At 37.8% G+C, this 72089-nt stretch overlaps 2 protein-coding genes across 3 annotated transcripts; one reads left to right on the top strand and one right to left on the bottom strand.

The window, feature by feature from the left end:
- Positions 1 to 34951: 34951 nt before the first annotated feature.
- LOC113359961 (EP1-like glycoprotein 2) lies at positions 34952 to 35656 on the top strand. The gene has a single exon (XM_026603517.1). The coding sequence runs from the start codon at positions 34952 to 34954 to the stop codon at positions 35654 to 35656; it is 705 nt and encodes a 234-aa protein (XP_026459302.1).
- A 299-nt stretch (positions 35657 to 35955) lies between these two features.
- Positions 35956 to 40742, bottom strand: LOC113357325 (cyclin-H1-1-like). 2 transcript variants are annotated; one of them, XM_026600697.1, is made up of 13 exons: positions 40477 to 40742; positions 39147 to 39279; positions 38899 to 38949; positions 38476 to 38670; positions 38299 to 38372; positions 38026 to 38146; positions 37879 to 37947; positions 37699 to 37740; positions 37262 to 37339; positions 37111 to 37169; positions 36908 to 36992; positions 36562 to 36650; positions 35956 to 36446 (listed from the first exon to the last, which is right to left on the bottom strand). In XM_026600697.1, the coding sequence occupies exons 4-13, from the start codon at positions 38653 to 38655 to the stop codon at positions 36359 to 36361; spliced, it is 885 nt and encodes a 294-aa protein (XP_026456482.1). In that variant the 5' UTR covers positions 38656 to 38670; positions 38899 to 38949; positions 39147 to 39279; positions 40477 to 40742; the 3' UTR covers positions 35956 to 36358. The 2 variants fall into 2 exon arrangements, with proteins under 2 accessions (XP_026456482.1, XP_026456483.1); XM_026600698.1 differs by having other exon boundaries at positions 39147 to 39242.
- Between the last annotated feature and the right edge of the window lie 31347 nt (positions 40743 to 72089).

Raw genomic sequence — 72089 nt, 5'->3', positions numbered from 1 at the left:
CCGGAAACAATTCCGGCCTCTAACACTGGCAGTGATGATGTTACTCATCCTCACGCTAACACGGAAGGTCATCCTCTGTTCGGCCGACACCCTGAGGAAGTCAAAGGAAACCCACCACCTACCATTGTTAATCTCATCAAAGTGCAAGAGACTCTTGCAAAGAATCAAACCGATATGGCTACTACACAGAAAGAGCTGTTTAATTATCTGAAGACTCTCACTGACAAGATGTCATAGAGAACTCAAGAAAAAGGAAAGGAAAAGGAGAAATCCTCAAATGTTGATCCTGAGGTGGTTCCAATTCATACGGTGGATGACGACGAAGTCCGCAAAGCCGCAGACGATCCATCAGCAAAGGAGCCATCAAATTTCATTACTCGAGAAGATTTGGAGCGCCTTTTGGAGAATCGTGGAAAGGATAAGACATCACATGTCCATCGTCCCCAGCCTCAATATCCTGCTGCTACGCAAAGGATCCCTCTTCCGAAAGGTTACACTTCTCCAACTTTCACTCTGTATGATGGAACTGGAAATGCTCGAGAACACGTCTCTCGTTTCCTGGAAACCTTGGGAGAACATGAACACAACCATGTCGTTCGCCCCAAAGAGTTTTCGAAATCTTTGAAAGGCAGGGAATAACCTGGTACAACAACATCGCACCAGGAACTATCAACAATTTGGGAGAAGTGATTAACGCCTTCTACATGAAGTACTTCTTTGTGTCAGAACAAGTCACTCTCTCTGATCTTGGGAGAATGTTTCAGAGGGTTAGTGAAAATCCCAATGACTACGTGAAAAGATTCAGAGTCCAGGCCTTGGACTGCCATGATCCAAATGTCACGGAGCAGCATCTGGTAGATTTATGCATCAATGGCATGATCCCGGTCTACAGAGCTTTACTGGAAAATCTTCGTTTTCAGACTTTCTCAGAGCTTCAGAACCTGCAAAGAGATCGACGACTACTGCACCTGCTCTGTTGGAAAGAGCAAAACCTACAAAGACTGAAGAAGTACAACCTGGATGTTTGATCAACAAGCAGTACAACCTGCAGCCCTCCACAAATGTTATTGCAAAAGGGAGCAAACGCAAGGCCGAACCTCCAAGTAAGCATACCTCAGCTCCTCCAAAGACACAAAAGAAGGACAAACCAGAGGCACATGCCCCTGGCCAACGTACAGAGGCTCCTGATCAAGAGGCACCTGACTTTCCTCTCCCCATTGGAGAAGTGCTCGAACTACTGGATGCCTGGATCCAAGATGGTGCAATCAAATTGCCATATGTCAGGAGAGAACCAACTGAGGAGGACATGGAAAATCCTCGTTATTTTCGCTTCCACAGGTTCGTCAATCACCCCACAAGTAGCTGCAAAGTTTTGAAACACATATTCAGGGAAAGGTTTGAGTCATGAGAACTTAATCTGGGGGCTGAAGGAGTACACAGAGATCCCCTCCCAGTCAGAACTTTCTCCATCTCTGAATAGCCAGTCAAGGAAGCAGTCCAGTCATTGATAGAGAATGTCTGCGAATTACTCTATCTGTCAAAGGCGCAAAGGGGAGACATGTTCACGGCTTTGAAACACATAGTATCTGGAAAACGCCTGCTGATTTCAGAAGTACCTCCTGAACCTTCAGACACTGACAAAGAAATGTATGACTGGGGACTGCTCACCACAGTGCATATTAAAGGAAAAAAATTCAATAGAACATTTGTTGATGTCGACACTGTCATCAACATCATTCCTTTGAAAACTCTCAGAGACGCTGGAATTACTCGAAAAGAGGCTACTCATGATCCCATGGCAATCAGAGATTACGAAGGGGTTTCCAGAGACGCGTATGGCTATATCATCCTCAAAGTCAAAGAAAATTTGGTCTGCACTGAGACCAAGTTTTACATAATCCGATAAGACCCATGATATGACATGATCCTTGGACGAGCTTGGATTCACACTGGAAAGAGGGATCCAACGCCTTCAATACGTCCTGTTGTTGAAGCGGGATCTGACTCAGAAAAAATGGAGGATACTTCCCCGTTCGAGCATCTGGAGGAAGTTAAAGCCTTGACATAACTCACACAGAATCCTGGAGAGAGTGCCCATTCTTTCGTCAAGAGGTTCTGTACTCAGGCAAGTCTTATTCCTCTTCATGCGCCAATAATACCAATGTTGAAATATACTACTCTGGTCCGGGGACTTCTCCCTACTAACAACATAGCGATTACCAAAAGCTACGAATGGATAGTCCCACCTCAGCAATATTACACCAAATGGTTACGCTCAGAGCCTCTCCAAATTGATCATTCTATCAAGAGGTTTATTGCTGAAGATATGGCTAAGCATGACCGACAGTATGCTGAATACTCCCCTCTGCGTGAGTGTCCATATGTACCAAAACCATGGAATCAGTAGAAAATATTCAAGGCGCGAACTACTAAACCAGATAAATTCGAGGAAGGATATTTGGTTCTCAAGGCGACTAAACGTGGTCTCTATTATGCAAGGAGCTCCAATTGGGAAGGACCATTTATGGTTGCTAAATCCATAACCGGGGGATACTACAAATTGATCAACACAGATGGCAGAATCCTACCAGTAATTCACGAGAATTGGCTTAAGGCATTTGGCTGAAATTATTGGGCATTCGAGGTACTGGACGTTTGAGCATTCATGACGTCCGTATTTGGCATTTAGGATTTTCTTTCATTGTATTTCAATTCCTCCAAAACGTGCAATACTTGCAATCAGTATTTGAATTCAGCAATTTATTAAAATTCAGTTCATATTTCTTAAAAGAAAATCTCTATCAAATCCAAAAGAAAATCCTCAATCATCTACCAATCCAAAACCAGCTAATACCAAAACCCAAATAAAAACCTCACATCTCTCAGAAGTTCAGAAATTCAAGAGATTATGAAAAGGAAATCAAAGAAAATCAGCAAAAAAGGTTTTTCGCTCCTCTGCATCCTTCAAGTCCTGCAAAGCTTCCTTCTCCTTGTTCAGTTCTTCAGTCAACCTGGCAAAATTGTATTCTTTCTCCATCACAGCATCATTGGGAAAGGGTATCTTGTTCTCACATGAGTCCTTGATAGCGTTCGAAGCCACTTTACATTGAAGCCAAGTCTTTCTGAATTCTCCAAGTTAAACTTCCAATCAAAGAGTACATCTGGAGTCATAGTATTTATGGCCCTAGTGCATATATCACTTACAATACGTAAGATAACACTTACTTGCATTGTTAAAGCATAAGCACGTCCAGGATTCCTGTCAACAATTATGTGGCCAAATTTCTTCCATATTTTCTCGTACAAGCCTACATATCCAATGGGAATGCTGAACCCACCAACTAGTTCATGATACGGGAGTGATGCATCAAATGGAGGATCAAAATCAAATCTTGCACTTGGATATTCATGCACCACTATACGGTTCTCAGTTACTGGGGCAGCTTCTACAATCAGGACAACAGTTTATTAGTATTCTCTACTGGTGGCTCGGTTTCTTCTATCACTGAACCAGCAACAATCAGGGTTTCCATAACTTCAGTGACAACCTTCTCATGGAATTGAAGTGCAGGTATGGTTGTATCTTCATCAATAACTCCAGGGAAGCTCGAGTTATCCTTATTGGTTTCAGTATCCTCAACTTCGGTATTTGACACCTAATACGAAGATTACATGAGGTTAGAGCAATCTAAACATGAAACCAAATGAGATCATAAAATACAATATACAAGAAGTATAACATCATCAGGTTCATCATTACACACTCAAGGCACGAGCAAATAGCATGAAAGTCATGAAAATACGTTTTGCGGCAAGCTCGTCTGAAGAGACTGTACTCTTCCCTGTACTAGATGACGAACTGGGAGCAATATATAAGTAATATGAGGATGCGTTATATAGCATTCTCTTCGTATGGATTTCCTCTACCACATGTCAAAAGTTCATGACAATCCGATGAACGGGCAAGGAGTTGTAGTCAAAATATTGAACAACATACCGTCTGAAAAAATTCTGAAAGTCTCCTGGAAGTTTAATGTTTCGCCTCTTTCAGGCCCTGAACGTACTCAAAACTTAAAAAGATTCTCTGTTAAAGCTTGGAAATTTTCCAGGCTTAAATATGCATATGCAGATCATGAAAATCCGACTCCAGATGAAGGTTTTACGGTGTTTTTGCTAAAAACCCGGGTTCTGGATTTTCTGGCGACGAATTTCGACAAAGTTTTTCGTATATGCACATGGATTCTCATTCATTCATTCACAAATAAACAATTTCATACTTATATGAAGAGTTTACAAGATATGTGCTTACATGGGGAGTCTCTAAAGCGTTCAAAGAGTTGGGGTTGTCCGTGTCAACATCAAGAGGCTCATTGCTTTAATTCGGTTCCGAGCCTTTGGAATTTCCTCCATCTCTATTCGCAGAGGATGACCGGGTATCAGCACTCCTCCACCTCCATGGCGACATCCTCCTGGACACATTCTCAAACAATTAGCATTTTACATATGAAGCATTATATTTGTCTATGAAGAAGAGTACTCACATCATTTTCTTCTTTAACGCTCGAATCAGAAATTGTATGCCCAGCAGCAGAGAATTGAAGACCATCAATACTAGACGGAGCAAAATTCTGTAACCAAATAACAAATATTGGTTTTACGATCCTAGTAATACGTATAGAACAAGTCACGACGGAAAAGGTGTCGACAACTCACCAAAGAAACAACCGGGGACTTTATGGTGTTAGGCAGCAGCTTACAATTCTTGTTCCTACCTTCTCCACCATGAATGACTGTTTCAGCTTCTGACAAATTCACTTAAAGACGAGGTCTCACAGCACGACCGTCCTGCAAAAGAAATTGAGGTGATAATCAAAGGCAATTATTTCAATTTTACGAAGAACGTGCTTTTTTTTTTACTCGGTCAAAAAAATAGATTAAAATAGCAAAAACTATACAGGTCCTAGGCCAAATAGAAGCTAGCCAAGAGGCCACCTTCTAAACAAGCCTATTTAAAACGGAAATAAACCTCACCCGGCCATTATACAGAAAGCATAGAGATTGGCCTCCCCTCAGAAAACTCAAAAATGTCTTCAGCTAGCAAAAATGCTTGCTTTGCCGAAGCATCAGCTGAAAAATTAACTTCTCTATATTTATGAATAAAACGAATGTTGGAATAAAAATTCCTAGCTAATATCCACTTCTGCCTTAGTTGCCATAGCAAAGTATCGTTCTGGAAGGCTTGAATGCAACTCATTGAATCAGATTGCACGCAGAGATTCCGCATATTCCACCTCTTGGCCAACATAGCCCCATAAATAAATGCGCACACTTCAGCGAAATAGTTGGTTACGAAGAACTTGCAAAAGATACATATTGGTGAACATCCTGGAGATGTCTTTTGCTTATCGCCGCCGGAGATGTGTTTCAATCTGGGTCGAGAAGCAATCATATCAGTGTAAGGAGGCTCTTTCACCATAGGTTGACTAACCCTTACGAAATCATGTAAGCGTTCAAATTACTGGTTCCAGAAATATATATAACCTGGAGTTACATACGTAATTCGGTTAGCACAAGGGAACCAATAAGAGCTTCCTTCGACATGTGTACGGTCTAAACAAGTGTTAATCTGTTCCACCGATGGTTTGCTCCTCCAAAAAGTTTGAACGCACTGATCCATACCCATCTGACGGGCTGCTCTGTCAATGTTGTATTCCTCCACCGAAAAGTCTCCATATGTTGCTGCTATTAAATAACCTGGAGTGCGGCTCAACATGAAGGATCTTTCACTATCGCTCAAGTCAGCACCAGATTTCAAAGCCATGCTTTCTCCAGCATTGAAAGTTGTCAATTGGGAAACATGAGGAGGGATCAGCACCCAGGGACGGAAGTTAAACTCAGACTCATCGTCTACAACATCAATGAAACACGTCTTGGATTGAGGCTGTTTTGTTGACCAGCGCATAATCCTAGCGTTATCTTTCTCGGGGGAAATACGTCGAGAATCAGCAGCATTCAACCCTTGCAAGATACTACGGGAAATAGGTGCATACTTCGCAAAACGTTCCCACATCAAGGCCTGGAGAAACATCGTATTGGCGTATCATTCAATCTTCATAAAGTCGTTCGAAACACTAGAGTCTATAACCAAGGAGTCCAGGTTAGAGTACAAAGAACCCAAGAATAAGCTACCTATGAGAAGTTGTTCACCTTGAGCCATTTTAATGGAAAAAGGGATTACAAACAGTTTTAGCAAAGTTCCGGCGTCTTCAAACACGTCCCTGGACAGCCATAAACACAAGAAAGCATCAATAGACAACATATCGTCAGGTTCGTCGAGAGGGCATCTCGTGGCCACCAGTGTGTTAACCAGTGAGCATAACAGCCTTTGCCAGAAGCCTTGTTAATTCTCTCCATCTCAACTGTTAAGGTGTTAGAAATTGCTTTCTCCTCCTTTGAAAGCTCTTCAGGAAAGTTACCCGTGATTGGAAGATGCAATAAAGCAACTACATCTTCCAAGGTAATAGTAAACACTCCCCAGCTGCATATAAAGGTATGATTTGGAATGCACTAGCGACCTAGAAGGGCCACAATACCTCGTGTATCATGAAAAATATACAAATCTCCGGATGATTGAATAGCTCTGGTAACCTGTGCTCTATCCAGCATAGCTCTAACACGAGGAAAACCCAGCATGTGTCTTGCCCATCCAGAATTTTTTTCTAAAGGTCATCGAGAGAGTTTGAATTCTATAATTGAGGCAAGGAAAAGTCCTCGTTCAAGGCAAAACCGAATAGCTGCTCGAGGAGTCACCAACTTCTTTTGAATGACCATTCTGGGATTTATCAAATGGCGGAATGCTGGAGTTCTGAGACGTCTTTCAGTGTCTTGCTGAACCGCGAAGAATGCATCATCTATATTAGGAACATTTTTGATTTCAGGTGCTTCTTCTTCTTCATCACCAATAATAGAAGTCTCGTCCATACACATATCACTGGAAGTGTCATTTTCCTGAGAATCAGGCATCCTTGCGAAGTAGTTGTAATGTGCACAAAGCATTCTACTTCAGTATATCGTCATACCAGGTGCAAACTTCGACAATATGATGGGGTCATATAATCTGAAAACAGGATACTTATGGAGACATCTACAAAAATGGTAATTCTTAACTCTTACCTCTTTACAATTCCACTAACAATAGTGATTGTGCCGCAAGAGTTAACGCTCCAAAATTAGTTCGTACTTTGAAACCTACAATAACGAACGAAGCTTTATTAATTTTCGAAACCGATTTTTCATAAAATCATAGACACAATTTTCATCGTATAAACATCCACAACTGAACTATGAAATTTACACCAAGACAATATTTCATCATAAATAAGTTGTCTAATTTTGAGGGTTAGTCAAAACCCACGTTTTGATTTGCAAAGCAATAATTAATGAGAATTATTCACGTAAATTTTCAAATTTTTTAATGAGAACAAACTCATGTGAATAAAATATGTCATCATATTTTGCATAATATGTCACGGCTACATATAAAAAAAATCTATTTTCCTTCGTACAAGCGTTTTTCTTTAAAACGAAAGATCGTAAACAAAATTTTATCACTGGATACAGGCCTATTTTAAAATAAAAATCTCTCCCAAGTTAGAGATTATTGCTAGTCTCTTGAACTAATGATCGAACGAACATACGTTTAATAAAATAAGGGTTTTTCTACAAAACTCACACTAACATATATACATGTATAGAATTTTAACATGATCAAAGCATGAAAAACTCATGAAATCAGCAAACAAAAGCAAAAAAAAAAAAAACTACCTGGTCGGTGCCGGCCGGAAGTTGGCCGGCCGGTGGACGGACGACGCCGGCGGTTGTAACTCCGGCGAATTTCTCCTGCTCCTCCTGATGCTCGGGCGTGGAGATGATGAAGAAAGGAAGGAGGTGGTCGGTCGTGTGGGAAGAAATAAAAAAAAAGGAGTAATTCCTTTTATACCAAATTTTATTTCCAAAACCTAATCCCTTAAGGATTTCCTTGCCGGGCCCGACCCGTGAATCCTAAAACGACCAAAGACCCGTCATCAAATCAGCGGTTCTACACAAATTTGTGCTCACCGGATGACGTTCTATTATACCACTAGGGTTTTCGCTCAAACCATGGTTTGATCATTCGGTCGAAATCCAGTAACATCTTATCTTATGACTAAGTTCAATTACTTATTTTTGTCTGTACCTGGAAAATCACCATTCAATGCTGACTGAGGAACATGACTGTTCCTCACTAAGCAGGGGAATTAATGTAGATGGTGGATTTTCGACAAGGGAAAAATCGTGAAACCATAATTATGCATACTCCGGATACGACAATCGGATGAGTATTGAGACTCATGTCTCTCAATAAAGCGTGAAAGCTCATGCCATAAAATCTCTGACTGAGAAGACTGTCTCTCAGAGTATCTGTAGATGTGTAGTCTCCCATTTGAGGCCATGACACGTCTCATGAATACTGAGCAATTTCAGTAATTATTTCTATATAGAATCGAAAGATTGGACGGCTCCTAGACAACATGCCTGTTAGTATAGAGCGACAACGTCTTCAGGATGCAACCAGGTTTTACCTGACTATATAGGAGAAATATGATACTCCGGCAAGTTTATATTGCTCAACTCTCAGATAATTATTGCTCATAGATAGGAAGCCCTGCTAGTATAGAGCCATCAGTTAATTATCTCTAATCGCCTGAATATCCAGCAATATTATACGATTCTTCGTTATATTTCGTCATTTCAATTCGTGGTTCTTCCCAGCAGAATTCCACGGGTTAGTGATAAATATTCAACGAAACAGGAATCTGAGCATCGAATAAGCCCCGACTAAAATGGTGCAAGTGTCCTTAGCAGTAATGCACATACCATTTCAAAAATACGAATGAACGATGAACCTATGCAAAATAGGAAGGAAAAATAATAATAATAAAATATTAGCAAAGGCGCCAGGGACTGGGATTACCAGCCGGCCGGTCATGCCGTGACCAGTCCCACGCCCAATTTTATATTTTATCATATTTTATTATTTTTCCCTGATCTCATGAAAATTCTCTCGTTCGAGCAAATCTCCTTCGATTCAAGGAAATTCTTTAATCTCATGATATTTCTTTATGTCAAGAAAATAATAAAATAAGGGAAAGGTGTCACGGGACCGAGCACCAGCCGGCCGTCCATGCCCTATCCATGGCCGGTCCCACACCTCACGTCCCCATTATTTTATTATTTCTCTCAATCCATGAAAATTCTCTGATTTCATGAATTTTCCCTAAACCCATGAAAAATATTATAAAATTAAGAAAACTCGTGGGACCGGGACCTAGCCAATCCCACACGCCTCTTATTTTATTATTTTTATTTGTTTTGTTTTCCTCATTCGATGGAAACTCCCTGATTTCAACAAAATACCTTGGTTTCAACAAATCTCTCTGATTTTATGAAAATTCTCTAAAATCATGAAAATTACATAAAATTGGGAAGAGTGTCCTGGGAACGTGCCCGTTGGCCGGCCGGCCATGCCTTGTCCATTGTCAGTCCCACATTCCATCATGCCCTATTTTATTATTATTTTATTTCTCTCATCTGATGGAAGTTCCCTAATTTCATAAAACTCCCTGGTTTCATGGGATTTCCCTCAATTCAGAGAAAATACGCAAAATTACATAAAACTGGAAAGTGTGGGACCGTGCTTGTCAGCCGGCCGGCCATGCCCTAGCCGTGGCCGATCCCGCACCTTGCAATTTCCTGTTTTATTTATTATTTTTCATCATCTTATGTATTTTTCCTAGTTTCAGCAAAACCCTGGATTCTGCATATTTTCTCAAAATGTTGCTCAAACGCGCACCGGAAAATATTGAAACTCTCAGGACTGATACATGGATACTACGGTGACACGGGCACATCCCCTTGACCGACCAAGGGTGACCCTAAGGCTAGCAAACAGCCGGTCCCACACGTTTTAATTGGGGGTTTGCTCAAACGACCATCAATTGGTCTCACAACCACCAATAGCCGGTCCCATGACCTCTTGGTCGGTCCCTCATCTTTTCATGGCCAGGTTTTATTATCTGTCGCTCACACGAGCATTATTTTAATAAATGATTAAACCAGCATTTAATCATTCTTTCACCAACTGGTCCTCAAGAGACTTTGGTATTTTGCTCATTCGAGCATCTGGGCGTTACATGGTGGAGTCATTATCCCATGTAGTCGGTCCCTACTTCACTCGGCGGTTGATTTTGAATAAATCATCATTTCATTAAAATTAGGGTTTTTGAACCCAGGGCTCTGCAAAAACATGATTCTGAGCAGATTAAAAAACTGATAATTTTATGTTGATTCCATGATCAACACTTTTATTTATTATGCTCGACCCAACAGTCAGTATATTAAATTAATATTTTATTTGGTCCTGCTACCAACAATTCATCAAACGAGCAATATTTGCTCAAACTAGCAATATTTGCTCAAACCAGCAATATTTGCTCAGATTAAAGAACATTGGTTCAACTATCAATATTCAACAATTCAGCAACACAGTTTGCTCGTCTTAGGTAATCAACATAATAATACCTCGTCTCAGCAGACATATTTAATTCATGAGTTTCAGAACATTTGCAAATCATGTTCAACTCAGTAATACATGGACTCATCGTCCCATAAAGTCAGCAACTGACTCCATAATCACGAGATATCAATCGTGTCACATGGGGGGATATCAACTAGGGTTTTGGTATGGAGGTCTACGACACGTGTCTTCACCCACGATGAGAATGTGAGCAAGTCGTGCAATCAGTTGGAAGAGTCAGCAAAGTAGTGAGTGGAAAATTAACCAAGTCTCCGCACGATGAGCAGCTGGTTTTAACACGATTTCCCACTTCCCCTCTCTCTGATTCCAGCAACTGTCACACTTCATGGGATCATGGTGTTTTTAATTTAGTAATATAAGAAGACCTCTGAATCATGATTGAAAGGACAAGATTCGAATACTCTAACATTCGTCTAAACAAGCAATTTCTCGGCAAGTTCATACAGACAATCTTTCGTCTACACGAACTCATTGTCTGAGCAACCACTCTCAATTGAGTAAGATTCAATCATTCAGAGCGTCCTTACGCTGAATTCACGACACACCTACAATCTCAGATCACCATTGATCTCACACATTTCTCAGTTTCCCTCCTACAGATCAACCCATCCTCTCTTGTGACCGAATTGACTCTGGAACGACCATTGTTCTTGGTTTAGGCCGGAGCCCTACAAATTGATCTCTCGAACTTAAAGCACTCCCTTCTTGCAGTACATCTGTGTGAGGTTCAACATTTCGCTCGGTTCAAGGAGTCTCCACACGGACGTCTCCTCAATTCCGTAAAAACCAGCAAATCGTTTTCCCCCATCTACAACTGCTCACATATGTAGTTTGATATCTTTGGAATTGTAATACAATTGGTTTTCAAAACAATTATTTTACTGTCTAATCTTTCTCGTCTAACGTTTAACATGTAATCAGTTTTGTTTTGTTTAGAAAATTGCAAGGTGTAACAGCTGTTTTGTTTTTACTTGTGTTGCAAGTTTGGACAATTTTGATAGGACCCTGCTCACATATGTAGTTTGATATCTTTGGAATTGTAATACAATTGGTTCTCGAAACAACTATTTTACTGTCTAATCTTTCTCGTCTAACGTTTAACATGTAATCAGTTTTGTTTTGTTTAGCAAATTGCAAGGTGTAAGATCTGTTTTTGTTTTTACTTGTGTTGCAAGTTTGAACAATTTTGATAGAACCGTGCGGGGAAGCAATATAAACTAGCAAGCTTCCTAGAGTTTGATAGTTATTAGATCGCTACAACTCGTATCTCTATAATAAGGGTACAATTTTCAAAGGATATAAGGATGCATTTTTTTTAAAAAGAATAATTATAAACAAATCAGGTCCTTAAAGTTTGCATTTTTAATTCAAAATGATCCTTTTAAAAATCTTCTTCTCGCTTTTTACTATTCCTTCTCTTCTTTTAAGTTTTTTTTCTTTTTAACTTGTAAGTTTGCAGAATGAAGCTAATTACACCATTAACACAACTGGTTCGATCTACTTCCCTTCTCTTCGTTTTAAAGTTTATCAATAATAAGATGATTTAGTCAAAAGCCAAATCCCATCGCCAAATTTCACAAAATATTTCATAAATGGATTTGGGAAGACCTGGTGTTATCCAGAGTTTTTTCAGGGGTAAATCCAAGTTAGTTTAATACACGTATCACCAGTAATGCTAATGGATCTGGTGATATTAGGGGGGAAATCCAACTACTAGCTTATATTGCTTATCTCTGTATTACCGCGCGGGATAACACTTCCCATCATGATAAATAAGCATCCTAAGATTGACGTGATAAACGTTAGTTAGATTTTCCTTTTTTATTTCCTTTGTTTTTAATTTATTTTCATCCAATCATTAAGAACCGTAACTTTATATACAATGAGGAAAAGTGATTTTATTTGATTACTATAGATATATGTATGCCTTATTTATGTTTTGCTTGTTTTATATGTTTAAAACAGTTTGTGTTAGAGCATTGGTCGGTTGAACTTACTGGCATTGGTATGTCAAGTTAGTTGTCAAATTTAGACGCCAAAACGCATTCTTGATTTAGTATACTAAAGTCAGATTCAGTCTAGATTAGTTTAAGAATTAGAGTGTGCGGAATCAAAGTTATCCTTGAAAACTGAAGATTGAAGACTCGCAAAGATATCTATGGAAAACTTCACTAAAGTCTAGTAACAATTCTTGGTTCTCTTGTTTATTCTACCTCTTTATCTTTTGAAACAAAGTGCTCACTCTTTGGAATAATTCCTATGACCGTAAATATACTTTTCTATATACACTCGAGAATATTGAGCCTAAGACTTTGTTGAGAATAACCATTGAACTTGGAACGGTCTCCATGTTATAGTGAATGAAAAACAAAACCAACGAGCCAAGGATCGTTCAATTTCAAGTTATAACAAAAAGTTATGAATGATTTATTAAAGTAACATGCATGATGTGTGGCAAAGGTTGGTCTCATGAATAGGTTTTTGTACACGAACTTTTAGAAACAGTTTCGCGATTTGAAACCGTAGATACGTGACTAAAGGCCTATTTTAATCAGGTACTTGGTATTTTTTTCCTGGATAAGGTGGCTTTGTTTCGAAGCAACCTAGGGTTGGTCATTCATTATAATAATGGAGGTTCGTGTAACTACACAAACCATCCATTGGAAAATTGTGTTGTGTTGCATAAGGTTATTTTTCACATCTTTGTTCTTTAGGAACACAAGTGAGATTCTAAAAGACTTTACTTGGGGATCATAAATCACAGGAAAGTTATCTTCTTTGATAATTACAGAACATGTACATATGTGTTTTTCATAAACCCTAGATTTTATAGATCAAGATATATCTAGATCTTGTGAGATAGAATCAATTAGGTTACGAGATGTGTAAATCCTAAATATTGAGAAGCATCTTTTAAAGAGAGTTGACGTTCTGCTAGAAGATTCAGACGAGTATCTTCTTAAGCGACTTAGGGTTCTTATAGAAGGTATGCAATAGGAATTCTTAAAGAGAATCATTGTTCTGCTAGGAGTTTTACAGATGCACGAATACAATTGAAACAAGTATTATATCTATTTTGAAATCTGGTAGTAGAAAATTATTGTAAAATCTTAAATCAGTGTGTGGTCAATTTGGACTAGGTTCCGGGGTTTTCCTACAAGATTATAATTTCCTCGTTAACAGAAAAAATGGTTTTTGTGTTATTTCTTTTCCGTATTATATTGTTTTATCTTTATAATTAAAATATCACAGGTTGTAAATTTGTAAACCTAGATAGTATTTACTCAACTGTAAAAAATCTACAAGACTAGTTCTTGTTGAATTCGTATCTTGAAATATAGATTACAAGATTTGTTCTTGATGGAATTCGGTTCGTAAACAATTCGGATACATGCTAGGTTTACCTTGTTAATTAAAACAATCTTATATACAGTTTCGTAATCGAACATATAGATTATACAATGATTGTCTATATAGGTTCTCGAACAAAAAATTTGGACGTGTACTAGTTATCTTCTGGGTTATTTAATGTTTGGTACCCAGCAAATTTCCAACACCTAGCTTTGGTACCCAACATTTGAAATATTAGCGGTTGGTACCTAGACAAGCCGTTGACCGTCAAAGTCAAACATTGACCTAACAATTATTAAGTTTCAGTAATTTTAATAAAAGAAAAAGTAGTTTTACAATTATATTACAAACCTTTATCTCCTTCGGTCCTTCTCATTTTTTTCTTTTTTTTTTTATGAAGTAACCATCTGTGAACATACTTAACCTAATCCATTTGCAATCAAATGAAAAAATTCGTGTCTTTTGGGTCTGATATGAGGTGAGTTTTGAAATGGGTTTCTGATAAACACATTTTTATGTCTAATTTGATCTCAATACTATATATTGTTGGCACTCGATTTTGTACTAATTTTGATGTTTTATGAATTTGTAGGCATTTTTTGGGAAATAAATATTTTTGGAAAATTCGGCTCAACCAGTTGATTTTGGCACCCGGAGAACACGTGTTATTCGGACTCCCAGTTTTGGATATGGGGCACATCAATTACTAAGGGGCACCTTGCTCACTATTTACACCCCGCGGCTATTCGCACCCCATCTCTGGTTAGGGGGCGTCCTTTCTCCAACCTTTCAAATTCAGAAATTGGCGGGAAAAATTCATATCTTACTGGCAGATTGGATTCGAATTTTTGAAGAGTTATAAGGGAGATTTAATCGTTGCAATCGGTTGCAGTAGACCTGTTTGGTCTAAACAGGCTTGATATACTTGATGAATTTGATCCAGTTGGGCTTAATAATCCGGGAGAAGAAAACATGGGACGATATTTATTACCGAGCTCTATAAGGATTTTTGGAGAGATTTCTTCGGAATTTCACGTTGGAATGGATTGGGGTATGTTTCAGTCAAACATGGTTGGTAAGGGAGTCAGATTCGTATAAAAAGAGAGATACGTGAAAATCCCATGCAACAGAGGTTAGAAAAATACTCGGGATTCTGTCTGGCGAGTTTGTGGAGATTACTCCCTGCACGAGTTATATTCAATCTGGGATATTCTTGCAACGAGTTGGAGTACGTATAGTGCATGCAAACACGTGAAGAAACAATGGGAGGAAAATAACCCCGTATATGGCAGAAAAATAATCTCGAATTGGTGAGAGATATTTTGGAGTTATTACGCGTGATTTTATTGCTTCTGGGTGTATATATAGAGTCCTTGGAAGTCAGAAAAAGGGGGATGAAGTGACAGGGCGCGAACAAAGAGTTGAGGATGTAGAAAAATCAAGTTACAGAGACGAACCAGTTCTGCTGGTGAAGAAGAACACGAAGAACATAAGACCATAGAAGACAGTCGTATTTCAACAGTACCAGCGACACTTCATAGTTATCGTTCTCTGTAACAGTTTGGTTTGTAACAAATATAATTGTTACAAACCCGGTTTTTATTAATTTTCTCCTATTTTCATTATTGTGAACACCTTTTTTGAGCAATGAAAAACTCCTTTGAGTGTGTTTCTACCATGCGGAGCTAGAACCCATCTCTGAGACGACTAAAATTATTTAATTCTTTTTAAGACTTTTGCATTGATTTTAATTGAAATATGATTTGAATTAATTGGTTGTCATTTAATTTGATGAGGTACGCTTAGCTTAAATGTTTTGATACATCATGCTTAGGATTTACAACCAATCTTTTGAGAATCTACCTTGGCAAAATCAGAGTCCATGTTAATTTTATCTATTGAGATTTATTTGTTGAGAATAAATAAATTGAACCCTATGTTATGAACTCGACGAAATCCTAGTCCCAGTAACTCTCTTCATCCTGTGATAAATATTTTGTACATATTTTCTTCTTTTTAGTATTTTTTATATGTAAGCCTAGAATCAATCTCAATAAAGTCCGAGTGAACGACAACCTTTTTACCACTATCTAAAATTCGATCAGTTTTTGGCGCTGCCGACGCGGATTTGTTTATAGGTTTGTTTTTAGGTTTTATTTTATTTGTTCTTTTTTACGCGTTTTAGTATTTTTGTTTGCTTTCAGATTAGGAGCTAAGCTAAAGAAAAGGGGAGAAAGTGCTGAAAGAAAGGCAAAGCCCAAAAAGGAAAGAAAAGAGAAATCCAAAAGGAGTGAAGAAGAAGATTTTGTAAATAATTTTATTTTATTTTTTTTAGAAACTGTAAATAAGATTTTTATTTTTGGACCTTTTTTTTTTTGGACTTTATTTTTGGACAATGGACATTAATTTTTTTTAAACCCTACGGAAGGGTAGTTTCAAATATAAACTGCACAAGGAAGGACGGCGATTACGATATCGCCTCGGCCCCTCGGGTTCGTACATGACATAGGAGTTGTGGCCCGAGTCGACTTCAACGGTTCATCCCACGTCTGGAACGGGAGGTAAGAATTTTAAACACCCGCGAATCCCCTGTCAGCGGGTTTACTGGATGATTTTGTATGCATATATGTTGAGGAATCGAATACGACTGTTTTAATTTCCTAGTAAAGGGAAAGGCCTGGCCATACAAGATAAGGGTTCGGATTTCATCACTGTTCTCTTCTTGCCCGCCTTAGGAAAACGAAACCAAACGCGAACCTAAGCCTAAAATTTTGACTAGAACGAGACCAATAGGGTAACGAGCTTAGTAGGAAAGTCATTCGAAAAATATTGGTTACTCTTTTAAGCATACTTCGAAGTTCATGATGGTTTCTGTGAGTTGAATGCGTGACTGCGCCGCCTTGTAATGCGGTGAGGCCTTGGGTATCAAAGCTCCACGCAGCTTCCCTCGCTTCTATTCAACTTACTTTGAGTCGGATTGATTCCAGAGGGGTTTGCTTAAATTGTAACGAATTCTCTTTCGAATGATTAGAAGCTGGTCTAGAAACAATCTAAGTGGATCAATCATGATTTTTGTTTGCTAGATAAAATAGGCTTGTTTTGGTCGATTCAGCCTTCTTTGTGCTTGTTTAGAATCCCCTTGCAGTTAGGATGTCGAACTGGTATAGCCAATACAATGATTATCCAACCGAGCAACATGGACATTACTCTTTTTATGATCATAGTGTGAATGGTGGTTGGGCACGCCAACCTTTTCAAGATTTTGGGTCATACCATGGTGAGCCCAATTACTATCCGCATGCGCATCAGTCTTACGAGCAAGAAGATTATAATACTAGTTCTTCGTATTTAGAGGATACAATCAAACTTTTGAAAAGTAGTCCCTTTTATGATCCTTGAGTTCCTATTCCTTTTCTAGAAGAGTCTCTCAGGAATTTAGCTGAGTCATCACGTAAGTTAGTTGAATCGACATACAAATTAGAGGAAGTGAACATCGTAGTTATGGATGAAAGAACTACAGCAACGGCTGAATCTTATTTGGAAGATCTCCTCCATAAGTTAAGTGAAAACTTAGATCCAACCCTTAGGGACCTTTCTTTAGAAGAGACCCTTGAGAGGATAGCTGAGACGACACGTAGACTTGAGTTAGATACGAACGAAAGTATTACTCGAAATGACTTGAATTGCCAATGTAGTGTATCTAATAATACCCTTGAAAATAAGTTTAGTTATTTGCATAATCAAGATATCGAGGTTAGATTTGGTGACACTCCTTGTATAGATGAGGTTCAGCCATTTTCATGTTATTATAATGATGATTATGATGTGGACAATGTTGATGAAGAATCTGAAGTATTTAGGCATGGTGATCAGGAATTTTTTACTCCTAATGAACTTTATAGTGATAGTGTTATTTCTGGTTCAAATCCCGATAATTTTAATGATTATTCACCTATTCAAAAGGACGAGGATTTGATTAGAGATACCACTTCTTTACATGATGTAGTATTTCCTTTTGATTACGAAGTCGATAATGGTCTAGAGGAACGAGTTTATTCTGAGAATACCGTTTTAGAGTCTAGCGATTTAGAAACAATGGTCTTAGACGAAGAAAATGAACTCGTAGATCTTTTAAATATGAGTGAGGATGCGTCACTTGAGTATAACCTAGAAGAAGCAATTAACTATTTTCAGGATTCCAACGATCTAGAAATTAGGGAAATTTTAGCTAGTCTATCTAGAAATACCTAAAAATCTAAGTTTGGGAGTGATTATCATTCTCCTTGTGCCATACCTTTAGCTCTTACAAAGATCCCTCACTTGGGACTTGAAATTTGTGCCTCAACCATCTTACAAGATTATCTTCATACACTTTTTCCTGAACCTCGTTGTGTCCAAAAAGAAGCTCAGTTGTTAGAAACCCATCCTCTGGTTGATGTGGTTAACCCAGGATATGATACCAAGATTGACTTTGTTTTCCCACCAAAAACTTTTCTTCCAATTGTGGGAACATATGATTTTCAGATGTGTCGGTTATTAAGTTTTGAGACTGAGCCTAATTACTTTAGGAGAATAGGGTCGACACATTTTCTTAAGGAAGACCACCTCTTTCATTGTGGTCAGCTGTGTGAGTCAAATCTGATTGACTTAGAGGATCCCCAGTTATTCAGGCTTTTGTTATGCGCTTCTAAGTTCTTACTCGAGTATTTCCAGACTCTTCAGCCTGATCTTCAGAATGCCTTTGAGGAAATCCAACTAATGAAAGCTTTTTATTTAGATCCTTTCATAGAGCCTGAACCTGAAGCACAACAAGATGTAGTTGTCTTAAGCAAGGGTATGTTCGATATCTTCTTGGTCTATTGCAGTTTCCTCTTCTTGTGGGTAATACTTTTTGATCCAGATGACCCACAATTATTCCGGCTACTGCTATATGATTCTACGAGGTGACTAATTCTTCCAATGTCTGGCTGAAGACTTTAAACTTAGCACTTTTTGGGAGGTAACCCATTTTCATGCGACACGGTAATATTCTTACTTATTTCTTTTCCCTCAAGTGGTAATAGTTTCTCCTTGTTCATGTTTTTAATTTTATCTTTAGAACATTGAGGACAATGTTAGATTTAAGTTTGGGGGTAAGGGAGAAACTTCTAGCGTCACATAGTATCCAGTTAGCTAAGTTTACATACTGTTTCTCACCGAAAAGATAGAAATTGGAATGCTAGAGATAACAATCTTTTAAGACATTAGAGAAAAATACATTGAGATCTTTGAAATTCAGGAGAGAACTTGTTCCTTTTAGAGGGTAACCGTGATGGACCTAACCATCCATGATGGAAAGGCAAGTAGGCCAGGAAATGCCAGAAAGACGAAGCAACCTCACAGTGTAGTCTTAGTTACTGGATTACGACTCTCTCTCAGTAGAAACTTATCATCATCAACAAGCAGAGCAACATCAAAATCTATGAATAAAGTTGAAGACGTTTAAGGTTTAGAAGCAACAATAGAAAAGAATAATTCAAAAATCAAAGTTGAAGACTTAGTTACAAGAAGTTATAAGAGCAAATGATATAAGTTGTTGGAATTCATGATACCAAGACATCACAAGTTGCGAAGATCCAAGTCTTTCTCTCATGGCCATGTAAATTTTTGTCTTGTAATTTTTGTGTCAAAAACAAAAAAAAAAAGTCATAATTACGTTCGTTTTTCAATAAGGCCATAAGTAGAAATTTTTAAGTCAAGCAAGAAATCAAAGAGAAGAGTTAAATTGTCAAGGTTCTATGAGGTTCGATAGTTTATCATCAACAATTGAAGACCGAAGAAGACGTTGTTTCTACTAAGCACTATGAGTAGGGCTGTTCATGGTCGGTTTTGGTTCGGTTTCTAGCTAAACCAAAACAGAAACCAATACTATCGGTTTCTAAAAATCTAAACCAAACCAATCCATTAACCATTGGTTCGGTTTTCAAATGGTTTCAGCCGGTTTCGGTTTGTCCCAGTGGTTTTTGGTTAACCAATAATTATGTCAAACGACTCAAACAAAAAACAAATACACAAATTTACAGATAAAAAAATTGTAACTGCTGATAGTATTGGTTTACACAAATTTACAGACAAAAAAAAAATAAAAAATCAAGAATAGTTAAAGCATACTCTAAATCTAGAGATCAAAAGAAGATATATAATATATCTTAATTTAGTTATTGACAAACAAAAAAGAAGGAAGAAGGGAAGTAGAAAGTCGAGTAGCAGCAGTGGCTGCTGTAGTTAGGGGTGGAGAAGGGAGGCGACTAAGAGGAGTTGAAAGAGGGAGAGTATTATAATGAAATATTAGATTTAGGGTTTTTATTTATCCTCTAAATCAATGGGTAGAATCTAATACTTGTAAATCAAGATAAAAACTAAGTTTAAAAATTAATCGGTTTTCCAATGGCTTTTGGTTCGGTTTTAGTGGTCAAACCAAACCAAAACCAACACTATCGGTTTTCCACTTTCTACACCATAACCAATCCATTAGTAAATGGTTCGGTTTGGTTTCTTCCCAATTGGTCTGGTTCAGTCCGGTTCCATCGGAAAACCGAAACCATGTTCAACCCTAACTATGAGAGAGTCGAAGAAAGATACATTTGGTTGCTTTGTTAGTCCGCTTTCAATCTGGCACAAGATCTTTCTAACACTGGTTTAACTCATCACACGTAATTAGTCCAGTTGTGTAGCAGATGTGCCTCTCATCTTTATCTCTCTCCTAATCTTATCCAAATGTAAAGCAGCGGACACATCTTACAATGTTTATCTAGTTGTGTAGCGGATATCTCTTTATCTAGCAGTGTTGCAGATGTGTCTCCCCTTTTCTTTAGTCAGCTTTAGAGCTGGCACCTTTAATTTCTCTGGCATTCTAGTTACTTGGAGATAGGTTGAGAATTTGTATGTCCTGATAGCTCTTTGGATACTTGTGACCAATTAGAAGTCAGGGTTTTGTGGGTACACCTCTGGTAAACCCACCCGAGATTAACTCGGTTTAGAGCCGGCAAACAAGCCGAAACCCGCGGGTAAATCCGTGCCAAACTTGTGAAAATCCGTACCCGGCTCGGCTGGTTTCTAAACAAGCCAGGTTAGGGTTGGAGAAATGACGGCTTGTGTAAAAACGGGTAAACCCGTCCCGACCCGTCAACCCGCGGGTACAACCCGTATACCCGCAATTCTTATGCTTATGCCGCGTGTCCCTTAGTTGGTATACGTGTCTCTTAGGTATAAAAAAACCCTAAATAGTCTTATCTTCTTTGCTTTCTATTCTTTCTTCTTCCTCCGTCTGTAGCGGCAACATCAGAAGAACAGTTCAAGAGGTCAAAGAATCACGGTTGTTACTTGAATCCGAGTCATCCGACTAAAACCCAGTCAATATTTCATAGGAATCACGGGATTTAGGGGTAAATTTTAGGGTATTTTCAATTGAATCTTCATCAATCACACCTCACTGTGATTCGATTCCCCAGAAACAAAGATCGAGATGCATACAACAACAACAAGAAGATAGACGACTGGATTCACATAAATATCATCAGGTCAGCTACATCCTTAATTCTCTTATAAGAGATTATCAGTAATTATTAGTCATTAATTTGGGAATTTAGGTTTGACATTAGAATGCCCTAAAATGTTTGTTAATATGTCTCTTAGATAATCTTTCTGAAAATTTTCGAAAAACAAACTGAGGTTTTGGAATCTTTGCTTCTCAGCTATTTATAAGATTGATTATCTGATTAAAAGGAGAATGGGAAAGTGACTAAGTGTTTTTATGCATTTAGTTGATTAGTGTAGTGTCTACAAGTTTATAATTAAAACCTTACTTAAGGTAGAGAAATCACTTGCTTATTTGTCCACTGAAGCTTTCCCTTTAGGTTCTTATTAATCAACTAAATGCATTAGATTATGATTTTTTATATATAATTTTTGAATGATTATTTTTTTCTGTTGTGAGTGTCCTGATTTATGGTTTAATTTGTGGATTTTGGTTTAGGTACTCAAGATACATCCAGGAAGATTGGAGCATCTTCATCAACTTAAACGGAAGAGTTTTGAACGAGGTTATTGATGCCTTGTTATTTTGGTTTAGGTACTCAAGTTACAAGAATGCCTATGCCTTGTTATTTTCTTAGCCAACGTTGTTGCAGTGGATGTTCTATTATCTTGAGATTATTGATGTATGAGTATTTTTATTTCTATTGCGTTATGGCTCATTTTGGTGTGACACTGTGACTATTGAATCTGTTGATTGAAGTGAATCTAAATATCAAATGAGTTAGATGAATGTTAGGTTGCAGGGAAGGAGCTTTAGATGGCTTGAGTCTGGCCGGAAATAGACCAGAAATCAGAGGAAACTCTGTCAAATTTAGAGCTGGCAAACGGGCGGGCTAACCCGTGAACCCGCAAGGTTAACCCGTTACGGGCACGGGTTGAAGAAATGACCGCCCGTAAAAAAAATCGACCCGCAAGTTTTGATCCGTGTTAACCCGCACCCGTATAACCCGTAACGGATCAACCCTGACCCGCCCGTTTGCCAGCTCTAACTCGGTCACTAGGGCCACCTAGTGAGTTTGAATTCTCTTTTCTAGAACAAATTTGCTCGAGGACTAGCAAATAATAAGTTTGGGGGTATTTGATAGACACATTTTGTGTCTAATTTGATCTCAATATTATATATTGTTGGCACTCGATTTTGTACTAATTTTGATGTTTTATGTGTTTGTAGGCATTTTTCGGGAAATAAATATTTTTGGAAAATTCGGCTCAACCAGTTGATTTTGGCACCCAGAGAACACGTGTTATTCGGACTCCCAGTTTTGGATATGGGGCACTCAATTACTAAGGGGAACCTTGCTCACTATTTACACCCCACGGCTATTCGCACCCCATCTCTGGTTAGGGGGCAGCCTTTCTCCAACCTTTCAAATTCAGAAATTGGCGGGAAAAATTCATATCTTACTGGCAGATTGGATTCGAATTTTTGAAGAGTTTTAAGGGAGTTTTAATCGCCGCAATCGGTTGCAGTGGACCTGTTTGGTCTAAACAGGCTTGATATAGTTGATGGATTTGATCCAGTTGGGCTTAATAATCCGGGAGAAGAAAACAGGGGACGATATTTATTACCGAGCTTTGTAAGGATTTCTGGAGAGATTTCTTCGGAATTTCACGTTGGAATGGATTGGGGTACATATGTTTCAGTCAAACAGGGTTGGTAAGGGAGTCAGATTCGTATAAAAAGAAAGATACGTGAAAATCCCATGCAACAGAGGTTAGAGAAATACTCGGGATTCTGTCTGGCGAGTTTGTGGAGATTACTCCCTGCACGAGTTATATTCAATCTGGGAGATTCTTGCAACGAGTTGGAGTATGTATAGTGCATGCAAACACGTGAAGAAAAAATGGGAGGAAAATAACCCCGTATATGGCAGAAAAATAATCTCGAATTGGTGAGAGATATTTTGGAGTTATTACGCGTGATTTTATTGCTTCTGGGTGTATATATAGAGTCCTTTGAAGTCAGAAAAAGGGGGATGGAGTGACAGGGCGCGAACAGAGAGTTGAGGATGGAGAAAAATCAAGTTGCAGAGACGAACCAGTTCTGCTGGTGAAGAAGAACACGAAGAACATAAGACCATAGTTATCGTTCTCTGTAACAGTTTGGTTTGTAACAAATATAATTGTTACAAACTCGGTTTTTATTAATTTTCTCCTATTTTCATTATTGTGAACACCTTTTTGAACAATGAAAAATTCATTTGAGTGTGTTTCTACCATGCGGAGCTAGAACCCATCTCTGGGACGACGGAGGAAGACGAATTTCATACATGGGTAAAATTATTTAATTATTTTTAAGACTTTTGCATTGATTTTAATTGAAATATGATTTGAATTAATTGGTTGTCATTTAATTTGATGAGGTATGCTTAGCTTAAATGTTTTGATACATCATGCTTAGGATTTACAACCAATCTTTTGAGAATCTACCTTGGCAAAACCAGAGTCCATGTTAATTTTATCTATTGAGATTTATTTGTTGAGAATAAATAAATTGAACCCTATGTTATGAACTCGACGAAATCCTAGTCCTAGTAACTCTCTTCATCCCGTGACAAATATTTTGTAATATTTTCTTCTTTTTAGTAGTTTTTATATGTAAGCCTTGAATCAATCTCAATAAAGTCCGAGTGAACGACAACCTTTTTACCACTATCTAAAATTCGATCAGTTTCTCATATTTGATTTGGTGATGGTAATTTGGTACCAGACACTTTTTCTTCGATTTCAAGACAGCAAAACAGGGAAGATGTGCAGCCGTGATTGATCGCTGATGATCATATGATGGTGGTTAATTCAATTCGAGAGGATTTCAAATTGGATTGAATTAATGGGTTGCTGAGGATGTTTGAAGACGTGGGTTGTACGTGGAATTCAAAAGAGATTGACCGTGGTGTTGCTGCCATTAATGACAGTGAGGAAGTGGTGCTCGAGTTTGCGATTGATGATGATGCTTCTCGATTTTTTGGTGGAGATAAATAAATATAAGGGACTCGATGTTGTTGTTGTCGTGGGTGATAAGATTGAGATGCAGTTGTTCGTTGCTGCCATGATTGAAGATGAAAAAGAATAATGGGCTAGAGTTTGCAGCCAACAATAATGAGACAGAGAAGGTGGATATCGAGCTACTGTATGCTTTGATAAAACGTAAAGGAAACGTAATAGCATGAGTATGTATGCCTGTGTGAGTCAGTGTGTGTGTGCAAAGTATATTAGCATAGGATGTGAGAGTGTGTGTCGCACGTGAAAAATGTAAGAGCGAATTGTATTGAGAGTGATAGTTATATAACCTGAGTCTGCTCTGTAATTCAGAACTATCTTTTCTAATCAATCAATTGATAAACCGTAAGCAATGTAGGCATGAGATTTCTCAATATTACTATGGTATCAGACTCAGAAATCAATTTCTGAGGGTACCGATCCTAGCATGTTTCTTCATCAAAACCACCATTACTTCCATCTTCAACAATTATTACCACCATTAATCCATCATCTTTTGTTGCTGCTACTGTAAATCGAAATTCGAAGGCTAATTTGATTGAATCATCTCAGATCTGCGACTAATTTGACGGATCTATGTGTTTATATCTACAACAACAACATCAGTAGGTAATTTTATTCATCCACCTCCATTAATGGTGTTTTCTGGTAGGAATTAGGGTTTTGATTTGGTTTGATACCCCTGCTACGTCAACAAACAGGGTTAAGCATGTATTTTAGGTCTAAAACTCATTTTTAGGGTTTGAGCTCTTGGTTATTTCAATTTCATGGTTGGTGTTTGGATTGAAATCTCTTACCTCATCAACTAAAATTTGAGTCTCTGCTGGTAATCTTCAATTTCATCTATAGATTACTTTAGATTTGATCTCATGTGTTCAATTTCTAGATCACTATCTCAACAATAGACAATTCTTTCTTCAAAAGATTTTTCATCATAACTAGTTTGTGGCAACTAGTTTTTCATCAAGTCTTACTTGTGTTGATACCTGGCGCTTTTAAATCTGAGCATGCCTATCTCTGCCACACATTGTCTAGATTAGAGAGAAGCTTAATGTTGTTCCATTTGAAAGTGAGGAAAATCTCCTCTTAAATCACATATGTGTCTTGATGTGTGTATGGAATGAAGGTTTGCTGCACTATATGTGATTAATTAGCTCCTTATCAGTTCATCCCATTGGTACTGACTTTGGTACAATCCTCTTTTTATGAGTGAGTTGGCTTGCGCGTTTAATGATGCAACTGAAGATGATGTTATGGGATTGGAATTGGTGACTTATATTAAGTATATATTGAAGTTCTCTTTGTTGAGTTTGTGTACATCTAGTATGCAACCTGGTTTTCAGCTTGCATATGTGTTCAATGTGCAACCTGTTTTTCTTCTACTTTTCATGCTCTTCGAATAATTCAGTTGAAGTTTATCTTCAATGGTGCTTTTGAATTTTGTTTCATATGTGAGGTGAATAGTCCAAGGTGTTGTGGCCACATGGAAAATAATACAAAGTACTTTTGTGAGTCCTTCAATAAGATGCTTCAGGTCCTGATTATTGGTAATGGGTTGTCGTTCTTATACCTCAATGTGTTGGAGTTAGTAGAGTTGCTGCCCACCTTGCTTCCTGGTGGTTAATTGTGCAATAAGAACTCTTACTTCTGTGAGCTCTTATTGTTAATTGATTCAGCTATTGTGTGAATTGAATGAGACAAGGTCCAACTGGTGGGAAGATTGCTTGTGTTGCAGCTGTGACTGATTCTTCATATTTGACAACAGTGTGGGCTAATGGATGTTTAAATGCTCATAGGCTACAGTTTGAATTGGTCCAAAGTCTATCATTTACAACAATATTTTCAACTTATGGAGCCAATTTTTCAGCAACTTCAACAGACATGTTCAAATATGATAGGAACGTTATGTGTTAAATCTGTATGGGAGATATATGAAGTATGGGATTCTCTATTTATTTTTATTTTTTGGAGTGTGGTGCCTAATCTTGAGATGCAAATGTGAGTGCGTCAAGGTCCTCATCTACAGTTCCAGAGAGTAAATGTCAATCTCAGCTAGCCTGCAACTGTACCTCCTTATGTTATTTCATGATTACTAGCCTGCTGATTCTTTATGCTTATTACTGCAACAATTACTGGGGTTGTGTCTACTTCTTATACTTCTCATCTGCTGCAACATCTTATGCCATACTGTCATGAGAGTGCGGAGTATGGTGTGTCAGTTTTACAAGGTTATACTTCTTATGCCATACTGTCAGGTTTTACCTCTTACATTCCTGCTCCAAGTACTTCTACTGCAATACTTCTACAACATCAACTACTTTGTCTACATCTACAGCAGATGTTATTTGGTTGGCTGATCATAATGCTCCTGCAATCACTTGTTTAACCTACAACTATACCATTTCTTTTGCTACTGCCTGCATACTTCTGCATCAACATTACCTATTTGCTGCATCATTCAATTTGTCACCTGCTACACCAACAACTGTTGTAACTTCAGTCTTTTGATGCCTCTTCTTATGGTCTATACTAGTATGTATGTGTGTGAGTCAGTGTGTGTGTGCAATCTCAAGTTGGCTAAGCCCCCTTGATATTGGGGGAGGGTAATAACATGAGTATGTATGCCTGTGTGAGTCAGTGTGTGTGCGCAAAGTATATTAGCATAGGATGTGAGAGTGTGTGCCGCACGTGAGAAATGTAAGAGCGAATTGTGTTGAGAGTGATAGTTATATAACCTGAGTCTAACCTGTAATTCAGAACTATCTTTTCTAATCAATCAATTGATAAACCGTAAGCAATGTAGACATGAGATTTCTCAATGTTACTAAAACGGTGGAGATATGTTCTTGCTGCCTTTGACGACGAAGAATGAGTTGTGAAAGAAAATCAGTTTTCTCGACTTAGAAGTGATGACGAGATGGGTTATGTATGGTTGATGTTCGGTTGATTGTTAGGTGCAGTCTGTAGTGGCAGTGATGATGAAGTGGTGAAAACAGGGTATGCTGATGTTGATGATGTTTGATTAATTAAATCATGGTGGTGGTTGATGGAGTTACCGGAAAATTTTGGCAGTGCCAATGAAGTACGACCGAAGAATATGAGTATTGGGTTTATTTGGGGCATCGGAAAGTGGAAACCTATTAGGGTTTGAAAATTAGTGATTCCTCAAAATCATCTACTAATCTATGTTTTCAGTAACAGTGGGTTTCGAAGCTTCAATTGTTGTAGTTTTTTTTCAATAAATTTGAATCGGTATGTGAGAACGTTTTTTATAGTTTCGACAAGATGGATTTCAAAGTCTGGTGGGGGAGTAGAATAACAGTAGGAATTCATTTTTGATTTTACGGTAATTACGTAAAATCATATTTTATTTAAAATGATAATTAGGAAAAGTAAATAAATATTAGTCAACTCGTTTAACTTGATAGTCAACGGCTAGTCCAGGTACCAAGCGTTAATATTTCAAATGTTGGGTACCAAAACTAGGTGCTGGACATTTGCTGGGTACTAAACGTTAAATATCCCTTATCTTCTTCTTTTCAGTTTGATTTCTCCATATAATGTGATTTTGAGATTGGTGTTTGTGTGACATAACAAAACCATCAACGGTCAATGATGTTGTTTTTTTTTTCTTTCTACACATCATGGTGTATTTTTCGGTGATGGATTTTATTTTTCTTCGCAACAAATATGGTTATTCTTGGAAAAATATTAGTGCAGTTAAAATCCATTGGTATTCCTAAAAAAGACATACATGATCTATATTAATGGAGCCAAGTGATCAAATTTTTACGAATAAGTTTGATTTTTCTTTTATATCTAATCTATTTTTCGTAGAGAAAGAAAAAAAAACCACTGAAAGGTGGTTTACAGTTTCTATTGTCCTAATGAAACTGTAATCACCAAAAACGGGTGTTATAAGTTATTGTGATTTGATTGCCTTTACTGTAATTAATCATGTGCATGGTTCATTAACCTATGACCAATTAAGTGTGGTATTTTTGTCTATTAGGTGAAGATCATGTGAATTTTGTATATGGTTTGTATTTATTTATAACAAATCATTCGTCAACAAAAATGGATTTCTCATATGCAATGACACGATTTATTTTTCAGTCTTTGGTATGATTTTGGTATATCGATAAACCAATTGATATTAATTTTCTCTCCTTCGTCAATTCTATGCGATGAGATGAGATGCAAATAAATTGGCGGTTCTATTCCGTGCAAGGAACCTTTTATAACAACCATTAATTGGTTTCTATTCTCTACAAGAAACAATCAATCACAAAGTGGATTTTTTTCTAAAAAGAATAATGGTAACGCATTCTTTGTCCTTAAGAATAAATTTTTCCTATCGATCTTAAAATTAGATATCGTTATTATGGTATAAGCTTTTGGATGCAAATACCATACACGAGCAATTGCTGCATTCTTGAGGGATATTGAGCAATTGCTGCAAATACCATATTTATATTTATTCCACTTGTAGTTGGAATATCCCAGGACACTAAAGGTCAATAGGTGCACACCTATTGTTAGCCTATCACTAATCCTTATGTGATATAATTGATTTCTCGGAGATTTGTTTGCATATTTTATATGCTTATGGATGTAACCAATGAAATTCATGGTTGGTGTTACATTTGTTTGTCAAGTAGACTATAATTTTATTTTATTTAGGGGAATTAAGTTTTATGACTCTTCAAGTCAGTATCTACTGTCCAACCTGGTATTGCTAAAATCCAGAAATTATTATGAGTATATGTCCTCGAATTAATAGGATTAATACTTTACGAAACTTTTTTCATATATGAGACGAAAATATTTCCGCCGTAATCATGGAGAGACTATACACTACCAAATGTTGGTGTTCAGTAACTCAAAAGTTATATCAATTTCTCTCTCAACATGATCAAATCGGAAAAGGCTATCATTATACAGGCTTGAAAATATCTCATTTAGCTTTTCCAAAAGCTTATGTTGTTTGAAAGGGAAAATCCAATCACATCTAGGAAGCTTGTAACGGTTTAGAAAAAACTACAGATAGTACTCATAAAGAGGTTATAAAAACACGATTATTTCCTCATTTGAACATGAGGATATTACAATGCCCGTGGACATTGGTACCAATAATCCATTAAATTCTTCAAAGTATGCATACACTAGAAAATTAGGCGGGATCGTAGTAAACTAATGATTGTCGAATATTCATTTACAATAGCTACTGAAATAACAAATACCAGTGGTTATTAAACCCCCTCTGCAAAGAAATATCGACATATGTGATTGGTTGGCATACAATCCAAATTAGATTGGTTAATCTCTCGATTGACGAATTTTTGGATGCAATATTTAACCCCTTAAAATTGCCAAACCTATTAATTACAGGTTCGTGTAGTCATAATACGTTCTACGAGAAATATGATAGCTCTAAAACGATTTAAGGATTTTATGCTCGGACCCCTGGACTGGTCATTAATTGTTCACCTTATATGATGCATTTAGAGTGGTAGTCCTTGAAAGACTCGTGTGTGGTTGGATAACATATTCGAATTTGTAATCCTTGAAGAATCCAAGTTATATTTAGGCGGCCACTTGACCCGGTTATGTTAAGTTTCATATTTTCTTATTATTTTTTTTTATTGCTAAAAGATCAAAACCCGGATTAGTTGATGATATTAACTTTACAGGTCTCTTGAGGAGTCCTTAAAAACATATAAATTCACGCTTTAGCAACATAAATATTACTCCCTCCATCCCACAATAGGTGACCTAGGTCAAGTTTGCATAACTCTTAAGGCAAGGTTGAAAGAGGAGTATTTTTAAGTATTTGTTACAATCATCCCTTATGGATAAATAATTAGTAAAATTTAGAAATGATTTATCTCTCAAACTATAATACGAATATTCGTAACTTTATACCACTGAAAAGCATTTTAAAACGCCTACACTAACAAATATAAACGTGATACATATTCCTTATACTAAAAATAATCGATTAAAAGGATAGTTTTAGAAATATCTCCTTGGTTAATGATATATAAGCCACATATTAGTGCGGCAAAATTTAAAAATAAATAGGTCATCTATTGTTGGATGAAGGGAGTATTTTTCTTAAATATGCAGTTTCAGAATTATGCTTGCATAAAACTTGTATATTAAATATACTATAGTGCATACATTCTGTTTATTGATGCTTGTGTTCTGTAATACTCATATATTTGAGTTAGCATCCATAAATACGTCAAAAGTTGTACTTGTTTCCCTTCGTTTCATGTTTTGTCCCATGTGGTTTTTCTGATAAGATTTTAACGAGGCAACATCTCGCTAATTTTCAATTTCAAAATTTTGATCTATAATGGTCTTTTTTTTCCTTTGCCCAAATTTCGTCTCATTGGGTTTTCTTGGCAAGATTTTAAACATATGGTGATCATCCAAGGGGAGTTGTATCAGTTTCGTTTATTTGATGGATTCTCACCATTAACTAGGCCATTTTGTTGGACCAAATCTACATAACCATCTCAAAGGAATTTGGATGATCTTCCGAACCATAAGGCACGACTACAAATACAGTTTTGTTTTATGGTTATGTATCTACATATATATTGGCTCTTTTGTTGAAGAAACTAAATTAACTACTTATGTAAATCATCTCTGAGAAACTAGCAATCCAAGGTACAAGTCCTCAGTGTGTTTAAAGAAACGTGAATATTATAGAACACTGCTAATAGAAGACTAAAACCAAAGATGACTTCATTAGCTAGCAATTTTCATCATGAAAGCACAACAATCTTCTGCATTCAAGAAATCCATTCATTGAATTTGGGAAGTCTCGACTGAAGTACTTATCAAGGGGACGTCTCATCAAAGGTGATTTTAATGGATTATCGCATTATACTCTTTTTCCTTCGTCAAGACTTTCTCCCACTGAATTTTTTTTGTCAGGATCGTGATCGTGCAAAGGCTCATTCTCCAATTCAACAAGAAAGTTGAAACTTCAATCTTTAAGAGGAGAAGAGGGGCGCCATTGATTTTTTTCCAACAACATCATTAAAATACACTTATTTACTACCAGCACCACCATTACCTTTACAGTCTCAATCCTGAAAGGACCCTTCTAGGAAGCAGAATCGTAGAGAGAACTTTCTTGGAGACCGCATCAAGGACATGCTCGACATGCAGGGACTCATTGATAGGGGTCACTTCTCCAGATCCCTCTTGATCAGACCTGTCTTTTAAATCATCCTCACTCTCATCCCTATCGAGATATGAGTATGGGTATTTACGTCTTTGGGAAATTCCTTGGTGACAACAGTCTAGTAGTGGTAGATCTCATAAGGGAGATCTTCGTCTTCTAGGAAGTCTGGTGAGAAAAAGAGTGGAGAGCTTAGTCAAGCAGAAGAGATCGCCCAAGAACAAATAAGGGGCACAGAAAACTGACATTGTTCCCAATATGCAACCATTTTCCTCTTAGGGGCAACATAACGTAATTTGAAGCTCGTTGCGCCTCTGTGGGAACCACATAAGAACTTCATCAGTACAATAACTCCCAGGGAGACGGGTCACGTGGAAAATTACAACTTACCATATTCACATCCGAACAGGTTCAGCTTCTAAGGAATGTATTCGCCATATCGCTCAAGGGAAGCACTTCGAGGAACCAACGAGTCGTTAGCTCCAGCAGTGAGCCCAGGGGTCAATAACGACAAACGGAGTACGAGTCTAGACATAGTTATGATCATCACGTAGAGAATCAGAGTCGGGAAGTTAAACATCTTTAATAAAAGAAACACAAGTGATCCCTCTAGATGACGCACTCCAACCACAACCACTGATTTACGTGCTTTTCCGCTCCATATTTGTCAAACGTATGTGTTTTATCTAAGAGTACACCAACTGGATCCACCAGTTACTTTTTCTTAGTGGTTACAATTGCTTAGGTTGATGCATGTTGGTAAATTAATTTTTCGCGGAAACAACTTGCAATTCTGAGTCCAAATTTGTTCACGGTCCTCTAGAAAGTGTATATTTAACATATTTTTCTGATTGGTTGATTATTTAACTGATAACCCCTATTATCCTATATGTTTAGAATCTCAATTCTCGTTACATAATTTCATAAATTAAAATAATGATAGAGATTGAAATGTTATGTGTACATTCGTTAACTGAGAAGAAAGATCCAAATTTCTATTAAGGAGTGTGCACAAATTTGCACCTTGCTATTCATATTCATCCTCCCTATTTACGTGGAAGAAAGATCCAAATTTCGATTTTGCACAATGTCTGAGAAGTTGACTTCTATTATTTTATATTTATTTTGATCCATAGTTGATTTATTACCATTAACTTATTATCATGGAAAAAATTTCCTTCAATAAAAAAATGAATTGGAATAGTTGAAGGAGAATCCACCTTTTATTTGGGGCATCGAATTTGCTGTACCTGAGCTGAACTAGATGTCCTATAGTGTTGGGTGGACAGGACAAGGAATGGCAAAATGATCCAGCAGCGTTATGTGCTATCACAACACACTCAAATGCAACCTTCAGGAAAAAGAAAAAAAAACACACTCGAATGCACAACAAACCACACATTTTTATGCCATCAGATTGTTGTTACGTGGTCGAGTGCATGAGCAGGACTCTTACATAAATTAGGAGCCACTGCAAATCACTTCCAAGCTGGTAAACTAAGTATGTAATACTGTATAGATCCTATGGTTAATGAATTTGCACATGCAATCTTTAAGTACGTTAAAGGTCGTCGGGGGAGTACTTCTGACCTAAAGTTGACAAAAACTTACCTTGATCTCATCCTAAAATCTCGAGCCCCGTCTATAAGATATAGAAACTGTTTGTCCGTACACACTCACGCACCAACTTTTAAGTCTCATGGCTGGCTCCTCCAATTACTTCACATCACTCCTAGTAGTCATTATCACCCTCTGGTCGAGTGAGTGTCGTAGTTCATTGTTCTTTGCTAGATAATACCCTGCTTCTTCCCAGAGTTCCCAAAAACAAAACTTTCCGCTTCACATACAATGGCGATTATGGCGGAGACTTGGCGGAACTAGAAAATGAATATGGGGTGGCTTGAAAACTCATTGGCTAATATTTGGGCTGGCTTAGGCCTATATTTTACACTTGAATTTTTAACGAAACCTATTTTGAGACATACTCATCCATTATATTATCTAGGGTGGGTTTATAAGGGGTGTCTAAAGGTAGTGTAATTACCTATATTTCCATAAATAATTTCAATTTGTCATAGTTCCCTTATCCTCAAAAACCTAAAATTAAAAATCAAAATAAACTTTAAACTTAAACATCTAGGACTCCAATTCAATAAAGAAATTAATCAAACAAAGGAAACACGAATCGAAGTGAGCGATGTTGGAATGCGAAATCCAAATCTCAATTGCTCTTAGATGTATTTTAGAATGTATGCGTAACAAACCCATCTTGTTTTTGATTGATTTTATTTTGTTTGATCGATAAAATATGATTTCAAAGATGAAATTAGGGTTTTCAGAAGATCAGTTCGGCTGATCTTGCAGTATCAATTTTGAGCCGAACTTAGTGTATAATTTAGAGAAACACTATGTTCGGCTAATGCGACTTTACAATATTTTCAGTCGAACCTCAATTTTCCAGCCGAACCTTAATTTTCCAGCCGAACCTCTTCCGGCCGAACCTCAATTTTTCAAGTCGAACCTAGTGGATGATTCAGTTTCTGAGTGAAGTTCGGCTGATAACTTTTGAGCCGAACTGTTCATTTGGTCAGCAGATCTGGGTTTTAAAAATTCAATTTTTTGGCAGATTCAACTTATAAAAGGAAATTAAACCTCGATAGAAGTTTACCTCTGATTTGAATCACACATTTTTGTCACTTCTAATCACTAAAATCTCAAAAGTCAAAACCCAAGCTTTTTTTCTTCACTTCTTCTTCTTCCTCTCAAAAATCCCAACCCTCTCACATAAATTTGATTTTTCTACTAATTCACCACTAATAATTTAATGTTTAATCAATCCTTAAAATTCATAATTAATCAATTCTAATCATAATCATTTACACTAATTATATAAGGGTAGTTATGCCATTATCAAAAATAATGGGTGAGGGGTGATGTTGTTTTTTATTTAGTGACCCTATTTTGGCATTATCTAGTATGCCTCAAAATAGGCTTCTTTTTAACCAAACTCAAAAAAACTCTTGTAAAATATAAGTTTTTCTGGCCAGCCCAAAGTATACATAGTTCAGCCCTTGGGCGGAGTGATACAAACAGGTGAAAACAAAGTCAATAACCGTTTTTTCGAACTGCTTTTCCATAGCGCCGGTCCCGATGCATATGTTCTTGGCATAGCTCTCTATCCATATGATGATATGGAAAAGCTTTGGGTTTGGGAGGCTAATGGAAGAAAACCAGTTCGCAAAAACTCTACTCTCACTTTCGGTAGTAACGGTAACTTAGTCCTCAGGGATGTCGATGGTCGTACAGTTTGGCAAACTAAGACGGCCTACAAAGGTGTTACTGGTATTTCCATGGAAGCAAATGGGAATTTAGTACTGCACGATGATAAGGGGAAATTTGTTTGGCAGAGTTTTCTTCAACCAGGTGATTCCCTTTTAAGGGGTCAATCAGTTTTTGCTGACCTAAAGGGAACCAAAAAACTTGTTAGTGCTAATGGTATTTACAGTGCTGTTGTCAAACAAAACGGATTCAGTTTGTATCGATACGATACCGGTAACTACACTCGGTATGGTGGTTGGGAAGCAAGTGGTCTTACGAATCTGACATTCGATGCATTCGTTCCTTCCTCACCTTGGGGTCCTCCTGATAGTACTACTATCTTTCTAGTGCCAGGATTCGCAAAGCAGGAACCTGCAAAGACTACTGCCAAACTTGATTTCCATATCGCCCCAGCTCCTGAGCCGGAAGCTCCTTCAAGGCTTACACCTTCAGAAAAGTTTATACTTGCTAAACGCGATTATTATATCTCTAATTCAGTTCTCAAGTTAGAATCAGATGGAGATCTAGTACTCTATGATCTTTATTTACTAACTGATAACGTATTAACGTCATATTAGCTACAGATTATTCATATCTTGATAAGAAATATAAGAAATATTTCAATGATAAGAAATATCAATGATAACGCTCATCATGCACTAGCTTTTGGGCATTTTCAGTTTAGTACGTTGTTTACGTAAACGACTAAATAAAATCATCGAGAAAGCTCTAGTCGGCTGTTGCCATCAAGTCCGGTTTCAACCTTTTGAATTGTTTACCAAAAAAAAGAAGAAAAAAAACCTTTTAAATTAATCTCTTGGAATGAATAAAGACTTTTTTTTAGAGTCTGGATTGTAATTGTCATTTTGGTGATGGATTATCAAAAATTCCTTGGCAGTTCTATTGTCTTGATCTATGCAGAAATAAAGGTATTCCTAAATACTCCTCACCCAACCCCATCCAAGAATTCCAGTTACAACAACATTGGAGTTGGTTTTTGGTATGTCAGTGTGAATCAGTAGATTATTCTCTCTTTTTCTCTTGACAAAAAAAAAAAAACAAAAAAAAAACGACTTGGTCTAAGGAAAATTGGAACAAATTGTACTCGTCAGGTTGAGGTATACCCAAAATAATTGAGGGCTATTGATGTTAATCCAACCAAGATAGTGTGATAAGGGGTGCCTAAAAAATGTAGAGCTAGTTCATTATGCCTCTTGCTAAAAAGTGTCATGTCAGTGGACATTCCCATGCGCTGTACAAAAGATAAACATGAGTTTCTTTCATGAAGTCGCACTAGCGGGAACTCCATAAGCTGTACTTGAAGTTTTCCGCGACTTGTGCTTGGATTTCTTCTCCCGTTTCTTACTGCTGCAAGCAAACAACAACCAGACATGATCAGAAACAAAATTTAAAAGGCCAGTATAACAGAACATCAGAGAGCATGAAGGGTAATGGAAGTAAGAAAATTGTTCAGAAAACGTACTCTTCCTGTGAGCTTGGATCCAAACAGGATTTGAGTTTCCGGTCAGTATGCCTCATATCCTTCGCCGTAGGTATCTTAAGTTTCATCACCTGATAAACAAATGAGAAAACCCAGAACAACAAGATAGTTAGTACCTAAAATCAGCAACTAAAGTGTAGTCTAAACATCCCTAGAAATCTTAGGATGCTTAAAAGATCTGCGGATGAGCTAGGGATGGACCCTACTCCAAGCAATGAATAATATGGTTGTTTCAAGATGAATGTATAGATTATTATTTTCATGGTTATAGCAAATGGTCAAGACAAAATGGGCCACCATAAATACGAGAGTGTAATGTAAAATATACCAAATAATCTATAGCATTCAGACACTCTATCAACTCTGAGATGATATGATTGGAATGCTGAAGAGAATACACGTGTTCCAAGTACCTGCAAAGATTTATACAACCGTGGTTGACTAAAAACATAAATTTAAAAACGATAGGAACATTCTACTGAAAGACAACACAGACTAATTCGAAGGTTAATTTACAGAACAATTCAGAACCTTGGGAAATCGACTACTGTATGCACATCATTTGCCTTGCGCAAGGCAGCTAATGCTAACTGCATATAAACAACAAAAAGTGGACAGAGCCTTAAGCATCAACTTTTTTACAATAACCAGCACACTGAACAAACGATCTGAATAAGAATACCTGCCCGGGAGGAAAAAGGAGGGGCGCATCCGTAAGCATGGCTTTATCTACTTCCAACTTGGCTCTTTCTTGTAAATCCTACCAAAATACCAACAATAGCCAAGTAAAATTGCATAGAAAGGGCAAATTGGACCCAGATTGAGCAGTTATGAAAATCTAGAGCATGATCCTATTTCACCATTTCTTTTTCTTGTCTCAGTAGAACACTGTTTTCTGTTTTAATTGAAAGATATTAGCATAACATTGACATGTAATGCTAAAGAATAACAAAAATATACAAGGAAGGCCACTATGCATGACTTGTTCCTTTGAATAATACCAATGAAACAATATCTGTTACAATTAGATGATAATATACTGCTCTTTAGATAAATCACCTTAATGTAGATCACAAACCCGAAAAGAAACAAAGTATACAGAAGAAAAACACCAGTTACCTTCAATCTTTGTAGCGTATCATCCTTTGCTCGGCAGAAATCCTATATAACCAACAATATGTTAACCGATGTACATATGATAGATGAAAGGGAAGTTGTCCTGCTTAAGGAGAATCAATAGTTTGTTGTGCACATACAGAAATATAGTGGTTCAAAAAACAATGAAAGTGCTCAATTCACCTCCATATCATCAATAAAACCTTCAATGGAACGATATGGTGCATACACAATAAGATCGAATCCTAGACTCTGCAAAAGACATGGAAACACTTAAGAAACTGATATCCTCGTAAATTAACAAAATAGATACCTTATATGTGTCCATGCCTGAAGAACTATCATCTCATTATTGAGAATCACTTGATGATCCTGTTGAATCCCTTTGCCAACCTCTTCTGCTGAGACATGGTTTTCCTCTACTTTACATGACGTATATACACAAGTTAACCTGTACATAGGGAAGAGTTAGCTGAACTAAATGACTAAAAGATCACAAATATGGAGGCCATCCTGGGTAAGGGAAGACCGAAGAAATGTGAAAAATTAAAACATGCTGAGTGATAGCCTATGGTGCAACTTATCCCTTACGAAACATCTTACATTATGTGCTTTGGGTGATGCTCCATAACAGACCATTGAAGATAAAACCTTTTGAAGTATGTGATGGCTGTTGCCTGCAAACATTAGATAATTCACATTTTCAATAAAAGAAGATGGTTGTGCGGCTTGTGCCTGACATACACGTACTTGTATAATTTTTGGACTGAAATCACAGACCTGAATTTTATGTGGGAATCCAAACGCTCCACAAACTTCCTGGATTTTATGCTCATAGAACACCCGCATAAGTTGCTCTTCTTCAGTACTTAGTGGCTTAGGAAAAGAGTGTTTTTCAGCTTGTGTTATGTCAAATTGGGGTTCGGGGTAAGACAACGACCCATCAATGTCCACTTCCATACGTGTGGACCCATACTTGAAGACAAAAAAAAATACACAATTTAGATCAACCAGGATTAGGTTATTTCCTTCTTATACCAAGTACAATCACCATATTGACCTTTCTAAGAAAATATCAATAATACCCGCCCACTTAGAGACTGGACACTGAAAATTTGCAGTTATGGACAAACAGACTTTACAAATGAACACTGAATTAGAGCAAAAGTTTCAAATGGAATCAGAAGATGTGAATCTTTTTACCTGATGTAGTGTTCTCACAGCTCTTTGATTACTGACTTGGTATTTTTCCACCTACGCATAAAGAAAGTGGACAATTGAAATCATTGTAATAGTTAGTCTAAATTTGCAGTACCATAATTGCATAAAACTTGAAATAAGAAAACATGATGAGAGAGAGAGAGAGAGAGAGAGAGAGAGAGAGAGAGAGAGAGAGAGAGAGAGAGAGAGAAGTGACTGAAGAGAAGTCCCGATATGTAATAGAGTTTTACCAGATCATTCGGGGTGAAAATTCACTTAGATCGATGAGTCGAGGTCTGAAAATCTGACATTGCTCTTGCTGTAAACTGGGATTTTCACAGCTTGTCCTTCCAGAGAAAGAGAAAGGGAGAGTGAATGTGGTAACTGGAAAGAGCATAAATTTGATCCAAATGTGTTACAAGAGGGAAATGTAGAAAATGTGATATTTTTAGTGAATAATCTATTTACAAATGACGACAAGGAAACTTATACATAATGCCAACAGATTTAAGACTTTTGCTACAAAGTTGAACTTTTCCAGAAATTAGGAAGGACACTAACTGTAACTTTCTTATGTATATGTCGTAAACGGAGACCCTATGCAGCCCTGGAAAAGTTCTGGGGATTCGTGGAGATTGATCAAATGATTTGTTAAAAATGTCCTTAATCTATATAAACCCATCCATAAACAAAAAAAATGAAATCGGACTATCAAATTCTTAACTTCGATCGTGGGACCATTTGAGTACACCTGTTAGATTTTGAATTTAGTACCAAAAAAACAACAACAAATGGATGACAATATGATCAAGCGATCGTATTGCTTCAAATCATCAGACAAATTGTCTATTTCGTTCTCTACTGGTCTTTGATCATTTAACACGATCTTGTCTTATCTTTGCAAACCCAGTTGTTAATGGTGTTATTCTTCAAAAAAATAAAATTTGTTACTGCCGTTAATTTTAACTAGACAAATCACTCTATCATTGACAATCCAATGCCTCCTTTGAGAATCTTGAATTGGCACTGAACCAATCAAAAAACAACAAATCGGAAGTGCAAACAAACAGAAAACCCGTAGTCTTGAATTGGTACTGAACTACTAATCCAAACCATCTACTAGCAACAAATAGTTTAAAAAGAGTACAACAAAGTATGCACGTATAACTACTAATCAAAAAGCATAAACCCTTTTCGATTCAGTTAATTTATCAAATTTTGCATAACAAACACAAAGTTTAGATCCCAACAAGTTTTGGGTCGAAGATTATAAAGAGATTTACCCATGTGTTCAAGGAGGAAAATAATCTTCATTGTCATTCGAGTAAAATCACCCAAATTATAAAACTTAAATTAGACCCACAATTTCTCTGTACATCGGATGAATCAGGTAGACGCAATTGGACGTTCAGATTACTTAGATTTTTAACACTAAACGCTATTTATTACTTCCAATACAAATTTCAATCGAAGTATCAAACAATCAGATTCAAAACAAAGAACATAAATCCCAACAATAAAATTCAAATAAAGAACATAAACCCTAAACAATCATCTTTGATTGAATCATGTGATGAATACCTCAAGGTGATTTGACGGTGGTACCGATGCTTGGGTAGATATTTACTTCTACGGCAAAATTAGGGCTCTCTGTTGTTGTAATGGAAGAGGCTCATCATGAAGCTGCTGGTGGTGGTGGTAAAGAACAAATCTACAGAAGAAACGATGGGAAATCATGGACATGCAAGAATGTTAGTGGTGACAGTACGATTAGGACCGCGTGCGGTGCGGTGGCCGACGAAGAAAAACGACGCGACTAATATAAGGTCTCTTAATTTTCTTGTCACCGAGACACACTTTCAGTCCTATATCCGGGCCTGGTCTAGATGACCGCTTGCCCTGTCGGGGTCAATCGCTACTATCACCAAAAATCTTGTGTCCATCAGTAGCCCCTCCACAACACGGACATACACGAATATGGTAAGGGTGCGTGGACTTTCATAATTAAGGATAATCTTACACAGGTGACACCTTAAAAATATTTTGCTCTGGTAAGTACAAAAGTACACTTCACACAGGACTCCTAAACAGGGAGAAAGTTCGATTTTTTTTTTCTCTGCGAACAAAGACATATTATTAACTCAGAAAATTCAAATTATCCAACAGTAGTTGTTCCTCTATAACATTAGGAGGACTACTTAACCAAATATTCGAAATGCTAAATTTCATGTTGAACTTTGCAAATTCATCTGATACTTTATTACATTTTCTAGGAATGAAAGTGCATTTCCAGTTTTGAATAGACTGGAAAATGTTTAAGGCTTCTAACAGAATTGCTTCGTTTTCCCAAGCAATGACTGGAGAGGCTTTATTGATATAATCCGCAATGTTCTTTAAATTTGTTTCCAGCATTGCACGTGTAATATTCTTCTCCTTACTCCATCTCACAGCTTCAAGAAAGACCAAGCATTCTGCCTGCTCAACATGCCTTATTCCTGCATAGCAATGTGATGCGCTGTCACACCATTTTCCTGCAAAATCCCGCAAAATCAAAGCAATACTTGTTAGGCCAGTGTTAGGATCAAAAGAGACGTCACAATTAATGGTTAGGAACGGATGCATGGGAGGTTTCCAGTAGGACATGCTTTGTGAGCTTCCTCGTACTACTGCGTTCATTCTTGTATTTTTATAAAGGTCATCAATATAGCTAGCAAAACTCATGGCTTGTCTACCAATGGCTCTAGGGTCGGGCTTTTTATTTTGAAAAACCAGTTCACATCTAGCATTCCAAATGCTCCATAGCACCACCATAGCAAGATTTACCGAACTGTCTTCTGATAGATTCTGCTTGTCTTGTAGCAACCAACTCTGAAAGATCTCTATAATAGTGTTATGAGATCCATTAAGAAATATACTCCCACCTGGAATATTCATCCAAACAGCTCTTGAGAATGGGCATAAAAACAGAATATGCATAGTGCTTTCAGTGTAATGATTGCACATATGACATTGCTGGTTTATGTATCTACAGGCCCTGGATAATCATTCTCTTGAGGTTAGAATATCAGAGAGACATTTCCAGAAGAAATTCTTGACTCTTGGCCAAGCATTCACCTCCCAGAATTCCTTCCATTTTACAGAAGATCCTTGTATTTTTGTAGAGACTTGTATATTTTCTAGGATGATCTCATGAAGTTTATTGTAAGCAGACTTGAGAGTAAAACCACCATGTTTAGTCAGTTTCCATATGTGCTTGGCTTCAGTTGTTGGTGAAATTCTCATCTAAGTAATTCTCTCAACTATATGCCGATCAAAGAGATGTTGAAGTACTGTTACATTCCACTCCCTTCCATTTGTGTGTATTAATTCCTTAACCCACACAAATTCTTCACTGTCAGTAACATCTTGTCTTGGGATTGGTGGGCAGTCCATTCCAATAATCAAACATCTAACCAAATTTTTATTTTGTTACCTTTACCAACTCTCCAACTGTTGTTATCCTTCAAAAAATCCACATTGTTTTGAAGACCGCTCCAAGACCAAGAGCAGTTGTTATTTTTGGTAGCCAAAAGCATACTTGTTGCGGGAAAGTATTTTGCAGCAATACCTTTAGCCCATTGCTCATTGGTTTGAGTACATAATCTCCATGCAACTCTGACTAGAAGAGCATGGTTGAGAATTCTCAAGTTTCTGAAACCTTGACCACCAACATTCTTATGCCTTTCCATGTTCTTCCAAGAAGTAATATAGGTACCTCTTTTCTCCTCAAAACCCCACCAGAAATCTCTTTGTAGTGCCTCCATCTTTTTGGTTGTTTCCACTGGAATTTGTAGACAACTCATTGAGTAAGAAGGGATAATACTTGTGACAGTTTTGATCATCAAGGATTTGCCACATTGTATCATTGTTTTTCCATTCCAAGTAGACAATCTTCCTTTAACCTTATCTACAAGAAAAGAAAAACATTGATTTTCATTTTTGCATATAATGAGAGGGATACCTAAATACTTCTCATTTGGGTTCATTCTTCGTACTTTTAATCTTCTTGACAAGTGCCTGCAAAATCTTTGGGGAGCATTTGCACTGAAGAAGACACTTGACTTGTTAAAGTTCACAAGCTGACCTGAGGTAGCACCAAAATTGTTAATGATCTATAATAGGTTATTAACATTATGTAGATCAGTTGTTGTAAAGAGCAAGCCATCATCTGCAAAGAACAGATGAGAGATTGGAGGAGCTCCTTGAGCAATCTTAATCCCTCCAATTCTATTATTCTGCTCAGCAACCGACAACTGTCTTGAGAAAGCCTCCATAACAATTATAAATAGATAGGGAGATAGGGGATCTCCCTGTCTGATGCCTCTTGTAGGTTGATAAGAATTGCATGGTGCTCCATTAAGAAGTATGGATATTCTTGTAGTGCTGATGCATTGCATAATCAGCTTACATAAGAAGTCACAGAAACCCATTTGATACATTATATCTACTAGAAATGACCACTCCACCCTGTCAAACGCCCTTGACATGTCCATATGGAGTGCAAGAGTGTGTTTTTCTTCTTTTTTGTTTTGCATAGTATGCACAATCTCTTGAGCCAGCTGAATATTATCAGATATCTGTCTTCCAGGTACATAAGCAGCTTGAAGAGGAGATATGAACTTTGTCATTATATTTTTCATTCTAGATGAAAGAATTTTTGAAATCACCTTATAAGAGGTATTACACAATGCAATAGGTCTTAGATCAGATGGAAATTGCTTGTTCTTTGACTTTGGAATCAATGAGATATTTGTTTCATTTAATCTCTTGAGCATAAAACCTGACTGAAAGAATTGTTGAACCATATCCACCATACTCTTGCTCACAATATCCCAATGATTTTGAAAAAAAACCAGGTGGGAAACCATCTGCTCCTGGTGCCTTCCATGGTTTCATGCTTTTTAGGGTTTTAAGGACTTCTTCTGTATCTGGTACTCTTATCAGCATATGGTTATCTTCATTTGTAATTGTTTGTGGTATGCAGCTTAGAAAGTCTTCATCTTTCTCTGGATTTGAGGTTGTATGAAGTTCACTGTAATGATTAACTAGCAAATTCTCCAGATCCAATCTTGAGGTGCACCAGTTTCCATCATTATCTTTTAGAGCAGTGATATGACTTCTGGATCTTCTTTTGTTGGCATTTGTATGATGAAATTTAGTGTTTCTATCCATCTCTAGATAGTACTGATCTCTTGCCTTTTGTCCCCAAAATTTACTTTGAATCTGGTGCCAATATTCAATCTGTTGTTCCACTGCTAGAACTTGTGTTGTATCATTGTTATTTCTGCTGCTTTGTTGAATAGTCTCCATCTGATGATGGAGAATTTGTATATTGCTGTGAATATTCCCAAACTTATCCTTATTCCATTTGGAGATTTTTTGTCTTGCTAGCTTCAGTTTTTGTGAATGTTGATAAGCATGTGAACCGGCAACAGGAGTGTTCCAAGCAGTTTCCACCTCTACCTTTAGATCGTCATCTCTTTTATAACATTGGAAGTATTTCCAATTTATCTTTCTATCCCCATCAGAATAGGATGTATCAAGCATTATTGGGCAATGATCAGACCCCAATTATGGAAAATGCAAGAGTTTTGAATCTGGGAAGTGGAGAATCCATTATTCATTTGAAAGTGCTCTATCCAGTCTTGAACGACGAATTCCGGTGCCATGAGTATTACCTGACCAAGTGAAAGACCTACCAACATAGCCCATATACTCTAACCCAACTTCAAAAATCATACTAACAAAAGAAGAATCCCTTGAAGAAGAAGCAACTGAAGTATTAGAAGTAGAAGATTCATGAATGGAGGTTCTATTCTCGTTTTCAAAAACCAGATTTAAATCTCCCAAAACAATCCACGGTTGAGGAACTTCTTGACTTAAGTCTTTGACATACTGCCATTTGTTTTTCCTTATTGTCAGGATATGGAGATCCATACATGCATGTAAGTAACCATTCAGGATTCGAAGGGTTATCTGTCACTAAACAATTAAATATCCAAGAATTTGCATTTACAACTTGAAAGTGAAAGCCATCTTTCCACAACAATATTAGGCCGCCTGCTAAACCTATAGATGGGATAAGTCTACTATTTGGGTATTTAAAAGGCTTCACTAGTCTGGTCATTTTGTTAATGCCTATCTTAGCTTCACTAATAAAGATGACATCAGGATTATATCTGAAGACTAAATCATGCAAGTGAGCTCTAACAACTTTTTTCGCAAAACCCTGACAGTTCCAACTTAAGATTCTCATCTTAAGAAACCAATTAATATCAACTAAATTATCTAGTGTATGAAGAATGCATGGATGGGAAAACTGTTGATGGTTGAAAATAAAAACCCTATAAACCAAGTAATGTAAGCAACTAGAAATATAAGTATCAGTTGAGTTCTTAACATGGAAATCAGAATTAAAGAAGACAAGAAGTTTAAGTTTTACCTCAACTGCATGGCTCCCAGAATCTTGCATGGCATCCAACTTTGTGTTATCAACATTGAGATCATTATTAATCATTTCTACACCATCCATGAAATCAACATTTGTATTCCTAGAGGCATTTTCAGATGATTCCCTTCCATGAGCAGCCAGGATAGGACCTTGAATAAATGGATTAGATCCATTGTATTGGGTAGGTTGATTTTCTGGCTCTTTTAGTGGTTATTTCTTCAACAGCTCCAGGTTCAGCTTCTATGTTTCTTTCCACATGAACATACTCACTATCATGGGTACCTTCTTCCTCCACTATATTACCTGCTTTAGGTTGGTTCTTTGTCAGTATATGCTCCTCATATTCCTCTTGAGTCATTTCCCTTTCTCGCAAAATTTCATCAGTTTCCTCACAAAACTCGTCATTGTGAGCCACTTGTTTTATATCCTAGATGCATGGTATATACGTACACAAGATATTTTTAATTGACGAGGGCATATTTATAATAATGGGTAGCTAGCTCAACTGGTCATCCCCTTTCCTCAAAAGCTCGCGCTCCAGGAGGTTCCAGGTTAGGTTCGAGTTTCCGATGCGTAATATTACAGAATTTGACGTGGAAGGTAGAGTTAGTTTTCTCCCCTTGTGACATAACTAGCCCTCCTATCCGCTTCGGCTCGCTGGTAGGCTAACATGGCAACCTGTTCAACTAATATAGTAGTATGTTGTTGGAGCTTAGCTTGTTAGGCTTCCAACTAGTTTCTTGTAATAATCCTTTTTATCTAATAATAAAATTCTTTTTAAAAAAAGATTAACTTAATTGTTTGTTTCCTTTTCTTTTCTTCTCTTTTTGACCTAAATGGATTAGAGACCCCTCTCGGGTCTCACTCTCACCTTTTCAATTATTACTTCTTGATTTATTCGGATCATAAATTGTTGAGTTTCAGTTTGCTTTTTTGTTTGTTTGTTTGAATTTGAATTTTGCTTTTGAGTTGGTTAATGATTGGTATTCTCCTTGAAGATATTTCAGGAATAAGTTATTGATTCTACCACCAAGGGTTCATTGTTTTTGAATTGAGTTTTGAGAGTGCTCTCATTTCATTTTGTATCTTACTAAGCCATCGGCTGATTTTTAGCAGAATTTTATGAGTCAAATTTATAGGTGGATCAGAAATCCCGGATTAGTTGGTATGTCTCTTATATCCACGATGACCCGGATTCATCCGAAATTTCTGTAAACTATAACTCAGTTTTTTTGCAGAAGTGAGTTTCTTCAAATTAGCTCAATAATGATATGATTTTTTTTTTGAAGCATATGATATGATTCCATGAATATGATAGAAACTAAGAAGAATAAATAATTTTTTTTACCGTTATGTATGAAGTAGTTGGAAGAAATTTCTAGAAGTTTGATTGAATTTCATAAATTGTGATGCAATGCTCTATTATTTTTGTGTTTTTTGAATGAAATGATACTGGAATCAATCGATTACGATCGATCAAACAAATATTTTGTAAAACTTTGAACATAGAATTTGTTTGTTTGAGAGTAATCGAAGGAAATTACTGATCAATTTGATTGATTAAATCAAATTGGAACTTAATTTCATTTGTGAGAACCAAAAACGAATCTTAAATTTTCTGGATATTGGTTCCTACATTTTTTTGATCCTATAGAAGGCCTCTTTAACAGTCGGCCAATTAGGTTAGATTTTGAGTTAGATATGAGAACTGACGGTTAGGATTGATGCTTGGGAGATCTAAGGGTTAAGGTTGGTGGGTGGGCGGGCGGGTGGGGTCGGGTGACAGAGGGTTTAACCCGCACCCGACCCAACATATGGCGGGTATTTGATATCGCGACTCATAGTCGACTCGTGCCTAGGCGGGTTGGCTTGGATGTGGGTAAAAACTGGAGGGTATGGTTGGGTTGGCGGGTAGGGTGGGGTATGTGCAGCCCTAGATATATAATTTTGGATTAATAACGTATTGAGCTAGGATTAATTTAAATTTATAAAAATTGAAATGGATTACGGAACCGTAATATAGTTGAAAAAAAATCAAGGTTTTCATGTTTCCTTTTAAAAAAAAAACGTCAATAAGTTAAGGTGGTGGGTGGTGGTATGGAGGTAGTGGTGGTGGTGGTTAGCGGTCGGTGCTGGTGGGTGTTGGTGGTCGGCGATGGTGATAGTAGTGGTTGGTGGTGGCGACGATGGTGGTATTGGTTGTTGTTTTTGTTGGTGGTAATGGGTGATGGTGGTTGTTGATAGTGGTGGTTGGTGGTCGGTGCTGGTGGATGATGATGGTGGTTGGTACTGGTGAGTGGTGGTTGTTTTTGGTGGTAGTGCACTTAGTGGTTAGTGGTGGGCGGTGGTGGTTGGATTTATAACTAAAAACTTAATCATTCATATTATTAGTAGTTGAATAAACTTCACGCAAATATTGAAATAAATCAACAATTGATTAGTTTATTCAAATAAAAACATAAAATAAGAACCGAATCTTATAAATCTTTTGATGTATCTTATTCCTTCATGTTTTCAACACTTGATGAAGGTAGGTTAACACTTCCATTCTTGAGTTTGTAGATTTCCTCAAGTAGGTAACCTTGTTGCTTGAACAAAATCTCTTATAATTGAGAAGTTTTGGTAAAGGAATCTGCAAGAGCATGCAACTTTGTTTTATCTTGACTACATAATTGACTCATTACGTCAACACATTGTTCTTTTTTAAGTAATGTTTGTTTTTCTTTCTTGCTAAGCCAATCCTTCTTTTTGATCTTCCTTTTCGGCTTCTTAGGATCAAAAGACGGTGCAGATTTATTCAAAAATAATTCATTCAAATCAAGCACCTTTGCAAGAGAAGACATTGGATCATGATCCATAGTTCGGTTCAAATGAATAAACTATAAAATAGGAATGTCACACACACACACACACACACACACACACACACACACACACACATATATATCCGAAGACTAAATTTGGTGACTTTATACTTCCGAAAATATGATACTCCCAAAAATAAGAATATTTCCAAGACATATTTTCGTTAACTAGATTTGTTCCCATAAGATACACATAAAGTGACTTATTTTGCTTCCTCGCCCTTAATCAGGCACACTTACTGAGGTTCAATTCTAATACCGATTAGGTAGTATTAGTATGAGTTTCTCTCATAATGGGTTCCAGAGCGCATTGTATTCTAAATCTAGTGAAATATGTTTTTTCATAAGCTTGTGGAAAAGATCATAGCCCTGAGGATGAAGAAACATATCACCAATATCATTACTCCAAAGCAATCTTCATATGTACCAGGAACGCTAATCTCAGAGAGTATCTGTGCAAGAAATTGTACAAGAAATGAAGAAAAAAGAAGGTAAAAGTGCGCATCTAGCTCTCAAAATGGACATGTCTAAAGCGTTCGGTAGGTTTAGAGTGGATTTTCCTGATCAACATTCTCAAGAAGTTTGGTTTCTCGGAAAAAAATTGTCAACTTATATCACAATGCATCTCAACAACTCAGATTGAAGTCTTGCTTAATGACTCTCCAACAACAGCTTTTAAACCTTCCCGTGGTATTCGTCAAGGTGATCCGCTATCATCCTAATTATTCATCGTATCCATGGAGTCTTTCTCAAGATATTTAGATTATTGTGAAAACACAAGCCAATTGACAGGTACGGAAATCTCGTTCGGCCCCTAATATTAATTATCTGTTTTTCGCGGATGATGCATGTTATTTTGTAAAGCTAATCACTCACAAGTCAACAAGCTTATACAAGTTATTGAGCAGTTCAGTTCGTGCTCAGGGCAGCTGATTAATTTTGGTAAATCGGTTGTTTACTTTAGCTCTAATATAGAAACAGAAGTGCGCCATACAATCAGTGACATTTTACAAGTCAGACATCTCAACATCAAAGAAGAAAAATATCTTGGTCTTCCTTTCTTCATGAAAGAAACAAGCGTATTCCTTTCTCTATATTAGTTTATAAAATGGGTTACAAGTTCCCAAACTGGAGCAGTAGAAACATGTCAGAAGATGCAAGATCTGTCATGATAAGAAAATGTGTCTAATGTTATTCCTATACATCATATGAAAATTTTCAAGCTTCCAGATGTTATTATAAAAAAATGAGTTCCACGCAACAAATAGAGGTAATCACATTATTACCTGAAGAATAACAGAAAATCCCGAAGAAGAAGGTGGCTTAGGTTTCAGAGATACACATATCTTTAATAGAATATTGCTTGTAAAGTCTGCATGGAAACTATGCATGATACAAATTAAATGATGGACAAATCACTTCGTACGAAATATTTTCCAGATGGTGATTAATTTAACCTGAAGAAGAAGACAAACACCACCTGGTCATGGAGAAGTATAAGCTCTGAGCTTGATTTCGTACAAAAGAACAACTGTTGGAATTTAGGATATGGTTAAAAAAAAAACTCATTTTGATGGATACCGGAGTTGGAAGACCCTCTCACACCAAGACAAGGTTGTACCATTCACCAACATTCAAGAAAGTGTACAATATATTCAACAAGGAATCTGTTTCATGGGATCTCAGTATTCTATATGAATTATTTGAGGCAAATACAGTTTCCAATATTATCCGTATCTCTATTCATAATAGTCAAGAAGATAGACTTATCTGATGTTGGAAAGAACTGTAAATTTCTCAGTGAAATCTTGTTACAACAAGATGTATAAAGACAAAATACTTCAGGTCCGTTGGATCAAGAATGAGGAAAATCCATAAAACTTTGTGGAAACTACATATACTTCCAAGGATACGTCATTTTCAATGCAAAGCAATCTCCAACCTTCTTCCCACAAGAGATATACTTAGTTCCATTATTCCCGGGGTTTCAGATGAATGTACATTTCATGACTGGATATGCAGTTGGTTTGATGATCTCCATAATAGGAAGATATCTGAGAATGAACTCTGCAATAGAGTTGTTACAGGGTGGTACATTTGGTCTGAGAGATATGACAAAATCGTCCAACACATCAATCCTGTTAGAGCATTGCTCGGTTGAACCTACAAGTTTTGCTATCTCAAGCTTGTCGTTAAATTTAGATGATCAAAACTATGTCTTAATTTCTAGTCTACCAAATCAAGTCTCGCACTAGGTTAGAATTGTAGTTGAGTATCAGAGATCACCCTTGGAGACTGAAGATCGACAAATACAATTAGAGAACTTTTGTATCCAGGTATGTGAAGATTGAGCCTATCATATTTTACTCACTATACCATCATTCTATCTGTTGAGACTATGTCGTATGACTTATAGTAGATTTACAAAGAAGTAGGTTTCGAGTAAAGCTTGTATTGTGAAAAATATCGAAATGTGACTTATAAATTAGATGTTCAACGGTCCTTTAGCAATATTAGTTCTATGAATTAATTTATGGATCAATTGGAAATTTCCCATGCAAATGATTCGTCACATGGGAATGTTTCAAAACATCATAAGAGAGAAACATGAACTTACTGAATTTTGTCTCAGGGTAGGTTAGCGAACAAGTTCGCAAACCATATATATTTGAGTTACGGAAATATAGGGAAGGTTGGCGAACTAAGTTTGCGAACCACAAGTTCAGTCGTGGACAATTCACGAACCCGGTTGGAAAACCGTGGTGAACTGAATTGTATGCTGGATAAATTGGCTATAGTTAGCGAACCCAGTTCACGAACTGAGGTCAACTGTGTTCCAGAGTCTTGTAGGGTTTGCGAACTCGGTTCACGAACCGTAGCACCTTGACTCGTGAACAAGCCTTGCGGTTCACGAACTGTTGTACCAATTATCCTGGCATGTTTACCAAATGTATAAAGACTTATTCTTACCACTGCATAAACTCTCTTAAACACTTAAAAGAATTCATTAATCACTTAAACATTCATGTGTGTGATTCATGATAAAAGTCTTGGGTATTTGAATGAACATCAAATAACTTTTTTTAGTTCTTTGGCTAACTTGCTAAACAAACAGTCATTATGCACGTCACGGTTACCGAACCAAACGTGTATACTCTTCTATTATGTTTCAAGGGGTTTAATTGATTCTCAAGTTATCTTAGCTTGAACTCTAAGCTAACCCTGTTCTTTGAAAACTATAAATATAGTCTCCCTATCAACTTAGAAAATCAATCCCTGCCACTTTGTGTCCTAGTTGATTATAGAGTCGTCCTCTATTTACCGTTTAGGTCTACGAATAAAAAACTTCACTTTGGGGATTCGTGAATCCGGGTACGACTATCTTTATCTTGATAGTTTGTGTATCCTGATCTTGTTTTTCTGTTATCGAGGTTTTCGTCAATCTCTTTAAGGAAAGATAGAGAAAAATCGCAAAGTTCTCTCCGTCTCAGACTTTATGATTCCTTGAAAAAGTGGGGGTACAACAACCACACCCAATATTTCGCTTAGCAATCTGTATGGACAAACTCCAATATACTTTCTAGAGAATCAACTAGACAATCAGATTCAATCTAGATAAAAGTATATCAAAGAGTTTATATCTCAATCTCTCAATTTGATCTTTACTCAAGCAAATAGAAATCTGCGAGTCTTTATCAAAGAGAGATAACTTGGATGGTACTAAAGACCAATATCCAAGTGTCAATCAACAACCAAAAGGTCGGATATTCTAATTGATTGAACAACGCACAACCTGTGATATTTCAATTATATAACAAAATATAATGCGGAAAAGAAATAACACAGACACCAGAATTTTGTTAACGAGGAAACCGCAAATGCAGAAAAACCTCGGGACCTAGTCCAGATTGAACACACACTGTATTAAACCGCTACAGAGACTAGACTACTCCAAATTAACTTCGGTCTGGACTGTAGTTGAACCCCAATTAATCTCACACTGATCCAAGGTACAGTTATGCTCCTACGCCTCTGATCCCAGCAGGATGCTACATACTTGATTCCCTTAGCTGATCTCACCCACAACTAAGAGTTGCTACGACCCAAAGTCGAAGACTTTAATAAACAAATTTGTATCACACAGAAAAGTCTACGGTAATAGATAAATCCGACTCCCAAGAATATACCTACGAGATACAAGATAACCCCTATAATATTCCACAGCCGCACTCCCCACAAAGATATGGCAATTAAGCGCAAGTTCAAAAGAACTCCCCCTCATTAAATGTCATTCCCGAAAGAACAACAAGAGCGACCTTAATTTCGAAAGAAAAGAAGGATTTCTTTGGATATAACAAATCACATACAAGCATGAATTTGAATCCAAAAAGTTCAATTAAATTAACCACAAGAGAATCCATGATTAATTTAATCGGCAAATGCTCAAACATAAGTGAACTTATGGAGACTTAAAAAATACAATTAGATTAATCACAATAGAACCCATAATTAATCTAATTGAAATACACAACCAAATTAATCACAAAAGTAATCAATTTAATTGGTCATGCTAGACATAAGAAAACTTACAAAGCAACAACTAAATAACCAAACAAGATGATTAACTTAGTTGAAAATGCTCGACATAAAGTACCTTACGGAACAACAACATAGCTAATAAAAAATAATCAACTTGGTTGTTTAATGCTCAACATAAGACACTTTACGGAGCCTCACAGTAATACATAAAATATGGATCATGGAAGATCAATTACTGCGGAATACACAAGGATTCATTTTATTTTCCATCACTATTCGCATAATGACATACAATAGACATAATCCTTGCAAACAAATTTTTTTAACCTATCTTCCATCAAAGATTAAAAAATATAGGCTTAACTTTTGTATTTGTCAAAAGTCCATTCATTCTTTTATCAATACATGCATATCGACATACGAAAGACTTTACTTTTGACAAGATATAGGACGGTCAAGTTCACGGATGTAAATACACAAATCCCATAACAATATTGCAATATAAAACCATAAAGATTAATACTGCAAAAATCATCTTCCAAACAAGTTTAGAATTTAAACCAATAAATCTAAAAACATGAAGATGAAAACGTTGGACATAGTTGTGTGTAATCACAATAATGGCTATTTCAAACTCTAGTTATTCTTCTAATAAAAATAAGAAAAATAGAAGATTTACTAGACAAACAAAAGAGAAACAAAGTTCGTTGAGAACCTCATATCTTTCAATGAATCCATCAAAGAAGGTATCACTGATTTCTTTTATTCTCTTGACTGTAGACACACCATGTTCATGAGTTAGAACACTAACTTTGCGATCAACAACTCGAGCAAGCTGTCTAGCCTTGGTGCAGTCCATGATGAGCTTCTTTTGATTCCGTATCAGAATATTCTGATTAGGAAGGATTCTGGCCTGACCATCCAAGAGTTGGTTTATTTGCAGTTAAAGATTTGCAAACTCGACCTTTGAATCGTTCTGAACACGAATCAAATCCTTGAGAGAATTATCAATCCAGGAGTTGTGATCCTTTCTTTCAAGCATCTTCATTAGGACCAGCTCTTGGATTGACTCACGTCCTTGAGCATCTTTCTCCATATCAAGATGCACAATCTCTTGAGATTTTGCAAAGTTCTCCATGTAATTTTTGATAGGGATGGAGAGACACAATATAGAGTAATATATATGTGTATGTAAACAGGAAAAGGAAACTCTTGTTTATGGAAACCCTAAGAACTCTCAAGAGGAGGACGCGGACGTTTGTGGACTGTTAGCACAAAAAAAAACTTGCAAAAAAACCGAAATTGAAATAATATACAACATACTTGAGCATTTCTCAATAAATTTCCTTGCACCTCTCAAGTTAGAAACAAGGAAAAGAATACCTGGAGTCAGGTGGTAGAGTGGAATTTAGTTCCACTGTGGTCATCGAGAAAGGAGTTGTATATATCATCTGACAATTTGATCTTCGTGTTCTTCGCCTTTCTTCAGTTGTCTTTCATCCCAGAAGATTAAGACACGGTGTGTTTAACATATCCGTCAGAAGGCTTTTTCTGAGGACTAAATCTAGGACCTCTTGCAACTGGTTCAAGAGGATCAGAATGGATAGGAATCCATTTTCTAGACTTGGATTTACCAAAACCAGTCTTATAAACACAGGGAATGCTTTTATCGGCAGCACATGAATTTATACCACTAGAATGCATTTGAACTCTGTGATGATTTCTAGGAAAGAGATCATATTTATAAAACTTCTGGTTTTCTGTGGGCATGCGATTCACTGCAGTAATCAACTAACTATATATTCCATTGACAGTGGAAAGAAGCAAATTATGCAGTTTTAGAAATTTGTTTCCTTCTGGCAAGACAATGGATAACATAGTGATCCTTTCTCCCACAGAAAGTACAGGTTCGTGGAGGAGAAGCAACAAACGGCGACTTCATAGCTACATGAGAAGATTGTAAGTTATATAAACCTTTCTTGACACAAACTTCTACTGGAAGATCCTTCATGTACTGCAATCCATGAGAATTAATTTGTACATAGGAATTCCTCCTTAAGTCTCGACCAAACGTTTCTCTCTAATTGAGTCTTCCTTAACTATATCTTCAAGAGCACTAATCTTTTCACGCTGTAGAGTAGTTTCTTGGAGTAGTTTATCAATATTCTTTGAGAAAGACTCAACGATGCTGTAGAGTTCATGTTCTCGATCAAGAGACTTTTCAAATTCATTAATCAGCTGATCATGATCCTAAAAATCAATAATCTCAGCAGAGTTTTTTGAGATTCTGGTGAGCTTCATTTCAGCTTTTGCCATAATGCTCAATGTCTCATCGAAGAGAGATATGTTATCACAGGATGAAACAATCTTCTTACCTCGGGATTCAGAAGAATCAGCTAAGGAGTAATCCTTTGAGGTATTCCCAAGACATTTGACATAGTTAAAAGCTTTAGAAGACATCTTGGTATGCGTAGAAGAGATTCTGTCCTCAGACTCAGATTGCCACAAACACAGACTTGTAAGGTCTTAAACGTGTTTGTCTGCTCTGATACCAATTGAAAAAGTGGGGGGTACAACAACCACACCCAATATTTCGCTTAGAAATCTGTATGGACAAACTCCAATATACTTTCTATAGAATCAACTAGACAGACAAACTCAATCTAGATAAAAGTATATCAAAGAGTTTATATCTCAATCTCTCAATTTGATCTTTACTCAAGCAAATAGAAATCTGCGAGTCTTTATCAAAGAGAGATAACTTGGATGGTACCAAAGACCAATATCCAAGTGTCAATCAATTTAAATCAACAACCAAAAGGTCGGATATTCTAATTGATTGAACAACGTCAATTATATAACAAAATATAATGCGGAAAAGAAATAACACAGACACCAGAATTTTGTTAATGAGGAAACCACAAATGCAGAAAAACCCCGGGACCTAGTCCAGATTGAACACATACTGTATTAAGCCGCTACAGACACTAGCCTACTCCAAATTAACTTCGGTCTGGACTGTAGTTGAACCCCAATCAATCCCACACTGATCCAAGGTACATTTATGCTCCTACGCCTCTGATCCCAGCAAGATGCTACGTACTTGATTCCCTTAGTTGATCCCACCAACAACTAAGAGTTGTTACGACCCAAAGTCGAAGACTTTAATAAACAAATCTGCATCACACAGAAAAGTCTACGGTAATAGATAAATCCGTCTCCCACGAATATACCTAAGAGTTTTCTTCCGTCTTTTGATAAATCAAGGTGAATAGGAACCAATCAATAAACCGGTCTTATATTCCCGAAGAACAGCCTAGTATTATTGATCACCTCACAATAATATTAATCGACGCAGCGAAAAAAGATGTTGTGGAATCACAAACGATGAGACGAAGTGTTTGTGATTACTTTTTTATCTTGCCTATCGGAGATATAAAATCTCAAGCCAATTATTTCAATTGTACTCGTACGAAAGAAACAGCAAGATCAGATCATACAACTACAAGAAAAGTAGTATCGGTCTGGCTTCACAATCCCAATGAAGTCTTTAAGTCGTTAACCTAGTTTAGAAGAAGAAACCAAAGGTTAAAGGAGAATCGACTCTAGCTATGCAACTAGTATCACAGTAAGGTGTGGGGATTAGGTTTCCCAGTTGCTAGATTTCTCCCTTATATAGTTTTCAAATCAGGGTTTGCAATCAATGTTAGCTTGGTAACAAAGCATTCAATATTCACCGTTAGATGAAAACCTGATTAAATTCAAGCTAACCATTGGATCGAAAACTTAGCTTGTTACACACAAATGAAATGTCCAATTTTGGGTTTACGAACCTTTCCCAAACATTAACATTTATTGGTTCAACAATAGTTAACCAAATGGTTAGCCATATGATTACTTTCATATCAACCATATTCTTCTTCACCATAACTAGTTCAAATGACTCAGATGAACTAGTTAGAGAGTTGTTCAATTGTTTAGATCTTATGTAACTACACAAGACACAATCGAAGCAAAAACGGTTTGATTCACTCGAATCGGTTCATGAACTTTATAGCCACGGTTTGCAAAAGCATTCCTTAGTTTAAATAAACATGAGTTCAAGAACAACCGGTTTTAGATATAACCTTCTCAAGTTCGCGGACTTAAGATCATGGAAGGAGTTCACAACTTCAGTATAAATTCTCGGGTCGAGAACTTTCGCCAGTCCGCGGACTTAGTTCGCGGACTTGGCTCACGCCACTTCCATTTCTCTTGATAAACAAAGTTTGCAAACTTTGGTTCAAGGAATAAGGATTTATACACATATGTGTTTCCAAAACAATGCTTATATCCTACCAATGGTTATGTAATCTAAACTCTCATTTCAATCATTGAAACATTCTCAAAGGACGGATATAGCCGTTATTCACAGACCATTTTTCGTAAGAGAAATTTTCAAAGTGATTGAAACATAACATGACTTTCGTCACTAGGTAAAGATGAATTCGGCTAAAGCGAAAGCTTACCAACACATATTTCGAGAAATAAACAGGCGAGATAAACTCGGCTCGAAATAACAAATGTGCATAATGAAAGTCTATATATCAAAACGACTTTTGTCTCAAGAGTAGGAGATAGAATAGATAGACTTTTGAGTGACATATAAGTTCAAGTATCCACATACCTTTTAGTCGATGAAGATCCACCAGTTCCTTGAGTATTCCTTCGTCTTGTATGATGATTTCCATGGAGTTATTGAGCTCAACTATATTTTCTATCCTAGTCCTAGACCTTTAGCTATGTAGGCTAGAAATCAAGACTTATAGTTTTGATCACTAACATTCACAAACATGCTTGAGATAGCAACGCATGCGAGTTCGACCGAGCAATGCTCTAACATTCCTCAAGATATACATCTAAAGATTCATCTCAATTTATATTTTGATGATTGTTCTTGAGAGGTGGTAAAGGATCCAGGATTCTCATCTAAGTGAGTGTAAGTGTTCCGGATTGTGAGGTTGCTAGCTTTGTCTATTGCAAACAGATTTTCACACACCTTGATCTTTTGATCTAAAGAGAAATCAAATAGGCTAGTATGTTTGAGGAATATTGGTATCAAAAGTCTTCACTTAGGCTGAAGCAACTCTTAGGATGTAAAGAACGTCATCTAAGGTAACCAAGTGCGTAGAACCTTGCGAGGTTCAAGAGAAGTAAGGAACGCGACTGCAGCTTAATCGCTTGGAGGGTGGATTCGGTCTCAACTACATTCCATCTGAAGTATTATAGTGGGCTAGTGTCTGTAGCGGCTTAATGCAGTGTGGTGATCAATCTGGACGAGGTCCCGGGGTTTTTCTGTTATGGTCGTTTCCTCGTTAACAAAATTCCTGGCATCTTGTGTTTTTCCTTTTCCACATTATATTGTTTATCTTTATAATTAGATTATACATGTGAAAAAGCGGGGGTCTAACAACCACACCCAATATTTCGATTGGCAATTTGTATGGACTAACTCCAATATACTTTTAAGAGAATCAACTAGACAGTCAGACTCAATCTTAATAAAAGTATATCAAATAGTTATATCTCTCTTTCTTGATTCAATATTTACTCAAGCAAATAGAAATTTGCGAGTCTAATTGAATACAAGAGAAATCACTTGAATGGTACCAAAGACCAATGTTCAAGTATCAATCAATTTCAATCAACAACCAAAGGTTAGATTTCCCAATTGATTGATTCAAACACACAACCTGTGATATTTCAATTATATAACAAAATATAATGCGGAAAAGAAATAACACAGACACCAGAAGTTTTGTTAACGAGGAAACCGCAAATGCAGAAAAAACCCGGGTCCTAGTCCAGATTGAACACATACTGTATTAAGCCGCTACATACACTAGCCTACTACAAAATAATTTCGGTCTGGACTATAGTTGAACCCCAATCAATCTCACACTGATTCAAGGTACAATTGCGCTCCTTATGTCTCTGATCCCAGCAGGATACTACGCACTTGATTCCCATAGATGATCTCACCCACAACTAAGAGTTGCTACGACCCAAAGTCGAAGACTTTAATAAACAAATCTGTATCACACAGAAAAGTCTACGGTAATAGATATATCTCTCCCACAGAAATACCTACGAGTGTTTGTTTCGTCTTTTGATAAATCAAGGTGAACAAGAACCAATTGATAAACCGGACTTATATTCCCGAAGGAAATCTTAGTATTATCAATCACCTCACAATAATCTAAATCGTATGATGGGGAAACTATATATTGTGGAATCACAAACTATGAGACGAAGATGTTTGCGACTACTTTTATATCTTGCATATCGGAGAAATCAATCTCAGGTCAATCCTTACGATTGTACTTAGTACGATGGAAACAACAAGATCAGATCACACAACTACGAGAAAGTAGTATCGGTATGGCTTCACAATCCCAATGAAGTCTTCAAGTCGTTAACCTACAGGGTCTCGATAAAAACCTAAGGTTAAAGGATAATCGACTCTAGCTAATACAACTAGTATCACACAGGAGGTGTGGGGATTAGGTTTCCCAGTTGCTAGAGTTCTCCCTTATATAGTCTTTCAAATCAGGGTTTGCACAATCATGTCGCCTCAAATTAGCCAAGCGCACATAAGTTGTGGCTGGGCCCATACTTGCCGACCCCGCTTCCCATCGACTAATAAGGTCGCTCTAAAGCCACCACTCTCTCACCAGAAGTGTAGCCACACCCATGCTTGGCCGACCCTCTTTTAATCGACCAATCAGGTCGCTCTAAAGCCACCACACTTTCACCAGAAGTGTAGCCGCACCTTATGTTTGGCCGGCCCCTTTCCTCGGCCAATCAAGTCGCTCCAAACTTGCCACCATACATTAAAGGCCAAACGCACCATGCCTTGCCACCATACTAACTGGAAAACCAAATGCGCCTTACCATAACAACATATTCATTGGCATGCCAACATGCCACTCTGCCACGGTAGCATGCCACTTTAGCCTTGGCCACGCCTCCAAGCCCTCATTCTTACCACGACGCAAAAAACTAGCCTTGGCCACGCCACCAAGCCCTAATTCTTACCATGGCGCCAAAACCTAGCCTTGGCCACGCTACAATGCCACTGGCATGCCGCCATGCCACGACTACTAGTATGCCGCTATGCCACGCCACTGGCATGCCCACGGCTACTAGCATGCTGCTATGCCATGGCTACGCCACTGGCATGCCACTAGCATGCCGCTATTCCATGGCTCCACCAAGCGTTGCTATGCCAATGGCGCCACTTCTCTATATAACAAGATGCGGCCATAATCAATGGTCACTCTTCCTCATGAGATGCAACCATCCAAGTTTGCCACTGAACTGACGGACTTGCGGAAAGTCCCAGGCAACCCGCTACGCCACGGCTACGCCCGGCACCACTATGCTAATGGCGTCACTTTGTTACACAACAAAGATGTGGCCATAATCAACGGATACCCTTCCTCATGAGATGTAATCTCAGCCATTCAAGTTCGCCACCAAACTGACGGACTTGTGGCAAGTTTTATGCGGCCGACCAAGGCAAGCCTAATAGCATTACATGCTATTTTCCTACGACAAAGTCTCTTGACTTTGAATTTCCATACATGGCACCTGCTACACGTTTTCCAAGAAAACACTCGAGACATCAAACATGTCACAAACTGGGGGATACTCATCAGGGTATTGGTCTGGCGGTTTACAGCGTCCGGCGTGCAATACGCCCGTTATAAGAAAGTGTCATGAAGTAGGACAATAGTGGTGGTGAAAAGTAACAGTGTAAACAATTCATTTCCTTTATCATGGAAGCGTAATGACTGACAGTTACACGAATTCACTTCCCTCATCATGGAAGCATAACGTCTGACGGTTACACATTACTCTATTCTTCCACCACTCAATCGTTTCCACTTCCTACGAGACCAGGGTACGTTTCAATATGACTTGTATAAATAGGCTTCACCTATTTTCACCAAACAACAAGTTTTGGTCGGCAACAACAAAATATCTAGAAATCACCTGGTAGCTTTCCATTCTGCTAGACAGTTCTACTTTCAGATACAAGTCATAAACAACCACACCTTCAGAATCAACTATTCTGATCTCAACACTCTCTTCGCTTCCCTCCCTAAGACCAACCCTTCTCCTTCACTTTGTGACTGAAGCAAGCCTGGAACGACCATTTCTTGGTTATGCCAGGATTGTACAGATTGATCTCTCGAATCAAAAGTACTCCCGTGCAGTGCATTGTTTAGGGTTTAGATTCGTTTCTCATCCACACACCCGAAATTACCAAAATCAACAAAAACATTTTTCACCCACAAACAATTGGCGACCACAGTGGGAGGTCAAATCTCTCGGTTGTAACTCAATTTCCAGAAGATGGTCGGTCTTAGAATCCCAAATTCCGCTCCGACTCTGGCGAATAGCGATGTCTCTTTCCCCAGCACGACACCTAATGGCGCGGCCGATGAAGGAATTCCAAGGTTGGATGAATTGGCACGAGTTCAGGAAATCCACACAAGGAACATGGACATGATGAATGAGACGATAAACAACATACTTAACTTTCTTATCAGATTTACATCAGATTTGAGCGGTTCACCCACCTCGGGAATTCCAACAATGGGGACTGACGTCCCTCATGATCATTCTCAAGTCAATACCTTCACCACCAATCAGAGATCGGTGAACCAGGAAGCAGCCGAGTTGGTGGAAAGTTTATGCGAACTTCTGCACCTTTCAAAGGACCAGCGAGCGGAGACATTTATTGCGATTAATCAAATAGCCCTGTTTGGTTCCTTTACGCTCGGGGGCTTCAAGAATGTCATAAATGTACGTCAACAATGTTACATTTACTGAAGACGAAATGATGGCAGAAGAGGGACATAACCGAGCCATGCACGTCACTGCTCGCATCCAGGATTCAAAGTTCAAAAGGGCCCTTATCGACACGGGGGCGTCCTCCAATATTATTACTCTCAGAATACTCAGGACAGCCAAGGTGCGACCAAGTAAAACTGTACGACAGCCTACCATGATGACAGATTTCGAAGACAACCTAACCAACACGTATGGATACATCAACCTGAATCTTTCGGTAGGACCAATCCAGTCGAAGGTAAATTTCGAGGTAATCGAAAAGGATCCAGACTACCACATGATACCGGGAAGACCGTGGCTCCACGATAACAAGATCATTCCTTCAACATATCACCAGTACCTAAAGACTATGATGAATGAAGAAGTTATTCGCATTCCCGCATCATTATCTCCTTATGCACCAATCTATGGTATGGATATGTTCGAACCAAAGGAAAATTCGCGAGAATCATCAGGCAAATTTCTCTGCACTCTACTCCCGACATGGACATCAATCGAAGAAGTGGACATGCTCAGATCGCTGCACCAAGAGACTCAATGTCGCGCCATCCCTTCAAAAGAAAAGCACGCCAATTTCCCCTCATCAAACGGAAATATGACTCATGCCAAGCGGAAGCGGGCTTTTATTGCAAGTCGTAACGAAAAAGGGAAAACCGCATATCGGGGCCGCTGTTAGCAATTAGCAGGGGAGACTACCACCTAGTCTCTCAGCCCAATGGAATGCAATCACAACAGTGAGCCACAAGAAGAGGTGTCGGATGCACCACGACAACTGCAGGACGGAACCAACTCCACCACAGATGAACTCGAAGTTGTCAACATCGGAAGTGAGGAATCTCCACGGCCTGTCTCCATCAGCTGAACTCTATGTACCGACGAACGCGAAAAACTTGTGGACCTTCTTAAGGAATATCAAGATGTATTCGCGTGGATGTACGAAGAAATGCCTGGCCTGGATGAGAAACTGGTCACTCACCATCTACATATAATACCCGAATCCAAACCGGTCAAACAATCTCCGAGACAGTTCAGACACGATGTGGAAGAACAAATCAAGACCGAAGTTCAAATATTACTAGCCGCTGGTTTCATCAAACCTATTCACCATCCCACCTGGTTGGCCAATGTGGTTCAAGTAAAGAAGAAGAACGGCCAAATCAGGTGTTGTGTTGACTTTAAGGATCTGAACAAATGCTTCCCCAAGGACGATTTTCCTCTCCCTAACATTGATATGCTGGTAGACGCCACCAGTGGACACGATATGTTCTCTTTCATGGACGGGTACATCGGCTACAACCAAATAAAGATGTACGAGCACGACGCAAGTAAGACAACTTTTCGAACTCCTCTCGGAAACTTTTACTATACCGTGATGCCTTTCGGTTTGAAAAATGCTGGCGCCACCTACCAACGCGCCATGACCGTAATTTTCCATAATGTGATGCATAAGCCAGTTGAAGACTACGTGGACGACATAGTGGTTAAATCAAAAACCCGGGCGGCCCATACAAAGGTTCTGCGACAGGTGTTTGAAAGGTGTCGTGAATACAAACTAAAGATGAATCCTTTGAAGTGTGCCTTTGGCGTCTCTTCGGGCAAATTTCTAGGTTTCCAGGTGACCGCCGAGGGAATCAAAGTCGACTCAGCCAAAACCCAAGCCATCCTCACGATGCCACCTCCACAAACTGTGAAAGAACTCCAGAGCTTCATGGGTAAGGTAAACTACATCCGGCGTTTCATACCAGGTTTAGCTCATCTTATTGCTTCATTCACCCCCTTGCTGAAGAAAGGGGCAGATTTTGTTTGGGCGACACTACAACAAGAGGCTTTTCGGAAGATTCAACAGATACTGTCATTCCCAGCCGTCGTGAAATCTCCTGCACAAGGAAGACCATTGTGTCTCTACACTGCTTTTAGTGATACTGCTGTCAGAGCTCTTCTCTCCCAAGAAGATGATGAAGGAATTGAGCACCCTATATACTACTTCAGTCGGACTTTGAGGGATGCTGAACTCAGATACCCTAAGGCAGAAAAAGTGTGCCTAGCTCTAATTCACTCCATTCAGAAGTTTACGCATTATCTGCTCTCAAACAAGGTGGTACTGATATCCAAGTCCAATCCTGTGAAGTTCTTACTTTCAAAACCGGCCCTGATAAGAAGGCCAACCAAATGGATCCTCCAAAGTCAGAGTTTGATATAACGTGTGCTTCCCCAAGAGCTATCAAAGGACAAGCAGTCGCAAATTTACTAGCAGCTTTCCCAGGAGAGGGTACCACAGCACTTCACGAAGATGTTCCTGGAGAATTTCCGGAAATCTCTTTTGTCAAAGAAGAAGGGTGGCTACTATTTTTCGATGGCTCCGCCACCCCTAGAAATAATACCAGAGGAGCAGAATATGAAGCCTTTGTCATAGGTTGTCATTAGCCAAGCAAGCTGGAGCCACACGTCTGGAAATAAGGGGTGATTCTAAATTACTGGTTAACCAGATGAACAGAGTATACACGCTGAAAGAGGTGACGCTGGCCCCGTATAGATCCATGACACAAAAGATGTTAAATTACTTCGCTGACGGGACCATAACACATGTTGGCCATAGCAACAACAGACATGCTGATTGCCTAGCCACATTAGCATCAAAGCTGCAGTTCGAAGGTTCGTAAGAAACCCTGACGGTAAAGAGACGAACCGTGGCATCAACATGGCTTTCAAAATCTAAAGGGACTGAAGCCAGCGACTGGAGAACACCGATTATTCAAGAACTTAACAGCTCACTTTCCCAAGGAAAGGTCGACCTCAAAACCTTGCAAAACTTCTTCATGCTTCATGGGATGTTATACCACCGGAACCCAGATGGTTCCCTGTCAAAATGCCTCGGAGATGAAGAGGCACAACAACAACTTAACCGTATTAAGAAAAATTTGCGGACAAACGTTGGTGGTAACACTTTATCACCACCTGCAACGCCTTGGCTATTACTGTCCAGAAATGGAGGCTCAATCTCGATTGCTCCAAGGATCTTGCTCCAATTTCTAAGCACCGCCACATCAATTGGAAGTTTTTATTGTTGACCACGCTGGGGACTGGCAAAAGCCGTACATCAGTTATCTTCGCGACAGCGTACTCCCTGCAAGCAAGAAAGACACAACCAAGGTGAAGCAAAGATCCAAGAGATTCATACTCCATGATGGAATCCTGTATCGAAAAAGTTTTGGAGGAGATTTATTATGATGCCTGGGAGAGGCAGAAATCCCAATCATGCTGAAAGAAATACACGAAGGCGAGCACCAAGGGAAAAAGAAGTTGTTTCTCCAAATACACGAGCGATACTACTGGCCGACCATGGAGGACGATGCGGATGCTTTTGTTCCAAGGTGCCAAAAATGTCAAATTCATGGAAATATTATCCACGCACCCTCTACTCCCCTGCATTTGGTAAGTAGTCCGTGGCCATTTTATAGCTGGGGACTCGACATCATTGGGAAGATCAACCCGCCGTCATCAAAACAGCATGAGTATATAATAACCGCAACAGAGTATTTCATCAAATGGGTCGAAGCCATCCCTTTACGAGGGATTACTGGAGCCACAATTGCAGCGTTCATTAAGGAATATATCATTTGTCTTTTCGGCGTGCCCAAACATATCATCACCGACAACGATACTCTTTTTGCCAACAATCAAGTACGAGAGTTACTTGAAGAATATGGAATTGAACAAGTCTTCTCCACTATTTACTACCCCCAAGGGAATGGCCAGGCCGAAAGCACCAACAAGACTCTAATTCGAATCCTCAGCCGGACAGTGCACGATAACCCTCGGACATGGCGCGAACAACTGCCAATGGCGCTTTGGGCATATCAGACATCACCAAGGAGCTCTACTGGCGCCTCCCCATATTCTCTCGTCTACGGCGCAGACGCCATTCTCCCAGCAGAAATTAAAATCCCATGGGCTAGGATTGCCAAGGCAAGCGGAGTTCAATGGAATGAAGCCGAAATAGCAAATGCCATGGTAGCAAAGCTAGACACTTTGGATTCCAGAAGAGCTAAAGAAGAAGATCATGCGCAAGCATATATAAATAGAATTTCCCAAGCATACGACAAAGCTGTGAAACCTCGAGTTTTTCAAGTAGGGGATCTGGTGTTGAAGACCGCCAAACACATCCAACAAGACATGTCAGCACCAAAATTCTCCCCAAAATGGAAAGGGCCTTATGTGGTCACCAAAGCGTATAACAGTGGATACTACAAGGTCATCAAGGAAGATGGAGGCAAACTGGAAACAGTCAGCAATGGAAAATGGCTCAAGGCATACTACGCTAACCCTTACCCCAACTCTCGCCGTCTCATAGCACGGATACCCATGCATTTTTCTGTTTCCTTCACATCCCAGCTATAAAATTTCATTTAGTCAAAGCATATTAATGAAAATTATCTTATTTCTCCAAAACCAGTACAAAATAAAATACATATGTTCAAGACCATAAAGAAAACCAGGCGTCTCACAACTACATAACTCAGAAAAGCCTGTCCAATAGATTGTAATTCCTTGAAAGCATCATCTTCAACCTGTTTTGATATCTTTCAGTCCTACTCTTCAAGTCCTGGATAGATTTTTCCACCTTTTGGGATTCCACGGCCAGAGCTTTCTCCTCTTCCAAAATGGTTTTTGTGGCATGAACGACGTTGGCAAGAATACCGGCTCTGTCAACCGTCACAATGTCAAGGCGATGCTGCAGCCAACTTACGTTAAACTCAAGGGATTCACAGATGTTAGAGCATAGATCGGTCAACCTCGCATGCGTTGCTATCTCAAGCATGTTTGTCGATGTTAGTGATCAAAACTATAAGTCTTGATTTCTAGCCTACATAGCTAAGTCTCGGACTAGGATAGAAAAGTGTAGTTGATCTCAAGGACTTCACAGCGATTCCTCATACAACGACGAAGATCTATACAAGGAACCGTGGAAATTCATAAACAATAAGGTATGTGGAGACTTGAACTTATCTATCACTCAAAAGTCTATCTCTTTTATCTCCTACTTCTTATGAGACAAAAATCGTATGCTATATAGACTAGACCATACACATTTGACATTTCGAGCTGAGCATTGATTGCTTATCTTTTATCTCGAAATCGTGTGTTGGTAAAGCGTTTCGCTTTGATCAAGTTTATCTTCACCTAGTGACGAAAGTCATGAAAAGTTTCAATTACTTTGAGAATTGCTCTGACGTGAATCGGTCTATGAATAACGGTTACATAGCGTCCTCCGAGAATGTCTCAATGATTTAAATGAGAGTTTAGATTACATAACCATGTATTCCTTGAACCGAAGTTTTCAAACTTTGTCGATCAAGAGAAATCGGGAGGATTGTGGAATTGGCTTGCCAAATCCGCGAACCCAGTCCGTAGACTCAGTCCGCGAACTGTCGGAAGTTCTCGACCGAGAATTTCTGCTGGATTTTCCAAAACTCGTTTGTGTGCTAAGTCTGCGAACTCAGTCCGCGAACCCAGTCCGCGAACTGGTGGAAGTTCTCTTTCCGAGAATTTCTGCTGAGTTTGGAAAACTCAACCGATTAACTTAAGTCCGCGAACTTGTTTGTGAATTTAAGAGGTTATGATCTAAAGATGTGCTCTGAACATGAAACATTAAATTACTAAGGAATGCTTTATGCAAACCGTGGCTAGTGTAGTCAGGAAGGATTGTGATTCCTCGACAATCCTCTTGTGTAGTCAGGAAGGATTGTAGAGAGGTGATTGATTAATCTAGGTTGTTCTTCGGGAATATAAGACCGGATTATCAATTGGTTCATGTTACCTTGATTTTATATCTAAAGACGGAACAAAACCTAGGGTTTATCTGTGGGAGACAAATTTATCCATTTATAAACTTTTCTGTGTGAGACAAATCTATTTATTATCAAGTCTATGATTTTGGGTTACAAAAACTCTTGGTTGTGGGTGAGATCAGCTAAGGGAATCAAGTGCGCGGTATCCTGCTGGGATCAGAGGCGTAGGAGTACAACTGTACCTTGTATCAGTGGGAGATTGATAGGGGTTCAACTATAGTCCAGACCGAAGTTAGTTTGCAGTAGGCTAGTGTCTGTAGCGGCTTAATACAGTGTGTATTCAATCTGGACTAGGTCCCGGGGATTTTCAGCATTTGCGGTTTCCTCGTTAACAAAATTTTTGGTGTCTGTGTTATTTCTTTTCCGCATTATATTTTATATAATTGAAATAATACAGGTTGTGCGTTCGTGATCATCAATTGGAAATCCAACCTTTGGTTGTTGATTGACATTGATTGATCCTTGGACATTGGTCTTTGGTACCGTCCAAGTACTCCTTGTATTTGATAAAGACTCGCTATTGTTTTTTAGCTTGAGTAAAAATCAAATCAAGAGAGAGATATTAACTCCTTGAGATACTTTTATCTAGATTGAGTCTGACTGTCTAGTTGATTCTCTAGCAAAGTATTTCGGAGTTAGTCCATACAGATTGCTAAGTGAAATATTGGGTGGTGTTGTTAGACCCCCGCTTTTTCAATTGGTATCAGAGCAGGAAAACACGTTCAAGACCTTACAAGTCTGTGTTTGTAGCTATCTGACTCTATGGACAGTAGTGTTATCTCAATAAATGCACCACCAGATCCAGGGAGTTCAGAATTCTCTTCCATGACTGAGTTAATAAAATCTGTAGAAGAAATTCTATCTAAACCTCCACCAGGTTTAAAATCCCTTGAAGTGTTTTCAGGGTTTGAAAAGAAGCTTGAGAGCTTATCTCTTGATGTTGAGTTATACGTCTAGAAAGAGCAAGAATCTCTTGAAAGGCTAAATCAAGTTATGATGAATAATATTCATGTTGAGGTTGATATTGATTTACTAATCAGTGAGAGCAATGCTCCTCCTCTGCGTAATCCAATTAGTTGTGTTAAACTAAACGAATTACAAGAGGAGTTTAAATCTCAGTCATCTGAGTGCATCACCTCAAAGCATGAATTGATTCGTTGCTCAATTCCTGATACTTCCTATCAAGATAGTAGTATTGTCTTCTTTTATGAAGAATCTAGGACGTCTCTTTTTATCAAAAGAGTTTCCCTTCGCGGTACTAAAAACTATATGCAGAAACTGTTTTTTATAAGTTGGAAAACAAGAAAGCAGAAACACAAATATTTTTGGGTTCTCTTGAAGTTCTTTGATAGACTTATAAAAACAGTTCCTTGAGTGTTTCTCAACACAACAAGATTTAAGAGTTGTTAGAAAGAAACTCTTTCTTGGTGCCATGGTGAGCAAGACATTGTTCACCTCAACACAACTTGGTTGTGTTGAAAGTGTATCCTCACCAAGAAATGCCTTGCTATGTATACAGTGAGGGAAACAAAACAACTGGGGCGCACAGATTATATTCGGTAAGGCTGTAGAATTCAATTGGACATTTCTAAAAAGGTACGTCTATAAACTTGATAAAGTTTTATGTTTTTATTACCTGTTTTAGTACTTATAATGATCCATATACCTTGATTATCGTTCATTTCTACCTAACTTGATCTGTGTTTAAGGTTCTTAAATGTTTAGGTTTGGAATTCATGGTACACATACCAAGTATGCATAACATCATTTAAAACCAAAATCCAGGGGTTTAAGTTCGCAAACCTCGTCTGCATACTGCTCCAGGATACGGAAATTCGTTTGCAAACCCGTATGCATACTTGACGTCGATAATCGGTAAACTCGTTTTGGCCGTAACGTCTTCGTCCGAACTCGGATTGACCTCATTCTTTTTGAACTCTCTTCCTCTTTGAATTATATTCAAAATGGAGATGAGAAACCTTGAATTTGGATGAGTTAAGATTTGTATTTGTCCTGACTCTTTTTTTTGAGTATCTTGCTCCGTTTCATTGCACTTGTTCCACTTCAATTGAACTTGGGCACTTAGATTCTTGGAGTACTACTCTTCTAAGATAATTTGTAGATTTTACAAGAATGTTGTTGGTGAATCACAAAGAAGGAAGTTCAAGAATGGAAAGTAGTACGCAGTGCTATGGAATTCTTGAATGTTCATAATCATCCTATGTGAACTATGGTGCATGGTCGTTATTGACTTTGTATGTTCTTATTTGTTAATAAAATCTTTTTATACGCCTTTGGTAGATATCCTTGGTATAAATCCAGGCGAAAAAGATTGATTCTACCCTCTAAGGACAAATCATCTTGTATGTGCATTACGAGTTTGTCTTGATGCCTAGAAAACTTCTTATGAGAATTTATTCTTATTTTTGAGAAGGATTACTAGAATTTGGAATAGAAATTATTGTGATTACACATAGTTGTGTCCAACATTTTCATCTTCATGTTTTTAGGTTTATTGGTATTAAATTCTAAAAATATTTGGAGGATGATGTTATTGCAGTATTGATCGTTATGATGTTGTGATATTGCAATTTGATTATGGGATATGTATTGTTTGCGTCCGTGAACTTGAAGGTCCCATATGCTGTGAAAAGTAAAGTCGTTCATGAATTGATATTCGCATTGATGAAAGGACGAATGAACTTTTGACATATACAAAAGTTAAGCCTATGTAATCATTAATTCGATGGAAAATAGGATAAAATCTTTTGTTCAACAAGGATAAAGTCTATTATGTCGTTATGATGGAAAATAGAATAGATCCTTGTATGTATCCACGGTATTGATCTTCATTGATCCATTTTATTATGTTTTACCTTGAAGGCTCCATTGTGTGTCTTATGTTGAGCACCTTACAACTAAGTCGATTTATCTTGGCTTTCTTGGTTGTTCCATAAGATGCTATATGTCGAGCATTGAGAACTAAATTAATCAACTAGTTTGGTTATTTAGTTTGTACACCATAAGTTTTCTTTCTTATGTCGAGTACATGTACAGTTAAGGTTGTCATATTCTATGATGAACTTAGTCGGGGTTCCATAAGTTCTTTTATGTTGAGCCCAAAATAATTAAATTGATTACTTCGGTGATTAGTTTGGTTATTTGTATTCCAATTAGATTAATTATATGTTCTATTGTAATTAATCTAGTTGAGTTTTCATATATTCCACAAGTTCTTGTGTTGAGTATATGAAAGACTACACTATCATGTTCTTTGGTTAATGTAGTCATATATTCCGTAAGGTTTTCCTTATGTTGAGTATTTGAACGGTTAAGTTAGTCATCTCCGTGTGATTGACTTAGTCGTAGCTCCGTGAGTTTACTTATGTTGAGCACTTTCAATTAAATTGATCACTTTTGTGGTTTGATTTAGTTGCGTATTACAATTGAATTAATCATGGGTTTACTTGTGGTTAATTTGGTTGAGCTTTGGATATAGAAAATCATTCCTATGGTTTTTGGTGTCCAATTAAAAATACTTCTTTTCTTTCGAAATTAAGATCGCTCTTGTTGTTCTCTCGGGAATGACATCAAATTGGGGAGAGTTCTTTTGAACTTGTGCTTAATGGTAATATCTTGCGGAGAGTGTGGCTGTGGAATTTTATAGGGGTTATCTTGTATCTTTAAACTCCTTGATGAATGTTGTTAGCTTTGGATATTAGATTGCATCTAAATTAAGTTGGTATGTATTTTTATTTTGGTCATGAAATGTCTCTTGTGGAAATTTCATTATGATCCCATTCTTGTACCTTTGCCAATTTTATTGACAAAAAGGGGGAGAAATGTTGTAGTTCACACTATAAATACATATGGTTTTCGGATCATTGTGTAAGGGGGAGTGGTTTCCATGATCGAGATGGAGTATTGACTAAGGGGGAGTGATACATATCACCGTAGTATTATTGTTAAAGTCGTGATACAATTGGACTTTGATGTTATATAATAATACTATGACACTGTATAATAATGATCGAGAATCTCGATTTCTCTCATTGTTTTAGCTACGGATCTTCAACAACGATGGTGCTAAACTTACAACCTTTGGGATCATTGGAGTACTTGGAAGGACGGAGTTTTCAAGGAACGTTGAAGATTAGACTATGGAATAGGAGCCACTAAAGTTTATCTTTTTTGTATTCCATATGTATTAATAGTTTTGTCACTAAAATTGACAAAGAGGAGACTGTTAGAGCATAACTCCGTCAACCTAGCATGCGTTGCTATCTCAAGCATGTTTGTCAATGTTAGTGATCAAAACTATAAGTATTGATTTATAGCCTACATAGCTACGTCTAGGACTAGGATAGAAAAGTGTAGTTGAGCTCAAGGACTTCATGGCGATTCATCATACAACGGAGAAGATCTATACAAGGAACCGTGGAACTTCATCAACAAAAAGGTATGTGGAGGCTTGAACTTATCTATCACCCAAAAGTCTATCTCTTCTATCTCCTACTTCTTATGAGACAAAATTCGTATGCTATATAGACT

This window comes from Papaver somniferum, chromosome 3, assembly GCF_003573695.1.
Source record: "Papaver somniferum cultivar HN1 chromosome 3, ASM357369v1, whole genome shotgun sequence".
NCBI lineage: Eukaryota > Viridiplantae > Streptophyta > Magnoliopsida > Ranunculales > Papaveraceae > Papaver > Papaver somniferum.
The sequence above is the reverse complement of the archived record's forward strand: the minus strand, read 5'-3'. Positions and strand labels throughout refer to the sequence as shown.

What these genes read in the sequence shown, in the direction of transcription:
- LOC113359961 (XM_026603517.1), top strand. Translation starts at nt 34,952, where the DNA reads ATGGAAAAGCTTTGGGTTTGGGAGGCTAATGGAAGAAAACCAGTTCGC.
- LOC113357325 (XM_026600697.1), bottom strand. Translation starts at nt 38,655, where the DNA reads ATGGAAGTGGACATTGATGGGTCGTTGTCTTACCCCGAACCCCAATTT. An exon ending in TGAATGCTATAGATTATTTG is followed by an intron (nt 36,651 to 36,907) that starts GTATATTTTACA and finishes TTTGTTTATCAG; the next exon opens with GTGATGAAACTTAAGATACC. An exon ending in GATCCAAGCTCACAGGAAGA is followed by an intron (nt 36,447 to 36,561) that starts GTACGTTTTCTG and finishes GTTTGCTTGCAG; the next exon opens with CAGTAAGAAACGGGAGAAGA.